Source organism: Lactuca virosa, chromosome 8, assembly GCF_052849685.1.
Source record: "Lactuca virosa cultivar CGN04683 chromosome 8, Lactuca_virosa_CGN04683_v6, whole genome shotgun sequence".
Lineage (NCBI taxonomy): Eukaryota > Viridiplantae > Streptophyta > Magnoliopsida > Asterales > Asteraceae > Lactuca > Lactuca virosa.
The window spans coordinates 392,125,403-392,197,491 of NC_136433.1; the positions used below are offsets into that span (position 1 = coordinate 392,125,403).

Here is a 72,089-nt window from a genome sequence, read left to right on the forward strand (position 1 = left end):
AATATAGCATCATTTTTTAAAAAAAAGTTATGCTATTTTTTTTATTCATGTTTTATTTGACAACCCTTAATCATTTCAATACAAATGGGGGAGGGGTAAAACGGTCCAATTTCAGAAAAGATGCAGGAGGGGTAAAACCGTCCAAAATCATTATAACGAATAACGAATATGTTACAATAACAAAAAAACATACCTTTTTATTGTAAATAAGAATTACAATGTAAAATATGATGTTATAATTTACAGTATAAAACAATTGTACATCTCCAACAAATGTATTGTAAATAAAGTTAAAAGATTTAAGTATTTAAGCAACATACTTTCAAATATAGCATCATTTTTAAAAAAAGGTTATGATATTTTTTTTATTCATGTTTTATTTGACAACCCTTAATCATTTCAATAAAAATGGGGGAGGGGTAAAACGGTTCAATTTCAGAAAAGATGCAGGAGGGGTAAAACCGTCCAAAATCATTATAACGAATAACGAATATGTTACAATAACAAAAAAACATACCTTTTTATTGTAAATAAGAATTACAATGTAAAGTATGATGCTATAATTTACAGTATGGTGGAGAAATTTTTAAAAATTCTTCCAAATATGCATCAATCCACAAAATGTCACCATTTGATAATAAAATGTAAACCACAGCTCCACATACGATTGCTTCATTAGAAACATGACATACAGAACATGGTAATAGTATATTACCAATATCCATGCATGCAAATGTAACAGAATGAAATATCTGTAAATGGAATTGGTCATAAACAACAAAATCATCTATAATTTCCCTACAATTAAAAAAAAAAAACATACAACTCATTAAATATAGACATAATATATAATCAAAACAACATCACATATATACATAATATATAACATTACATAACATAAAAGAGTTTCATACTAATTACAAAAAAAAGAGTATCATGTTTACTTTGTATTAAACACAAAAAGGCGTACAACATAGTTCACCTACAATATGTTTTTCCATGCTATGACATTCTCTTTGGCCATGTCCATAGCATCCTCCATTTTTTGTCTTGGAATGGTGATGTTTAGCATATGGTTGATGTATGTTATTCCATCATCAACCGTTGCCATTGGATGTTCTGTGACAAACATGTGAATAAGCTTCTCAACACGTTTGGATGGTGAGTTCATCAAAACGTGTGGGAAATTGATTGGAACAAACACAGTCCTGTGTTCATCATAGAGATGTTCAATCTCTCTGAATTTGTGTGCCCTAACTATCGTCTTGGAGGGTCCCAAACATTCATCATCTAGAATTGCAATCATTGACAACCCACTGTTTTCTTCGGTTGGCATATAATACCAGTTCCCCAAACTTGTATACCCAAGGCTTTTAGAAAAACGACCAAGCATCTCAATGTTCATTAAATCGATGTTGACATGAGAAATAAAGTGAACCTTTGTCTGTTGATACGCCTTACCTGGGTAGTCTGTAAAGAACCCACCATGAACAACGCGAATGGTGAATCTCTTCTCGTTTGCCTTCCCGTATTCTACAACCGGTTTGATTCTTGGTGGTTCGGCGCTTACACTCCATAGTTGGAAGTTCGGACGTGACCACGGATCAGCATTCATCGTCAGTTAAATTGATCGTGGAAGTTTTTTTCAAAGAGGAAGAGCAAGAAATCGAAGTTATCGTAACGTAATGAATATGTGAGAATGACGAAATTGACATAAGGGAAGGGTTTAAAAGGATCATAGTTCGGAGGCGAAGGGACATCGACTGAGGCCATCACTTCTCCGATTAATTGCAGGCTACAGGGGACGTGGATTTTGAACGACGGCTACGACAATGATTACCCATTTTGTATTATAAATTAATATAGTATTTACATCAATATCTATAATATTAATTAAATGTAATATCCATAGTAGCTTTGTTTTTTTATTATCATACAAAAAAATAAATTTATATATAAATTTATAATAAATATATAAAATTAATTTTTTAATTCATATGGGTTAGGGTTGACCCTCATTAGGTCATGTACAAATTTGAAAGCAAAATTAATGATTGGGAAAATTAGCTAAAGTGTAGTAACTCATAAATTAGAATAAAATTTATGGTATATTAAACATATAAATGAAACAATAATTTGCAAACTAAAATACCTAAGTAAAAATAAATTTAACTTTAAAGTAGCTTGTTACTTCTTGCATGTAAAACAAACATTAACATTAAAGACAAATTTTTTTACTTCATAAATGTAGTCCCCAAGTTGTCAATAATAACATACATAAATATAGGTTATGTTGTGACTACAATTAAACCGCAATTGAAAGATATATTCAAACAAAATTAGTCATTACAACCTAAAAATGGAAATAACTGGTTTCCCTTCTTCAACACATATATAAACAAATAATTTCAGATCATATAACATAAAACAACATAATTTGATGATTGAAATTATAAATTACAATGAAAACAAAGTATAAAATGAAAACCAAATATTTAAAATATAAAACCCAACAAACAAACAACGGTTAATCAATTCAATGTCAAATAAATACAATCAAATAAATCTTCTTGGCATAGTTATCGTCTCATAATCCGAACAAAATGAAAAGACTTCATGACAACGATGAACCGGAACAACACACTCAATTCTTTTTCCTGTAAAAAAAGAAAGTTCATTGTTTCGATAATCCCACCATTCATGTGCATCTGCATTGATGTTAATAACATCAACTTCAACCCACTGATTACGAATGAGAACCCAAATACCCCACATACGATCTCCATTCAGACAAAAAAATCCCAACTTTCCTTCAAATTTTATTAGCCTCGATGTATACGACATGTAATTTATATTTGTAGAAGGTGAGAATATGATTACATATTCTTCAGAATATGCACCAAACTGCAAAATTTGATAGTTTGACAATAAGATGCAAACTACACCTTTACTTATGATTGCTTCGTCCGATACCGGATGAACAGAATATGGTAACTGAATATTACCAAGGTCCCTCCATTCCCATGTAGTGGACTGAAATAATTCTAGTCGAAAGTTTTCATAGTCATGATCGTTTGTCACGTCACTACAACGAAAGAAACATAAAAGTTATACAACCAAAATAAAAAAAAAGACTTAAATAATAATTGTAAAAAAGACTTACTCTGACTCTGCATATGATAAACGAATTATCTTGAAATGCAACGGGTTCGAACGCATAACCACCATAGCAAACTTGACCACAATGTACTTATATATCGGAAATGGTAATGTTTTGCAATCTAATGTCGTCGGTTTACAAATAAATAAAAACTTTTCCGGATATTCATCCGGACAATCACATTCACCAAAAATGAGTCCGTTCAATGAAGCTGCTAAGATTGTACACGAATTTGGTATACAACCAATGTCAAAGTTAATCGAACTACAAGACGAAACAAACTTACGTTCTATCGATCCCCAAACTTTCTTTTGTTGAACAATAACTCCATGAAGCACATTCTTTTTCCCCTTGAAAAGATCAAGAACATGGCTGTTGTACGTTAGTTTTTCAAGATGTTTACTTGTACAACGTATGATATGAAATGTCTTTAATGATGTTCTTGAAAGAATTTCAATAAACACGTCAGTGTCCAATAATGTCTGCTGTAAAACAATTAAAATAATCATATAATGAACAAACATAAACTAAAAATAAATATTTAAATTGCATATAACATATGAATGATTAAAAAGGTAGATGAAAGTATAAAAATAACCATTATATAAATACAATGGTAGTATATTGAAAGTAGAATGACCATTATGCCCACACCCCTCCCATTTCACCCCACACCATTTATAGATTTATTTAATAATTACCAATGTCGAGAACTTAACAGTAGGGTTGTTAGATTTAACAAAAAGTAACAACATCAAACTTAAACGGTAATGTACGTAAAATGAGTCTATAACCAATAAGAAAGTATTGTCACATAATATTCACATTCACATATGATAAAAAACGAACCAAATAGCACAACAGGCAACAAATTAACAAAAATAAGATTCAAAATTTATGCAATTTTCATATTGACATAAACATAATTGAAAAAGATACCTTCGTATGGAGTTGTGTTTGACGATTGATTTCATAACCTTCAACATCATCCATTCTTGATTGTATCAAAGAAAGTTGTTATATTGTTTCAGTAATAGGTAATTTGAAGTTAATACGTTGTATCACCTTTTATGTATTCCAATTTCAGACTGCCCGACTAATTGAAGCAGAATGAAGGAAGTTATGGACACAAAGAATGTTTCGATATACTACAATGCACATAATTCATTTGATCGCAAGTTATAGAATAAACGTGCAGAGCAAATCCGATGTAACAGGTTAAAGAAGAAACGGTTACATACACTACCCCTCAACTTTACTCCGAAGTTTTCGTAAACTCAAATCATGTAAACCGTGCAAATCCCATTATTGCCCTCTATTTTTTATATTCATATAAATAACATTTAAATAAACAAATAATAGATAAAAAACAAAAGAAAAAAGCAAAAACGCATAATTTAAATTTCCCTCATAAAATTTCTTATATTTTTAATACTCTGAAACTACTTAACTGAATTTAGTAGGTATAAATTAGGTTAAACTGCTTGAAAAAACCAAAGAGAAGTTACATATCGGGGAGGGGTAAAACGGTCCAAAATCAAAAAAGATGCAGGAGGGGTAAAATCGTCCAAAATCATTAAAACGAATAACGAATATGTTACAATAACAAATAAAACATACCTTTTTATTGTAAATAAGAATTAGAATGTAAAGTATGATGTTATAATTTACAGTATAATGGTTAATTAAGAAAAGATAACATAATTACTTTTTATATTATTTGTGTTTTTCACAACAAAAACTCAAAACTACCTGTAACATAAAGACTCATAATGCAAGCAGGGGTAAAACGGTTAATAATCATTAACAATGCAGGAGGGGTAAAATGGTCCAATATCATTAAAACCGATCAGAAATCTGTTAATGAAAATTCATTTCTATTTGAATCATATTGCTATGATTGGTAGATTTTCAAAGTAAAAATATTTAATATAAAGAATGAAAGTGGGATGCTATGATAAACAAATCAATTACAGAACATTGTTATTTCTTGCATATAACCATTATGTAAGGAGGGTGTGTCTCTCACATTTAAGCATGCAATAGAAAGTTAATAAATCATATCTAGATTTTCTTAAATTGCAGGAGAGGAATATAGCTTTAGCCAAAGAGCTTGTTGCATTAAAGTTGTAAGTGGAAGACACAAACCTCAGTTTTAATTTTTTTTTTTTTTTCAGATTTAAGATTTTTTCTAGATATATAAAACAATTGTACATCTCCGACAAATGTATTGTAAATAAAGTTAAAGATGTAACTATTTAAGCAACGTACTTTCAAATATAACATCATTTTTTTAAAAAAATAATGCTATTTTTCTTATTCATATTTTATTTGACAACCCATAATCATTTCAATACAAATGGGGGAGGGGTAAAACGGTCCAAATTCAGAAAAGATGGGGGATGGGTAAAATCGTCCAAAATACTTACAACGAATAACGAATACATTACAATAACAAAAAAACATACCTTTTAATTGTAAATAAGAATTAAAATGTAAAGTATGATGCTATAATTTAAAGTATAATGCTTAATTAAGAAAATATAACATAATTACTTTTTTTATTATTTGTGGTTTTTACAACAAAAACTCAAAACTACCTTAAAATGTAAAGTATGATGTTATAATTTAAAGTATAACGCTTAATTAAGAAAATATAACATAATTACTTTTTTTATTTTTTGTGGTTTTTACAACAAAAACTCAAAACTACCTATAACATAAAACACTGATAAAGGAAGCATGGGTAAAACGGTTAAAAATCATTAATTGACTTTCTTTATTAGCAGTTAAAATAAACTCTATTAGCAATTAAAATCTATTATCTGCATAATTGACTGTCTTTATTGTTTGCAAACCAAAACTATCCTTGACAATTACAATACAATTTGGGGTAGAAAAGGTAAAATGGTCCAAAACCATAAATGATGCATGAGGGGTAAACAGTACTAAACGAAATAAAATATGCTGAAAATATTTGATAAGGATGTTCGGTTACTTTAATTGAAAGCAATAAAAGTGAAATAACACTAAAAACAATTAACTACAACTAAAAAACTTAGTAACATTAATCCAAAAAAACAACTAACCACTAACTGCAGCAAATCCAAAAGAACAATTCTCAAAAAAAAAAAGTTCACAAACTTAATCTAAATCACTCATCAACATCTGATTCATCATAAAGTTTCATGACTCGATTTCTTGATTGAATGGAAACTTTCACTTTCTTTTTCACTGGTATGAATGGTAGATCTACACCCAATTCTTCATCTTCATATAGATCTACAACTTCTTCCCACTTCCAACATAACAAAGCCAACTTCCTTTTTTCTTTTTTTGACAACTTCTCCTCTTCTTTGGCAATTAAAGATACCTGAAATAGAAAAACAAACTTATATGCATATATATCTAAAAAAACAAATAATAAAATCTTTACCTCTTCCGAAATTACCCTCTCCAACTGGGATTTGTAGGGACTGAAGTGAACACTAAAGTTGATTATTTCAACACTATCAGAGTCAGAGTGACATTTCGATTTTAATACATCTGAATGTGGATTGACTTTTCCATCAAAATCTCCAAATTTCTACAAAACAATTACATAGAACACAAGTGCTAATACATATTAAATTCAAATTTGAGAAATAAATGAAGATTTTGATACATCTGAATGTAGATTGACTTTTCAATCAAATTCTCCAAATTTCTACAAAACAATCACAAAGATCACAATTGCTAATACATATGAAATCCAAATGTGAGAAATAAATGAAATTTAAGTTCAACAAAATTTAATATACAATGAATAACAAATAAAATCAATCTATTACAAACACATTAAGTTTACCTTGTGTGAAGAAATAACAGATTACAGAGTAAAAAAAGCTTACCTTATCTGGGAAAACAACCAACGAATTGCAAAACATAAATGTATGGAATCAATTACTTTTACCAATTTAAACAAACAATTCCAATGAAATACAAACAACAGAAATCAATTAAACAATTGAATGTTTACCTCAGCTGAAGGTATGTCAGAGGAATTGGAATCATTAAGATCAACTGTCGATTTTGATACATCTTTCGGTAAGTTCACTTTTTCAGCAACAACTACAATGTTCTACATAAAAAGTATAGGTAAAAAATTTATTAATACATATGAAATCGAAACTTGAAACATTAATGGACATTACTTTCGATTATATCGAACTTGATTATACAATGGACTAAATATCAAATGAATCGAGATAATAAGCTAACCTTACGCGAAGAAAGATTACACGAATTGGCAAAAACATGACATCAAACGAATCAATTAGTTTACCAATTGAAACAAAAAAATGCAATGACATACAAACAATGGAAATCGAATAAACAAATGAATTTTCGCCTTAATTGAAGGTATCTCAGACGATTCGGAAGACATTGGAGCAACAGAAGCAACTATTTATTCCAACAATAGTCAATCGACAACTCTCATTGAAGCAATTACCTTCAAATTCAACTCTTTATATAGGCAAGACGGTTAATGAGAGCCACCTGATTTCTAGCAACCATGGAATCGTGTGGTGCAGTTATCGATTAAAACCAATTTTCCGTTAACGGCAAAAGTCGGATGCGTGCTACACTTGAATGCAGTTTCCAAATCAACTGCTTCTTGAGAGTTTCCAAATCAACTGCTTCTTGAGGAAACAACAGCCAATTCTCTACAACGTGGGTACAGACGGAATCGTGCGGAGAAGCAGGAAGATGAACCGCAAGAAACCGCTAAATTGGAGTTTATGCGGACGAGATTGAAAGAACGTGGAGTTTTAAGGACTGAGATTTCCATCGTCAATAGTATTTATAATGTGTGTGAAAAAATAGAATAAAAAATACTTATTGGTTATTGCACCGACAAATCGGTGGTTGAGAAACATTTACAATAGAGATTAGAGGTAGTGAAGTTTGCAACATATATCCAGACAGAGTTTCTCTTATGGCTACTCTTCTTGAGTTCCAGTTCCATTCTATTTGTGAGAATTCGCTGCGGGAGCTTAAGCGAAAGCCACAATTCCGGAGAAGCGCCAATCATGGGTTATTCCGTGTATCTGCTGGTGAATCAGGAGTACGTGTGATTCTGATTGTATTTGGGTTTTTATGGATTTGTTTAATTTCACTATACGTACACTGAGTAGATTTAGTGTGTTGTTGGGCTGGGCAGATACAAAAGACAACAGAGGCACTAGTAGTATCCAGAAGTCCCGGCGTATTGGATCATGTTTTTCTGAATTTGTTCCGCAACAAGATGGTGCAGGTAAAAAAAAATAAAAAAAATCAGTAATTAGGTCTAGGAGCAGCCAGGAATTATGATTTAATTTAACAGGAAGTTGGATGGGATTCGGAGAAGGCGGGCTACGATGGACTAATAGACGTAGCCAATCGTCTTATGCTTGCCAGAACCAACTCTCAAACTCAGGAAGCAGCGGTGCGTGCATCTGATTGATGATATAACAAGGGGAAAATAATTTAAATATCATATTTATCCTTCTTAATCATTTAAAATATCATATTTATTTTTTTAATATTTTACACTGAGTTTTTCTGTTTTGAAATCATTAAAATTTAATTGACCATATTGCCATTACCTTCTCAACTGCAGGAACTAAATTGACCTTGTCCTTATGCTATGCTAAGTTGATAAGTTATTTGCTTCTTAGGATTCTGATGAATCTTGGTTGGCGACGTAGATGAAGTGATCTTATGTTTTATTAACACTAAATGTTTGACACATTTCCTGAGAGAGCAACACAAATATGAAATATCTATACACACAAATTACATTAGAGAACTTTTTTCTGTTTTGATTATAACTTGTTATTTCAAACATAATTGTGAATTGAGGGGTATTTTTAGGAGATGATAAGAATGATAAGAATGGGATTTGAAGGATCAGTCAACAAGAGCGATGTTGGTGTAGTGATTCTAGATGGCACAATCTTATCAAACCCAAGACAAAACTACACTACCCCACCACCAGGTGAAGGATTCATCCCTAGTAAAATTGCCCAACACATCCTTCCCCTAAGACCGGAGGGTATGGGAGGGATGTTTCCCTCACTTTTTGTGGGCCACACCACCCTTTCCCTCACCCAAAACCCAGGGAATGGGTGGGAAGCTCCCCTCACTATTTTTTTATTTTTTTTTAAAATATATTTCATACATATATTATACTCATTTTGTAGAGAATTAAAAACCATGAATTTTGATATATTTTTTATATTTTTTTAATAGGTATATAATTTTATAAATATTAAAAAAGATAAAAAAAAAAAAAGAAAAAAAAAAGTTGTCCAATTGCATGAAGAGAGAGAACGCGGGATCCCCGCCCCCCACCCTCTTCCCGCGCTAGCCTTCCCGCACCCACGGTGCGGTGTTCCCCCTGTGCGGGAAATGTCCCGCACCTCTCCCCGCACTCCATATCGTCCGGCCTAATCAAAGAATCTTTACTTCACAAATAATGTTTAATACAACACAAAGAAGTAATGGCTGATTGAGAAGGCTAAAAAAAAGAAGCAGCATAGAGGTTAAGAGTTCATCCCAGCAGGTAAGGGCATAAGGTTAATTTTGTTCCTGCACTTGAGAAAGCAAGGGCAATATCGTCCATTTACTTTTTCTTTTAATTTTAATGATTCCAAAACAGAAAAAATGATTATAAAATATTAAAACTATATATTTGGGCAAATATGATATTTAGATTTTAAGTTGGGTAAATATGATATTTTGACGTTTAACAAGGGCGTATACGAAATCCTCCCTATAATAATTATAATTAATATTAATATAATATAATATAATTCTACCAAAGTAACCAGTAACCAGTGTCGTCTCAGGTTCGCATATTAAGATCGTTGTTTCCTCCGTTGTTGTTAGAGCTCTACAAAATCCTCATTGCGCCTCTTGCTCAAGGAAAAGTGGCTGCTGTAATGGTTGGTGAGTCAGCTTTTTTCATTATTATTAAAAAAAATTGTTTTTGTTTTTGTTTTTGTTTGTTTTCCAGTGAAATCACATTATTATATATATAGGGTTAGGTTCATGTGAGACGGCCTAATTTTGTGAGACCGTGAGACGCAATCCTACTCACTCATTTATTAGATAAAACAAAAACATTTTTAAAATGCAAAATAATTGAAAATTTTCGAAATTTTTTTTTCCAATATTATTTTCGGAATATACATTTTCCAAAAAAAAAAATAAAAAAAATACCAAAAAAAATAAAAAATAAATACAAAAAAAATACATTTTTTACATATTTTTTTAGAATATTTAGAATATTCTACATATCTGACAAATCTAGTAGAATATTCTAAACATTCTAAAAATCATATTATAATATGTACAGTGTAATATTCTATTAAAATATTTCACGTATTTTTCAAAAAAAAACGGTAATTTTTTTATTTTTTTTTTATTTTTTTTTATTTTTTTTAAGGTAAATAAAGTTCCGAAAATAATAATTAAAAAAAGAATTTTTGGATTTTTCCTTTTATTTTGCATTTTAAAATTATTTTTAGATTTGGTCTCACGGTCTCACAAAATTAGCATGGTCTCAAATGAACCTGAACCTATATATATATATATATATATATATATATATATATATATATATATATATATATATATATATATATATATATATATATATATATATATAGGGGATAGGGAATATACATTACAGCCCCACCTAAGCTTAGGTACTAAACCTCTAAAATATGTCGTTTTAACATGCTAAATATACCCGGTTTGGTATCACTTGGTAAATATATCATCCTCCATAACATTTCTTTCTTTCATTATCGTTTTATCATCTCTGTTTTCTTTCCTCAATTATCGTTTATTACTTCACCAAGTGAACATTACTAAACCCTAAACCCTAAATTTAAACCCTAAACCCTAAACCCTAAACCTAAACCCTAAACCCTAAACCCTAAACCCTAAACCCTATTGTGTCGATCTTGAATTTACATCTTGAAGTATTAATCGTGAATCCATTAACCGTAATCTTTATATAATAAAACAATGTATTTTCAAAAGGTTTAGTACCTAAGCTTAGGTGGGGCTGTAATGTATATTCCCTTTTCCCATATATATATATATATATATATATATATATATATATATATATATATATATATATATATATATATATATATATATATATATATATATATGGTATGTTTATCTTGTGAAGTAGTATATACATATATGGATCAGTTGATGATATGACAATGTGTAAAAAAAAGAGGCTTAATTAGATCTTGTTTGATAGGGAACTAGAAATCATTTCATTTCGAAAGTTGGTTTGGTACTTAATTAATCCATCAATCAGTATTCAGTATTCATTCATACCAGTACCATCCATAAAGTGGAAGTGCTCCAGTAGCTAGCGCTTGAAGGTCTGGCTGTGATTTTGGCATGTAAACAATTAAGATAGAAAGTCCTTAATTTAATTTTATATATATATATATATATATATATATATATATATATATATATATATATATATATATATATATATATATATTGCGCTGAATTTGCAATCATCAAGTGTGGACTGTGGTATGTATGTATGTAATGATCCTTGAGTGTGTTTTTCTGGAAGGAAGCAAGGGTGACTGCAGTATCTTGTGAATGGCTGATGGGTAGTTGCAGGGTTAACACTGTGGATCTTGGCGATGGATCTTCATTGCAGAGTGGGGTGAGTAACTATAATTTCTAGTTTTTCAACTTCCAATTTTATGTGTGTGTGGTTTTTACATGTCATGTCATTTGAGTGTTGAATGTTGATGATGCCTACATGTACATGAGCCATGACATGACATGAGACATGAGTGTAGGTGTTTGTTGAAAGATGCAAGTATCTAGAGGAAAGCAAATGTGTGGGGATATGTGTGAATACATGTAAACTTCCTACTCAGGTATAAGGTGCTTTGAGTTTCTTTTATTTTAGATTTTAGAATAGAAGTGATTTGGTTGTTTGCATACAATGCAATGTGACAGGCCTTCTTTATGGATCACATGGGAGTGCCTCTAGTTATGGAGCCAAACTTTAATGACTTTAGCTGTCAGGTAAATGTAAACAACAACAACACTCAGTGATTATGTGGATAACGGATTCATTAGATTTACTATATAATATTGCACATGAATGAATTAATGTCAGACAATTATTATTTGAGGACATGCAGTTTAAATTTGGAGTTTCCCCTCCGGAAGAGGATAGCAGTTTGAAGGAGCCTTGCCTGGAGGTATGTCCCAATGCCATCCGCCACAGAACAACCACAACACTTGAAATCAAGTGCCCAAAGGCATAAACCATACCATGTATCAAACTAAGTAACTAACATCTATCTATCTGGTTTTGAGAGCATTTAATGTTAATGTTAATGTTAATGTTTATGTTTGTTTGTTTGTTATAGACTACTAAAACGAAATGTATATTTCCTCCCCCTCCCCCTCCCCCCCATTATTCTATGTCATATGTTAAACCTAATGAATATGGTAAAGGTAAAGTCAGCGGCGCCCCCATATGGGAATTGGGGTGGGGGCTTCCCTTCAGGAGAAGTAGAAAGGTTGTGATGTGTTTAGGTCTCTTCTTAGCATTTCACCCCTTCCCACGTATCCCAGCACACAGTGACAGTGGGCAACCAATTTTAAATTTTTATTTATTTTGTCTTCCATTACAACTTATAAGAAGAAAAAAATGAGCTTTATCTCGAGACTTGGAAACAAAACAAAAGGAGGAGAGGAGCTCGCAATTGGTTATGCATGGAGGAAACTGATGACATAATTTATTTGATAATTTTCTCCCACCCCAACCCCATGAATAAATAGATATAAGGCAAGATTATTTCCCTCATAAACCAAACCGATCATGGATGAGCTGCAAGACTCGATAGCAAGCACCATACACAAAAATTTAACTTCAACACATATAATCAGTCTTAAGAAACAAAATTAATCAAAAAATATATGCAACTCTAACAAAAGATGAGTAACCAGCCCATCCCATAGGCCAAATAATAAATGAGAGAAACCTTGTTTTTGGTGTGGTCTGTTGAATTTGGGGTGGGTGATCATTACAGTTGGTACGGTACTACCATCATATGTATGTCCCATCCCATCCATCAGATTCAGATTCCACTTCATTTTGCACAAGGCTCCTTCGTCCTTCCTGATACTTGCTTGCAGTTGCACTTGCACACATAATAATAATAATAATCAGGAATCTCAGTCCTTGTTTCCACCCCACCCCACCAACAAATCGTATACATGATCATCTTCTAATTATCCATTCATTATTATTAAAAACTCAAAACTAAAACAGAACTACATAAGAAGAAAAATGAAAGCAACTAGTGCCAACTTTTGATTCCTGGTCATTCATTGCTTTGCTAATTACTACACCACTTCCAGTCCGCCTATCTCTAAAGTCTAAACTACTAATCTATGACTATTATTATTCATCACCATTTCACACTTCACCATTGTATTTGTATTTGTATTTGTACTTGTACTGTAGGAAGGAAGGAAGTTGTCATATCATATGCAAATCAATTTCCATCTCATTCTCATCTAACCAGGAAAAGAAAATACCCTTGCGTCGGTTGGTAGTGGTTGCCACTAAATATACCAAAGCAAATACATGATTTAAACTTTTAACCAACCTATCACTATGAATGATGGATGTCTTCCTAATATCATACTTGCTCTCAATCTCAATCTCATAGTCATATTCTATTCTCCTCCTACATCTCTCAACAATTCATGCATGCAATTTACAAACAAAACACTCACAGGTTACATTATGGTAATAAGTAACACAGCTTGACCCCTCTCTATCTGAGGCTCTGGCTACCACTACCACCAACCAAGAAAGAAAGAAAGAAAAAATCTTTATATCTATAATATATCGAAATCGAGATCCAAGAATGAATTTAAATAAAGTTGCAAGTAGAGTACATATATCATATATGACATACTATATGATAAAACTAAAAGTTGAGGTTTTAGTCGGTAGTGACATAACAAATAAAACATACAAGTTGTTGAAGTTGACTTGAGCTAGCTAGCTAGCGGTCCCAACCAGAAGGCCTTCTTCTTTCTCTGGATGATCTGCTGCTGCTGCTGCATAAAAGTACAAGTAAGTCTCAACTCAAGTATTATAAACACATTTGGATTGGTGAAGAGTAGTTTGAATCACCGACCTCTCAGAAGTCCCCTGCTGCTGATGCTGTTCTCTGTTCTGATAAGTTGGCATGGGGATGGGGGGAGTTCCACTTCCACCTATGGAACCACCAGAAACAAAGCCAGGCAATACCATTTTCTTGCTCCCCTGATTTCCAGAATTATTGGATGAAGCTGAAGCAGCAACAAAGCTGCTTTTGAACTGAGCCATCACTCCCGTCCTAAGTGAATTAACAGCTGAGCCACTAGTAGGAGGAGCTGCTTTGGGTTCTGAGCTGTATCCTATCCCCAAACCAAAATCCACACCACGCACACCTCGATTCCCACCACCCCCACCCCTTCCTTTTGCTCTTTTGCCACCTCCTCCTCCCCCTGCTGCACATGTAATTAATTTCATCCCATCTTTTAAAAACTTAACTTCAACAATGAATAACCTTATTCCTTATTATTATTATTATTAGATGCCATCTTCCATAACACACACACACACACACGCACAAACTCTTTTATGCTAGTAACGTAATGAAAGATGAAGGGGAAAAAAACATACCTCCTTTTCTAGCATCTCGCTTCGATCTAAACCTCCCATCCTAACAATTAACAGATCAAAAGGTGCTATGAGTTGTACGGATTTTTCATAAGATGAACAGGACAGCTAATGTTTCTGCCACCGTATTATTATATTTAAGTGAAATGAGACAAGGAAAACACATCACACACATGATGCATATTTCTTTGTACAAGATGAGGATGCATACCAATTAAAAGCATGTGAATGTGGACACAAAGTACAAACATTATGTATGTCTATAAGTCTGTCCAATTGCAGCTAGCTTGTATGGGAGCTAAAGACGGATGCATTCCTTTGTATAAGAGAAGAGAATTCCCTCTATAAAATCTAAATACATTATTACTTACATGTGCAAGTGCAACGCAAGCAATCAAGAGATATTATGTATGTCCAATTACAGCCTGCCTGTGAAATACGCAAAAGATCTTCTACTTGATTATGATTAGCAGTCAACACTAATATGTTACAATTTGTTCTTTCAATTTTTGTGTTTCCTCCTAAAGTTTGGAAAGCAGACTGCTAGGTTATACTATATACATGGTTGCCCTTTTATTGTCAAGAAACCTCCTTGCATTCCTATACTAATAGCTTGTAAATAACGAGAAATGGTACAACTAAACTTGTGAAAATTCCATAGGAACATACGCTGAGTTGCCTTACAGAATATATATATATATATATATATATATATATATATATATATATATATACACACACACACACACTAGAAGAGGTAGAATAAAGTCACTCGATAGTAGCTAGGCCTGGGCTAAGTAACTTATCTCAATTCTTCCAGGCCATTTGAATGAACGAATTCACAAAGAAATTAGTTCAACAGTTGTTCTTCAACAGCTTGGGTTCTGCTGAGGGACTGGAGAAAGATACTAGATTGGTAATTAGTAAGATACACTATAGGTCTCAAGTTCCAAATGCATATCCTAAAGTAGGCAAAAACATTTGTATCTTCCTAAAATAAAATAAAAAACCAAGAAATCAGTATCAACTATATATAGTATAAAGAGAAAAAAAAAAAAAAAAGTATTACCTTCATAGCAAGGTCCATAAGTTCCATGGACACGTTTTGACCAGCTGCAATCAAACTGTTAACCAAGTCGCTAGCAAAACGAGCCTCCTTATGTGTGATAAGAGTGTAAGCAGTCCCATCTTTATCACCAGCACGTCCTGTTCTCCCAATTCGATGCACATGCATGTCCATGTCTCTAGCTATATCAAAGTTAACCACAGACTTAATTGACTTGATGTCAAGACCACGAGCAGCAACATCAGTTGCAACAAGAACATGATATATTCCAGATTTAAACTTGTTCAATATCTCCATACGAGACGCCTGGTCTTTGTCCCCATGAAGAGCAGCAACTTTAAACCCCTTCCCGGATAGCTGGCTTTCTATCTCATCCACTGTTGCCTTTTTTGAAGCAAAAACCAGTACGTCACCATTATCAATCAGCCCTGGTAGCTTTTCAAGCAGCCATTGCAGTTTATCAGTATCTGCAGGAAGTACTTGAACTTCCTGGGTGATATCCTCATTAGCCATTCCAATCTCTCCAACTGTAACTCTCACTGGGTCACTCAGTATCTCCCTGGCAAGTTTTTCAATTCTGCGGGGCATTGTCGCTGAAAACAGCAATGTTTGACGATCTGGTCTGATCTGACCTACAATGGACCTTATCTGGGGTTCAAATCCAAGGTCAAACATCCTATCAGCCTCATCAAGGACCAAGTAAGTAGCCCTTGACATAGTCACTGCCTTCATCTTTAGCATGTCTATCAATCTCCCAGGTGTTGCAACAACTATCTCGCACCCTGACTTCAGTTCTTTATACTGCTCAAGTTTTGACATTCCACCATAAACTGCAGACACACGAATACCATTGGCTTTTGCAAATTTCTTGGCCTCCAGATATATTTGATGTGCCAGTTCTCTAGTAGGTGCACAGACTACTCCAATGGGGCCCTCTTCTTTAGCCAGTTCAGGCTGATCCATAATGTGTACTATCATAGGAAGGATGAAGGCAGCAGTCTTCCCTGAACCAGTTTTTGCAATGCCAATGATATCTCTCCCAGATAGCACAATTGGCAAAGACTGGCACTGTATCGGAGTAGGTTTTTCATACGATTGTTTTGCTATAGCTTTCATTAGTTCTATAGAAAATCCAGCTTCTGCAAATGTCTTTATTGGTCTTGGAACATCGAACCCTGAAACACGGATGGCTAAACTTTTCTGATACTCCGCAACATCCTGTTCGCTCATACCTGGCATGGAAGAAAAGCACAACCATAAATAAAATAAAAAGCTCAATGATGAGAAACAGAAACCTGAGCATTTAACCAACCATAAAAACAATGAAGTTAAGGCAATCAAGAATTCCTTTATGTAAGACAAATGATACATTCAATTCCTGCTAGATTGTAGCCTATTTAGGCAATTACTACAGTCTACAGCCCAGCTACTTTGCTTCTCTACTGTTAAGGTCAGGATAGATTTCTAGTTCCCCTGGTCAAGACTAGGGTTCTCATTATCTGTCAATTAATTCGTATTTACCGAATACTGAATTACTGAATAAAAAAATCAAGTTGGCTGAGAGTTCTCTCTAAAGTCTAACCTATCATCAGGTTGCAGATAATCATCTTGGAAGTGCTTCCCAAGACATCGTACTCTTCATTTGGCTAGATGCGTCCCATGTTTCTAAGGGCATGTGCTTATACAATAAACAAAAAATGAATACAACATATTCAAGCATTGTAGATTAGGTGTTCTTGTCCTTCCCCAGCCCAGTGCATAACATATTAGAGAAACGCTAGGATAACAGAAGCATTGAAGTGACAGTAAACATAATCCAGGAAAAATAAACCGATTAGATATAATTTATATATACCTGATATGGATGGTTTTTCTTCGTAGAAATCTTTGTTAAACGGTTCGTAATCAACCGAACTGTGATCCAGAGCAGCAATAGGCTCAATCTTCTTCTTATCGAGAACTATAGGATTATCATCGGAATCATATTCTAACATTCCAGCATCAACCGCCTTGGCAGCAGCATAGACCTCCTCATCTGAATTATAACCAGCGTGGAGAGCTTCAGACGCCAAGGTCAAACCCACGTCCTTCTTCGCTCTCAAAAAACTCTCCATCGGATCATCCTCCTCGTCGTCCCTATATTTATCCGCCTTCTCCTTCGCCTTCGGAGGCGGCGCCGCCCTCATCTCCTCATGAATCCCTTCCATAAAGGCGTCAAGCGGGTCGATTTCGCCATCATCTGCTCCGCCGCCTCCTTCGTCGTTATTGGCCGCGTTGTGGCTGGGATCTTCATACTCAATATTGTCGAGGTCGGTGTCTTCGTAGTGATCATGGCCACCACCACGAGACGAGGGAGGAACGTAGAGCCGCTGGGGGGCCTCAGGTCGCTCGAAACTATACGTCGATTGTTTGTTTATACCGAAGCCTTCGAACCCAAACTTTCTCTTGGACATTGAAACCCTAGACTGTTCTATTGCATTTACAAACAAAAAAAACTGTTGCCACTAAACCCTAACTCTGCTGGGTTTATCCGGGTTTTTAAGTGGTCGGAGATAATTTTTCAGGTCTGTGCAAATTGCTTGCAAGTAGGGTGATGGTGACGACGATGAGATTTGCGCCGAGGATCCAAGGCGAAGGTTATGCTTGGTTGTTCGTTAAAAAATAATTTCAGAAGGTCCATATAGTTATGCCAAAATACAGTCATAAGATTATTTACAATAACAAATAATTTGATTTGAAACGTTAATGTATACCGAGTCAATGATAAATAGCCCTAACAACGCCAAACTTTGGCTAAGAAAAGTGGGCAACATCACGACTAATGGTAAAACATTTCAAATTAAATTACATGTTATCAACCTAGACTTTTGTATTTCAAATAACTATATGATACCTTCAACCATATAGATAAAAATTTAACTATATGGTACCCCTGGAAGGTATAATTTTGTTAATTTTTGATAAATAAGAATAAAACTCATCTTGTATAATTGTTAATTCTTCTTTTGAAAATTCTTGGAATAACCAAGTTTTAAAAGGCTTCCATTTTTCTGTATTAAATTCATTATAAATTATTGATCTTGCCGGTGATCCCGGACTAAAATTTATTATTTCTTCTCTATCCATTAAATTGGAAAATTCATTTCTGAGGCAGTAGGATCCTCTTCATAGACACCTTGGACTATATATAGGCTATTATGTTTACATATTTTGTATCTGGGAAGAGTTCTTCCTATCCTTTGCATGGAGAAAATAAAACAGAATAAAGAAAAAAATAATAGCAACTTTCTAACTTCCTCCGGAAATAAAAGATTTTAAATTTAAAAATGAAACAAAACTAGATCAAATTTTAGAAAAATTAAAAAAACCTGAAAATTTAAGTGTAAATACTTTAAACAGAATTAAAGAATCAGATTATAATTCTGGGTCTGAATCCGAACAAGATAAACGCATTAATAAAATAAAATATGAGAGTTATGATGGTAAATTTGCTAGAAAACCCGTCCAATCTAAATATTATTATAATAGACCTACTCCTCAAGATGTTTTATTTGAAGAACAAGAGTTTATTCAAGATAACAGTTACAATGGTAAGAACGTCTATGAATGAAATTTAGATGGTTTTACAGAGAGACAAATATATTTGTTAACTCAAAGAATGACTTTATATGCTACTAGTGCAAAACAATTAGGAAATATTCCCTTTTGATATCCATTAAATTGGAAAATTCATTTCTGAGGTAGTAGGATCCTCTTCATAGACACCTTGGACTATATTTTCTTTTATATTTAATTGATTTATTTTCTTGTCTAATTGAGACGTAGAACATCGGGAAGGAGTTTCTACCTTATATTCTAAAGGTGATATATAAGAATATAGTGATCTAGTTGATCTACATCTTCTTAATAGAGGTATTTCTCCATCATCATTATCGAATTCTATTTGAATTCTTCCTTCATCTTTACAAAGGTCATACCTTACAAAATTTTGGGCAAAGATGTTGCAAAAAGATCCGGTCTCAAATGAGATAAATTCTAAACAAACGATTGATAATATCAATCAAGCAATTTCAAAATATAAATCCCAAAAAGAATTTTTATCCCATAAGGAACAATCCAACAGTTTTAATCCTTATGAAAAAACATTGAACTCCATCAAAGCACAGGGAAATTCTTCGCCATCAAAAGATGAAATTATCAAGACCTATTTCCGTCAAATGAAAGAAGATCTGCTTCAAAACATCAATAAACAATCGTCAGACAGCTCCATGTTATCTACAGGCAATGATGATATCTTCCAAACCTTTTTGCTGAAAGGGTTAGGAAACAACTACAGGGAAATCATCCTCAAATTCCTTATGAAAATTATTCATATGGAAAACTTATCGGAATATGTACACAAGAAGGTTTAGCCTTGTGTAATGAAATAAAATTGAATCAACAGATAAAAAAACAACGCCTCACTGAGAGACAACAATTAGACCATTTTTGTGAACAATTTGGTATTGATACTTTAAAAAATAAAAAGAGATCAAAAAGGGAATATATCCCTAAAAAATTTAAAAAATATAGTGAAAACCAAAAACAATATAGATCTAAAAGAAAGTCTTTTAGAAAAGAAAAACATAATAAAAAGAAGAAAGATAATCCACCAACTTGTTATAAATGTGGTCGAATTGGTCATTTTGCCAATAAATGTAAAATAAAGAAAAATATTAATAACTTAAATCTAGATGATAATATGAAAGAGAAACTAAAAGAAATTCTTTTAAATAACTCGGAAGAATCCTCATCTGATGATGAGATAAATAATATAAAGTCTGACGAAGAAATTAGGGGTACCATATAGTTATGCCAAAATACAGTCATAAGATTATTTACAATAACAAATAATTTGATTTGAAACGTTAATGTATACCGAGTCAATGACAAACAGCCCTAACAACGCCAAACTTCGGCTAAAAAAAGTGGGCAACATCACGACTAATGGTAAAACATTTCAAATTAAATTACATGTTATCAACCTAGACTTTTGTATTTCAAATAACTATATGATACCGAAGGTTTCTACCAGATTAGTAAAGCCATAATTCCATGAGATTACTTAACACTTAAAAGGGTTTAGCCTATCATTAGGCTAGTACAAACAATAATAAAGTATAAGTAATGAAAACTTACAAGAATTAGGGGAAACACAATCAACGCAAGATGGATGCACCAGTAATACTTTAAAACTTATTTTATTGCTTCAGAATATTTTTACAAGAGAGGGAGTAAGCAAAGGATAGGAAGAACTCTTCCCAGATACAAAATATGTAAACATAATAGCCTATATATAGGCCCGGACTTCAAACAAAGATTAAAAACTATAAAATGTTACAGAATAATAATTGAGTGCACTATCGAGTGCATTGTGACAACTGGCTGATAAGATGCCTCTATTATTGTTGCTTTATAAAAGCAAATAACAGGTGTAGGAATTTTCACCGTAAACTTATTAAGTTTTTGTCTTCTTCTTTTGTAGCTTTTCCAATATTATATCTTCAATAGTGGCAAAAGCATCTTCGACCGTAAATTCATCCATAATGTCATTGTTATCATCAATTGGCTGAGATTCGCCTGCAAGACAATTATCATCATTGCCTGTAGATAACATGGAGCTGTCTGACGATTGTTTATTGATGTTTTGAAGCAGATCTTCTTTCATTTGACGGAAATAGGTCTTGATAATTTCATCTTTTGATGGCGAGGAATTTCCCTGTGCTTTGATGGAGTTCAATGCTTTTTCATAAGGATTAAAACTGTTGGATTGTTCCTTATGGGATAAAAATTCTTTTTGGGATTTATATTTTGAAATTGCTTGATTGATATTATCAATCGTTTGTTTAGAATTTATCTCATTTGAGACCGGATCTTTTTGCAACATCTTTGCCCAAAATTTTGTAAGGTATGACCTTTGTAAAGATGGGAACTGATTGGGACTATAATCCACTTCTGGGATCCATTTCCAGATCCAGGGAATTGAAAATTCTATGAAAAAATGGAGAGTAGGTATTACTTCTCTTCCCCCATTGGAATGTTCAAGAGCTTCCTTGTATTTAGGAGCTACATGTAGCCATTCAACATATAAAGATTTGAATGGTTCAGGTAGAATTTGAACACTTGGACCATATGATGTCCACCATTGTGTAAACCAATTTGGCAACTTTTGTTTATAAACTTGGTCACATATTTTGAAAAACCAAGAATGTTTCTTTTTTGGATTTTCATAAAGAAAAGCTTTATAAAAGCTATCGATATAATCCCAGAAATTGTATTTTATTAAGATTTTTTGTTCAGGGTGGAGAAATTCTCTTTCCCTGAGGGTGCTTAAACCCCATTCTTCTGTAGATATAATCCTCTTGAATATTACTTTGCTAAAGTTATAAACTTTTTTATCTCCTGCAGAGGAGAAATGTGAAATTTCACATGTACCTGTAGAGATTAGTATATTCTCATAATAATTTCGTGATTTATAGGAACATGCTGCGTATGACGCAGTATCCAGATATCTGGAAAATAAATTCCATGGATCATCATTATCCTCAAAATATAGCATGATATCCTTTTCTTCTAAAAGAATTATTAAATCTTTGTGGGGGGTTAAAATATATTATGAGGAATCATCATTGTCTTCCTCTGAAACTATTTTTGAGAAAGAAGGATTATTATCCTTCTGTTGCTTCAAGAATTGTTGGAAAGCCGAGTATAGTGGATCTCCAGGTTTCGGCATATTGGATGATGATGGTTGAGAGACAATATTTTCAGCCATTAATAAATTTTTTCCCTGTTGAATAAGAGGATATGATCCTCTTCCTCTGCCACCTCTATTAGGGTAGCCACCTCTTCCCTTATTAGGGATCATTCTACAAAATTCAATTCAAAAGTAGTATAAGTTTATTCTCCAAAAACCTAAGATGAGCTCTTAGGCCTATAAGTCTGAATCTTAATAAACTAATTCGCTTAGTATGGCGAATACTATCAAGGATATTTGTGTCTGTTGTTGGCATATTATCCAATAAGTTGGTTAATTCAACTTCAGTCTCTTTAATTGAGTTTCTCGTATTAGAAACCTCATTTGATAATTGTCTTAAATGCATATTGCTCATTTAAAAATTCTCTGGTTAGAAAATCAGGAAGACTATTATCTTCACATTTTCTATATATTATTGTAAAATCAAATGGTGCTAAATGAGCTTGCCATCTGGCAAACATTTGTTTAGACACATCATGCTTAAAATCTTTATTAAACATAAATTTTGCTGCTTGACAATCAGTAATTACAGTAAATTGTTGATTGTAAAGATCATCTTGAAATTTTAAAACACATTTTACTATTGCCAGGATTTCCTTGGCAGTAGTAGCATAATTCTTTTGAGAATCAGACCATTTTCCTGAATAAAATCTAACTAAATATACTTTTTGTTTATTACTTGGATTAATTTGTTTTAAGACCCCTCCATAACCTATATTGGAGGCATCGGTTTCAACAATTTTTTCCCAATTTGGATTTGCTAAAGACAAACAAGGTAACGATTTTACCTTTTCTTTTATTCTTTGGACTGCTTGAGTATGAAGATCAGTCCATGGGATAGGTTTCTTTTTTAGTCTATCATATAAGATAGCCGTATCTTTAACTAAATCTTTATAAAAAGAAGATATATAATTTAAACTTCCTAAAAATCTTTGTAACTGAGTTTTATCAATAATTTTGTCAGGAAATTTAGAAGCAAACTCTATACTTCTATTTATTGGAATTATATGTCCTTTTTCTATATTATGGCCAAGAAATCTGATTTTGGATTGAAATAAAACCATTTTGGGTTGGGATATAACCAAACCATTTTTTTCTATAATTTGTTGAAAAAGATTTAAATGTGTAAAATGATCTTCAATGGTTTTAGAAAAAACTAAGATATCATCGATATAAACTATCATGCAATTGCTATGAGGATAAAAAATATCATTCATAATATTCTGAAATTCAGAAGGTGCATTTTTTAAACCAAATGGCATAACATTCCATTCATATTGACCAAAAGGAACATTAAAAGCAGTCTTATATCGATCCTTTTCATTAATTTGAATTTGCCAATATCCTGATTTTAAATCAAATTTTGAAAATATGATTGCAGTATTTAATCTATCTATTAAATCTTTTTTATTTGGAGTTGGATACCTAATCCACTTTAAAACTTTATTTAAAGGCTTATAATTTATTACTAGTCTAGGAATTCCTCTTTCTTGTTCTGAATGTTTATTAACATAAAAAGCAGTGCAAGACCAAGCTGATTTATAAGGTCTAATTAAATTTTTGCTTAGTAAAGAAGATATTTCTTTTTTACAAAGATCCAAATAGTCGTGATTCATTTGACAAGGACGAGCCTTGGTTGGAATATTTCTTTCATCAAAATTGTCTTCATATGGAAGAGGAATTATATGTTTCTTTCTTTCCCAAAAGGCATTAGGATGATCGGAACATATTTTTAAAATAAATTTATTTCTTAAATTATTAATTTTTTCTTGTAACTTTGGATTTTGTAATTTTTCATCTATGTTTATTATTAAAATTTCTTCTTTTAAAAAGTTTATTTGTTTCGTTTTCAAATCTATAAGATCTATCCAACGAGTAAAAGGCTTTGTAATAAATTCAAAAAATACTTCATAATTTTGAAAATTGCCTAGGATTCCCTTTTCATTAACTCCAAACGGCAATATTTTTTGTAAAAATGGAGTGCCTAAAATGATTTCATTGTGGGACATATTCTTAATTATTGTAAAGTTTAGTGGAATACAAACTTTATTATTACAAATCTTTGCATTAGACAACTTATAACTGATATCCAATTTTTCTCCACTAACGGTGCGAATCACATGGGTGGATTTTTCAAAATATTTGACAGGAATTAAACCTTCCTGTATACAGTTTATATCTGCCCCGCTGTCAACAAGAGCAATAAATTCTTTTCGATAATATTCTCCAATTATTAATTTTATTTTGACATACCATTTTTGGGATGTAACTAATTCCATAGCACTTAAGAATTCATTCGACTCATTATTTGAAGTTGATGTTTTACTATTATGGGATTCTTTTTCAAGAGTAATGACTCTATTTTCTAACTTATTATGATTGTTTTTTAGAAAAATAATTTCATTTTTTAAATTATTGATTTCTTGTGTGTAATCCATGATTGTAGTATTTAATGAAATATTATTTTTCATTTTTAATCTTTGATCTATCTCTTTCATAGAATAAATTGGTTCATTAACCTGAGTATTTCTTTGATTATTTATTATTTGATCAATGATTTGTGATCTTAATTCGGAATCATCTATATTTTTTAAAATAGATAAAATATCTTTATCTAAAACGTTTATTTGTAAATTATCCTGAAATTGTGATTGAATATTATATATTTCATCATCACATGAGCAATTATTTTTATCTATACAAAAGCAATTATTTTCTTCTTCTTCATTAGAACTACTTGATGTATAAATTTCTTCGTCAGACTTTATATTATTTATTTCATCATCAGATGAGGATTCTTCCGAGTTATTTAAAAGAATTTCTTTTAATTTCTCTTTCATATTATCATCTAGATTTAAGTTATTAATCTTTTTCTTTATTTTACATTTATTGGCAAAATGACCAATTCGACCACATTTATAACAAGTTGGTGGATTATCTTTCTTCTTTTTATTATGTTTTTCTTTTCTAAAAGACTTTCTTTTAGATCTATATTGTTTTTGGTTTTCACTATATTTTTTAAATTTTTTAGGGATATATTCCCTTTTTGATCTCTTTTTATTTTTTAAAGTATCAATACCAAATTGTTCACAAAAAATGACCTAATTGTTGTCTCTCAGTGAGGCGTTGTTTTTTTATCTGTTGATTCAATTTTATTTCATTACACAAGACTAAACCTTCTTGTGTACATATTCCGATAAGTTTTACATATGAATAATTTTCATAAGGAATTTGAGGATGATTTCCCTGTAGTTGTTTCCTAACCCTTTCAGCAAAAAGGTTTGGAAGACTATCAATAAATTTTTGTTTCCAATAACTAGAATTACAATCATCTAATTCTAATACTCTGCTCATAAAAGTATCTTTATACCATCTAAATGAAGTTAAGGTTTTACATTTCATACCGTTTAGTAAAGTTCTAGTATTACCAGAATTATTTGACCATTTACCCGAAAAATGTTCAATTATACTTAAAAGGAGTGTATAAACTACATCTTGAACTATTGTTTGTGCAGAAGTTGAAGTGTCATCTTCATTTTTAATTTGATTAGTAACTATTTTGGTAGCATTATAAATTTGAATCTTATCTGATTCGTGTAAATAATTATCCCACCAGCCTTTTAATTGGCCAGTAAAACCTGCTATTATTATTTGAGCAACTGTTAAATCAGTATTTCCTAATTGTTTTGCACTAGTAGCATATAAAGTCATTCTTTGAGTTAACAAATATATTTGTCTCTCTGTAAAACCATCTAAATTCCATTCATAGACGTTCTTACCATTGTAACTGTTATCTTGAATAAACTCTTGTTCTTCAAATAAAACATCTTGAGGAGTAGGTCTATTATAATAATATTTAGATTGGACGGGTTTTCTAGCAAATTTACCATCATAACTCTCATATTTTATTTTATTAATGCGTTTATCTTGTTCGGATTCAGACCCAGAATTATAATCTGATTCTTTAATTCTGTTTAAAGTATTTACACTTAAATTTTCAGGTTTTTTTAATTTTTCTAAAATTTGATCTAGTTTTGTTTCATTTTTAAATTTAAAATCTTTTATTTCCGGAGGAGGTTGGAAAGTTGCTATTATTTTTTCTTTATTCGGTTTTATTTTCTCCATTTGAGATTGTTCGATAATTTTATATATGCTTTCTACCTTTTCTTCTATAGAAAGAATTTTTTCTCCAAGAATTATAGAATATAAATTTATAAAATTATTTTGTTGTATTAATTGGTTAATATGTTCTACGGTTACCTGTAAAGTATTACTTTCAACTAATTTTTTATAAGCCGAAAACTTTAAACTTATATTTTCCCTGGAAATTTGAAAACTTTGTTGTGGTGGAAAAATCGATTTTTGTATATTTCCATTTGTAAGAGTATATTCTCTTTCTATCATGTTTAAATAATTAATTATATACTTATGAAAAAACCATGGAACAAAATATATAATTTTGTTAATCTTTGATAAATAAGAATAAAACTCATCTTGTATAATTGTTAATTCTTCTTTTGAAAATTCTTGGAATAACCAAGTTTTAAAAGGCTTCTATTTTTCTGTATTAAATTCATTATAAATTATTGATCTTGCCGGTGATCCCGGACTAAAATTTATTATTTATTCTCTATCCATTAAATTGGAAAATTCATTTCTGAGGCAGTAGGATCCTCTTCATAGACACCTTGGACTATATTTTCTTTTATATTTAATTGATTTATTTTCTTGTCTAATTGAGACGTAGAACATCGGGAAGGAGTTTCTACCTTATATTCTAAAGGTGATATATGAGAATATAGTGATCTAGTTGATCTACATCTTCTTAATAGAGGTATTTCTCCATCATCATTATCAAATTCTATTTGAATTCTTCCTTCCGATGTTTGTATAATTTCTGTAATTTTATTATTTATTTTTGGTTGAGGAGGAACCGCTCCCTCCAAGACCCAATTTTTTGGGAAATCTATTTCATCCCACTTAATAACTTTTCTAGTGGTTATCTTAGACATATCAAAATTACTTTCTATTAAAATAGTTTCATTATTAGGTTTGTTAGTTTTTTTACACCTAGGGTTCATTATTTTTAAAGGCCTGTAGTATATTCTATAGCATATACATATTAATTCAGATCCTGACATATAATTGTATCCATTTGTTTTAACATTTAAAGTTAAAGCATCTAATATATTAACATCAGATAATGATAACTGTAAATTAGGATAAACATTAAAATATACTGGAAAATAAGTGTTAAAATATATTGTGCATATATGGTATCAGAGAAGGTCCAGGGGTACCATATAGTTATTCACAAATGAATATATATGTAATAATCAAATGTGAATATATATGTATTATTCACAAATGAATAAAACTGTCAATAAAACCGATGACTACAAAATATATAAAATTAAAGATAAAAAAAGTATTTGATAAGAATATATATTTATTCACATACAACTAATCTTTTTAGGTTAATAAAATAATTATATAAGCATATATATTTTTATTAATGTTATATTCATTTGTGAATAAATGATAACTTTTTTTCGGAAAATTATAAAAATAGAAAAACGTCATTTTTAGGCCCTAAACAGTCCCGAATGGCCGAAAAACACCGTACGTCACGGCAAAGCTGTGAGTTTTGTAAATCGCACCATTTTACATCAAATATGCTAATTTCGTCAAATTCCAAGACTAAACTTCATCATGACATGCTATTTATTCATATATGAATAAAGTTTAGAAATCATTACGACATATTTACTGATGATGTTACTAACTTCAATCCCACTAGTAAAAACATCATTGTAATTTGTTATTTTTATTTATGTGAATAAACTATACATGTTGATTTATTTATTTTGTGAATACAACCTTTATATATAAAAATAAATAATACACTATAAGAATTGGTTTGTAAATAGTTTTTTTGTATATTGTAACAATATTATTTTACATGTAAAATCAACATTATACTAAGACAAACAACATTGTATTGGTTAATGAATATCATTTGCATTTGAATTTAACTCAATCAAAATGAAGAATATATTAAATTGTATAACATTTACACGTGAATATAAAAACATATTGTCTTCGTCGATGATATCTTCTCGTTTACGTCAACCAATCGTCAACCACCGGGATATGAACCAACCATTGATTGAAATGTTATTCTTTTATTGTGTTATAACGATACCTGAAAAACATGTGAATACACATAAAAAATGATAAAAATATACTTTTAGTTCATAATAATAGCGATTTATCACATTCTAATTATCACATGGTATATTCACACATGAATGTATAATCATATGTGAATATTATATGATATATGTTGTTTATATTGTATATTTACATGTGATCTTACATGGTATATTCACAAATGAATATTACATAATATATTCACATATGAATATTATATGGTAGTGAATATTATATGGTATATTTACTTGTGAATATTACACACTCTAGTCACATCTAAATATTGCATGGTATATTCATTCATGAATATTACACAGTATATTCACATATGAATAATATATAGTATATACACTTGTGAATATGATACAATATATTCATATTTAAATATTAAACGAGACATTCACTTGTGAATATTACATAGTATTTTCACTTGTAAGTATTAGATGATATATTCACTTATGAATATTAGATGGTATATTCATATGTGAATATTACACAGTTTATTCACATATGAATATTACATAGGATATTAACATATGAATATTACAAGATATATTCACAAATATATATAACTTTTATATGTTACTCACATATGAATAACATATAAAATTGTATATTTGTTTTGTGTTTTAATAATCATATATTGATTAAGGTGCGAAAACATATTCATATGTGAATATAACGTGGTAATTTAGTTTATGCATTTCATCAAACAGTTGGAGTGCATACAAGTAAGTTTTTTTAAAAATGCTAAAAACATGATACTTTGACTATTTAAAACTTATAAAATAGTAGATTGATAGAGAATTATATGAAATTTTTCAAAAAAAAAAAGATTTGATGTTTTTCTAACCTTAATTTCGAAGTTTTGTTTGATGATCGATGTTGAATGAATGATATGAAGTGAAACTGTTGTTGATTGTCGATGATGTTGATCTAATGACACTGGGAGTATAATTAATCGTAGATGTTAAAGATATGCTCGTATTCAAGCATAATTGAAGGTTGGATTGAAAGAACCAAAAACGAATTTTTTTGTCTACTGTTGAATGATGTTGATGAACGTGTTTTTGACGAAGATGGATGATTGATTAACACTGGATGATGTTGATCGATGATTTAATTGAAGAAATCTGGATGATCGTTGAAGGTTGGAGAAGAAATTTGGATGATGAACGATCGAGTAGTAATGAATTTGAATTGTTATCAAATTATCCACAATTACGTATCTGTGATTGAAGGATATCATATCATATTTACAAGTTTGTCACCGTGTATTTTATGTTAAGATGCTAATTAAATGATTGGTTGAGAATGATCCCCCCATTCTCAACCTTTTTTTTCTCAATTGAACCCTCCTCTCTCTCTCTCTCTCTCTCTCTCTCTCTATATATATATATATATATATATATATATATATATATATCTTTACTACCTTATAGAAGAAATCTAACTATTTCTAAAAATAGATTGAATATAATAATATTATTTTTTTAAGACGTTCAAACCCTTAAGCTAATAGTACAACTAACTATCAATAAAATAATATTAAATTTGAAATCGTCTAAATTTTTGAACTTAGTGTACAATCACCCATGCATGAATTTTGACTAAGCTATTTAATCCCCAGTTTAAAATCCTTAAATATTGGCGATTTATCTCAAGGAAGCCGCTCTGGCCCTCTTTCAGCCAGTTTAATCGGTCAACAACCATAACCGACTTTTAAATCCCTTTATCACATTAACTCATCCATTCAATGGAAAACCCCTAGCTGTTGAAATTCACCAACAACACAACCGCACAACTCCGTCACCTCCATAATCCACCATCATTGAAACCTTAGACGTCACTCTGCCTCCTTTCGCCTTAAGCCACCCACAGTCGGGCATGCTTCACCTTCTCTGCCACCTACCTACTTCTCTCAAATTATTAAGACCTATCTCTCAAACCCTACACATATCAACACCTTCGTCTTCATTGCTTCATTACTACCATCACCTCATTCATATTTATGCATCGCCGCTTCAACCTTGAAACCGATGGGGACTCCTCAAAGATTCGACTGATCATTCGAAGCCATGTAGGTTTTCTTTAATAGGTTCCGATTTTAGTTTTCATTTAGAATTGATTCTTAATTAAACCCAAAAAGCTGCAAGTGGGTTGATCTGAATCTGTGTTTGAAGGTCAGATATGGTTTGATTTTTCTTCGGGATTGGGTTTGGGGCTTTTACTCCATCATTTGAATATCAGATATTGGTTTGGGATTTGCAGGTCATATGTTGGTTTTGTAGATTTTGTTCTCATTGTAGCTGATCATGAAATGTTGGTTTCAACTTCTCTCATTTAAGTCCTTCCAGTAGATGAAATTGCATCAGATCTAGAAATTAACACAAACGTCAGATATAGCTGTTACTTCCTTTATGACGGTATCATCATTTTTTTATTATTGTATTTTTTACAATTGATAATAGAGGTTATTATTATATTTGAAAATTTCATAGTTAGTTTGATGTTCTTAAAGAAATAAGCAACCAGTGAGCCTGATAATTTGTTTAGTTCAAGGTATTACTTTCTTTCCTTATCGTTTCTGAATTTAGTTGTGTGTGTTTGTATGAGTTTATGTTTATCTTGCAAATCACCATGAGTCAAGTAGTTGTTTCTAAAAAATCCTAGATCATTGTTGTTGCAAGACACTACATTTTCTCTCCTTCTGTGGCTATCTTTGTTTGTTAAAACCACCACCTTTGCTATCGTTCTTTGCCCTTCCCCTCTCTGTCTCTCTATCAAAAAACTACCTCATAGCTTCCACGTATTAGTTTCCTCTCTTCCTCCTTCTAAAACACCGGTGCTGCTGACCATCGTCTTTGTCTAACTTTGTGTTTATGTGTGTTTACAGACCTGAAATGGATTGATATAAACCGAGATCTCAAAGAAATTTTGGGTAAGCTTCTTAAGATCTGAATATGATCTTCTTGTTGGGTTTTTTGAGCTCTTGTAGTTGAATGTTTAGTTTTTTGTTTGAAAGTTGCAATATGTAAGTTTTTGTTATTTTTTGGGGTAAACCCATTTGTAAGTTTTGTTTTTGAAAATTTCAATGCATAAGTTTTTGGTTTCATTTATTGTCAGGCAAAAAAAAAAATTAACCGACAAAATTTTGTGAATTTGGGTTGATTTGTTTCGAATTTTATCATATACATATTTAACTATTGTATCATTCTCATATTTGAAGGTTTCATATGAATAATAGTTTCTTCTTTGTTTTGTATGTATCATGCACAAGAACATGGAAGTGTTTTGTTCTTAAGGTTTCATATGATTAATAGTTTCTTCTTTGTTTTGTATGTATCATGTACAAGAACATGAAAGTGTTTTGTTTTTAATATTTTCTGTATAAATGAAAAAAATAAGCTTTATTTGTGCATGATACCATTTGTGAAAGAAAGTTTTTTGTTGTTAATGCTCATGTATCTTTCTTTAACATTCGTAATGATGAATTACTGGTGAAAAGGATTAGCGGATCAAAGTTTTTTTTCTTTTTAAGTGTTACTTAGTTTTCAAACATCCTTACATATTAGTTTAGATGTTTAATAAATAAATAATATACGTATATAATTATAAATATTATATCATTAAAATAATAAAATAGTGTTTAAATAAAGATTTGTTATTGTTTGTATTTGAAAGTATTATTATTTTAGTTTATAAATATGTTTATTTGTATTTGTTTTTTTATCACCAAATTTTGAAAATCTTTATTACAAATCGTAACATAACTACAACATAAATAATATAAAACAATTTATTGGGATGTGAAGAAATATTAGTTAACTCAAATTTAACAAAAAAATTTCCGGATAATAATTTGGAAGTATTTGAGAATGATAAGTTTAAACATATGATTATGAAAGAATATTTTAGTAATTAAAGTAGATATTTTATCAATAAAAAATAAATACCGTAATGAATTATTTTATTTTCAAACAGCTAAAATGAAATATACATAAATAATATATTAATTACCAATGTCTCCCTGAATAGTTTGGTTTGCGTTACCTTACAAAATCAATCAATGTATTTTTCTTTTTAATCTAAAACCACATATATTATAGATAATGTTTCTAAAATGAAACTAACAACGGAAAAAAAATTGTATCGATAAAAGAACCTATAAACCAACAAGTGACTATTACTAGAAAGTATTTGCATTCAACAAATCGACGCCCCAAAAAAGAAACCATAAACAAAAAAATACTATATAGCAATACAAGAACCTAGAGCAATATATTACACCCGGTAGGAAATTATTACGCCCCCACATCTACTTACCTTGCTAAAAACAATTCGCCGAAAGGACTATTCGACACAAAACAAGCCCCCGACGAACTATCTGACAAGAAAAAGGAGCTAAACATCGCATGGAAACTATAAGTCATAAGAAACTATATCGCGCCGTCGCATCGCGCGAGTACGCTACTAGTATATATATATATATATATATATATATATATATATATATATATATATATATATATATATATATATATATATATCTTCTTCTAAAATAAACTTTTTCTCCACATGCCTCTTCCACATTCATTTTCAGCCAAAAGTATTTTTACCCTTATACCCTTCATGCTTTTAATTAATATTTTGAAAATCATTAATCATTAATGTATATGTATATAACTCATTTCGGAATTGTAGGAACAAGCTAATAACTCTCATCCATAAACCTCGCTAATTTTAGTTCCTACTTTCCATAAATCTTGCCAAAATTATTAATAGCTCTGTCCTTTGTTTCCTCTCTTAAATACCTATCTCTTAGTTTGATATTTTTCTTCCTCTTATTTTGGTTTATCGCATTGCTTTTTATAGCTTTTTGATTCACATACTTCAAAAAAACATCAATGATGAAATTCCTTTTGAATTTAATGTGATAATCTCTCTCTCTCTCTTTCTCTCAGTATTAATCTCCGCTCCATCTCTCTTATGGTCACACACACACCCTAATAATCTTTATTAGCTTCGATTGAAAAGTGCTCAAAGTTTGGAACGGTCGACACAAATGATGTTGCAACGATAGTGCCCTCTCATCCCCTTTGTATTATTCAAATCTTGTAGATTTGAGCCTCTCACTCTTAGGTTTGTATATATCGAAAGGTAACATTTTGATTTTGTAACGCAAACAAGTGTCCGTTTAAGTTTTTCTTTGTTATTCTTATATATGTTTTCTGTCAGCAGTGCAGAAAATTTTTCCTTCCAGATTTAAGTCAAAAGATTTCACCGCTGCTATGTTTTGATATGACCTTCTAAACCTACGACATTGTTTGGCTAGGAAAAGCGGTCATCTTCATCCTATCTGGTATGGATGTGTTTCTAACTGTTAAGGATCATCTTTTTCATATTTATTGAGACATTTATTGTAAATATGTTGTTATGTTGATATTGTTTTGTTCTGGTTAGTTTGCCTTCCCTTATTTTAAATTTATATACCCAAATTTGTCTTGAAATTGAAGTTGCTCTGTATTATGGATGCTTTTAATCATTTATGTTCATGATACAAGTATAATATAAGGAAAAGTTTGGGTTGTTGCAAGAACCTGCTATGTATTTGAAATAATGTTCACACTGCTTATAGGGAAAGGCAAGAAAAAACACTACACTTCAATATACTTTTTTATAATATCACATATTTAACTATTCATGTTAATAGAAGATAAAAATTAGATCAAAATATGCATATCTCAATGAGGTTTATTAATATATCTTACTCAACTAAACTTCTAATCTATTTAACTTAGTTTTTATTTTATAATTCTTATAAATTGAATGCTTAACAAGTTCAAAGAACAAGTTTGAAATTGGCAGGTTTGAAAATACATAATAAGTGCTTGATAAAATGCTTGGAATAATTGATAAGATTAGTAAGGAACAAGTTGAATCTATAACTGTTTTGTCTAATCAGAATGACTTTGATTCATTTTTTTTGGAACGATTTTGATTCATTTAGCATGATTAGAGTGCAAATCGCTTTTGACCTACTTCGATTTGCCATCTCCTTTTCATCTCAATCATCATAAAAGTCATCTTTTTCACTGATTTTTTCTTTTTCTACAACGTTTAAGGATTTAGATACTACTTTCTATGGTGATTTCTTAATCCTTTATAGGAAAACAGTCTTTATTCATTTAACCTCATGATTGAAGTTTGTAAGTTTCAATATTTCATCCTTGTAGATCACATGTTCATCATTCCTCATCGGTTCCTCTATTTCCATTTAAAGTCCATCAACAAGAACATGAGATGTATCAAGGTTCACGACTGCCTCAACCCCATTTCTAACTTACATCATATCTATTTTTGCATTTAATGACATCTAGAAAGCTTTGAGAAGGGATTCGATTACATACTTATTGTTTTTTTTTCAATTTGGTTTTTCTTTGTTCAAGTAATTGATGTCATAAAATTACTTATTAATTTATGACATTATCATTTGAGTTACTACATTTTTTTTGTAACAAATACCATATTATTTCTAATTCTGAAATGAAATGATGATTATGGAGGATTCTTTATAAGTTCGGACAAATTGATGGATGCTTCTAATCTTGTATCAATATTTGCAATTATTGGGAAAGACGAGACAACCCAGTAAAGATGGGACCTGGTTTCTCATCTTTGGACCATAAATTTGACTACTTAAAGGAACTAGTAAGGGGAATAGTTTTTGATCTGTAAGAAAGAGATTTTAATAAATAAGAGTATCATGATTGGTAATTATATTGTTGATGAGAGTTTGATCTCAAGGTCTACATTAGTTAATTTAGTCTACCAATTTAAGAAAAATATTAGTGAATTTATGTATTGTTTCATATATGTTAACCAAATTTTCGTTTCAAGGGTATTTTGGTCATTTACTTATTGTTTTGTTTGTTTTTACAGGTCTGAAACTAATCAAGGGAAGCCCAAGTTTTAGCATAATCGGCATAATCTCGTAATTCAACACTTAATATCATTTTTAGACAATATGTGTTAAATGAAAATACAAGTACAATCATATCTTATTAATCTAATAAAATTTTATAAATCTTTGATTTTTCATTACTATTTTTAATTAGCAATATTGTTTTTCTTTATTACCCGTGGTTTCCACGCGTTGTAACCTAGTATATATATATATATATATATATATATATATATATATATATATATATATATATATATATATATATATATATATATACATACTCTTTTATTCCTACGTGACACTCTCACAATGCGTTTTTCCTACAATGTTAATTTACTACAATCCCTTCCATTAATTCCTTTTTTTTTTAATTTTCAGTTACTATACTCAATGTTCTAAATAACGTAAGGCGTGACTTGGCGGCAATGTCAAGCCTTAAGTTTTCCAAGCCTTGGCGAGCCATGTCATTTTTAAGGCGTGACTTAAGGCGGCAATTTTATATATAATTAATATTTTTATATGTAGTTTCAACTATTATTCATTTTTATACACATATATGAGTTAAAGCGTCATTTTGGTAAAGCTTGGTGACATGTACAAGTCTTGTAGTCATGGCGCGCCATGCCAGCTTTTTAGAACCTTGACTATACCCTTCCATCATATACCATTAATTTCGATTTCATTAGATTTAGTAAGTGATAATATACTTATTTTGTTTTTTGAATATTCCGTTGATAATTAATTGTATGCTTTAAATACAATTGTAAACTAACCATATTATCAATACTTATAAAATGCTACAAACTCGGTAAACATTATTACCTCCATAATATTTGTTATAAACAATGCCGTAATATCAAGGAAGAAACAATCCTCAAAATCTGATATTTATTTATTTTTAACCATCATATGTTATTTTTTAAATGAGATTGCAATCCAATTAAATGGAATCATTATAATCCTATTTGCCGGTATATATGTTGCTACCCTCAGTGAGTGTGAAATTTTGTGGTTACAATTATAAGAATTGTTTATGTAAAATTATCTCTTTCTATAATAAATTCTGCTACAGGGAGCATATATGTAAAAAAAAGTTGTATGTAAGGAATATTTCTGTAATAAATTGTATGCGTGCATTTGTATACAATGGCGGATCCAGAGATCACGGATGCATAGTGTAAAACTACTATTATCATGAGAGCCATTAACTGAAAATCAATTTTAATTATCAACTTTCTATATAAAATATAGGTAAAAAAGCATGTTCATGCACCCCACTAAAACCCCGTGTATCCGCTACTGTTTGCATATACCATCTTACTTATCTATTTTTCTTATTTTTATGTTTTAGCATTATAGTTTTGATAATTGATAAAGATCTGTTAATTTGATTTTTTTTTAATCTTTAAGTTTCATCTCAAAATTTGTTAAAAGGATAATGACTTAAAATGGTAATATATTTTTCGATTTGTACACATTTGGTCACTGAGTTTTTTTTTTCGTCCACATTTACCCCTTCAACTTGTTAAACTGTATACATTCAGTCCTTATGACCGGCTACTCCAGGTTACCCGGTAAAAATGACTTAATAGGGTAATATATTTCTCACTTTGTACACATTTAGTCCTTAATATTTTTGTACACATTTAGTCCTTTTTTTTTTTTGCAAAATAAGTCATTTTTTTGTACTCATTCACTACTTATGAATGATTTTTTAGTTTTTTCTCACAAAATCTTACGTGAGACATTCATTAATGAGGTGTATGGGGCTTTTGATGCTTATATTCATCGCGATCTCGACTACTTGGTTGCTTAGGTCATGTGTTCTGAACGTCATAACTTCTTCATATAATCTCAAATTTTAACGATCTTTATATCCATGCGTTCGTATTTTAGTCTACTACAACTTTCATTTAGATTACTCCCATTAAAAAATAATATATTTTTACTTACGATTTTTATATCCATACGCGGTGGCGGATTTAGTATGGTCTCGGTGTTGCACCGACAACACCTGTTTTTTCTGTTTGCAGTGGAAAATTTTTCGCTTTTTTTTACGTTTATACCTATTTTCCATGTATCGGCAACACCTATTTCATCTCGGCAACACTTACTATGTATTACTGCGTCTTCCCCTGTCTATACGTTTTTTATGAATGCATGTATGTATGTTTTTTTTTATAAAATCATTAGTAAAAATATATTACATTTTAACGGGAGTAATTTTAATGAAAGTTGTAGTAGACTCAAAAAATGAACACGTGGATAAAGATCATTAAAATCTGATATCGTATGAAGAAGTTATGATGTTCAAAATACAAGACCTAAGCCAAACCACAAGACTTACGCAACCAAGCAGTCGAGATCGCATTGGACATAAGCATCAACAACCTCAAACACCTCATCAATGATTGTCTCACGTAAGATGTCGTGAAAAAAACCTAAAGAAATCATTCATAAGTACTGAATAAGTACAAAAAAAGGACTTATTTTGAAACAAAAAAAAATGTTAAGGACTAAATATGTACAAAAATATTAAGGACTAAATGTGTACAAAATGAAAAATATATTACCCTATCAAGTCATTTTTCCCGGCTAACATAGAGTAACAGGTCATAAGGACTAAATGTGTACAGTTTAACAAGTTTAAGGGGTAAATGTGGACGAAAAAAAAACTCAGTGACCAAATGTGTACAAATCGAATAATATGTTATCCTTTTAAGTCATTATCCCATTGTTAAATGAATGGTCATTCCTATTTAACACTTTACACAGGGACCATTCATGTAGTTCTTTTATGTAGGAACCATTGTTGTAATATTTTTAAAAAATTATCTATTTTTGCTCATTTTTAAAAACTAGGACCAATAAATATATAGTATATACTGTATGAAATAGTATATATAGTATATACCGTATGAAATAGTATATATGAAATAGTATATATAGTATATTAATTCCATTCCTGTAATATGTTTTTTTAAATTATCCATTATATTATATCTATGAATGTGAAACTGTATGATTGCATTTATAAGGACTGTTTACCTAAAAAATTTGTTTCTGTAATAAATTTTGATACAGGGACCATATACATAAAATTTTATGTACCTAAGGATTGTTTATGTAACATTCACTGTAAGTACCGCGTATGTTTCCATTTGTTTACCTTTTTGCTAACATCCAATTGTAGTATTATACTTTCAATAATTTTTTAAGAAGCTTTTTTAATTTGAACTTTTTTGTTCTTTAAGTTTCATATAATGTGTCTAACTGTATTTTTGCATTTTGTATTTATATGTGTGTGCGCAATTGACCCATTTACGTAAAGCAAATTAATCTAATTAGACAAACTTATTTATATATGTTTTATATTTGCATACTCAAACCAAAACACACTTTTGTTTGTTTATATGGACAATTATATGCTTCCTAATCTAGAGTTCAAAATAGAAAAAGATTGAAATTGTTAAGTTTAAATAAAGATTGTAACCTTACAAACAAAACTTTCAATATTATGTATAAGAAAGTTTTTAGAGATTTATAAACAATTTGAAGTTTATAATTTGTAATTTATTGTGATGTATTTATTTATTTTTATTACTAGTTTATAACCCGTGAGAACCACGGTTGTAAAATTAATTAAACTTTCATATTAAAAATCAAAATTACTGATCAATTGTTTTAAATAAATTATTATTTAAGAGATATTTTTTTAGTTATATAAAATTATAATAATTGATTTAAATAAATACTTGAAGTTATATCACCTTATAATTTGTATTTATTTTATTTTATTTTTTAATCTAATGTTATTATTTTAATATAATTAAAATGAAAAAGTTTAAAATTTAAAATTTAAAATAGAGAATCAATTATTAATTTAATGTAATAAGAGTAGGAAATTTAAAATTTAAACTTTGAAATGGATAATTAATAGATGATATTTATTATTAATGAGGAGTTTCAGTATGATGACACTTGTTAATAAAAGAATAAACCTATTCATTTATTAGAATAGAGATATTTTTGTTATATTTAATTTTTCGTATATAAATATCATTTTCATGATTGATTATGTGTAACACCCGTTTATTTATTAGATAAATAAATGAATTAATGAACGAATGGTAGCCCTAAAATAAATAATTATATATGCAGGGTGTTGGTTTCGAGGAGTTAATTGGCATAATTTAGAAGTTGGGGGCTGAAGGGTAAATTCTGGACCTTAATTAAAAAGAATTTGTCAAGCAAGGGGCGGTTTTGTAAATTCTGGGTTAGTTTTGTAAAGATTTTAGAAGATAGGGACTGTCTAGTAAATCTGGACTTATTATGAAAGAAATTTATGGATTCAGGGTTTAAATGGTAAATATTGGCCTTGCTTTGAAAGAAAATGTGAAGGGAAGGGCTGTTATTGTCATTATGGCAAACATTTAGATGGATCGAGTATTTAAGGGTTCAAAACCCTAACCCTACCACAACATAACCAACCGCCACCTTCACCTTGTACTTCCAGTCTCCGGCGCCGCACCCCCCTTATGTCTCCTCACTGCCGCCGCCATCATGTTATTTCCGATCGGCCACCAATGACTTGGACCACCGAGGCCGACAGCCATGCCCCATCATCCTGATCAGGAGATCCGTTGGTGACCAAGTCGAAGCAAGAGAACCGCCGCCACCACTTTTCTTTCATCTCTTTTCCGATCAACCGAGACCGTGAAGCGGCTTACGTTGTCTATGCGAGTTGTGAGCGGAATGGAGCTCACGGTAAGGTCCGTTGCCACCACCTACGTCTTCTTCTTCGCCCTTTCTATGGCCTGACATTGTATACGTCGACGGGAACCGGAGGTGGGTTGTGGTCGCCGTTTCTGGGTTCCGGCCATCGTTTGCCACCGTGGTGGCTGGGTTGGGAAAGTTTCAGTCTCCAGATCGTGTTTGCGTGTATGTATGTGTGGATGCTGGGCTGAGAATCAAGAATACCGCCGCCATCACCTCACTGTGGTGGCTGTCACCGCAATCCGTCGCTGATGTCGCTAACATTGCTCCTGCCGCCGCCAACCACCACCAAAAGGGTGGATGTGCTCCTGTTCCGGGCAAAACAAGTGTGTGGGTGTGTTTTCCATTATTAGTGTGTGTTGTGTGTGTTTTGACTAGCCGGAAAACCAAGAACAGCCACCACCACCACCGTGAGGTGGTGGCTGCCACCATGTGCCGCCATGTGTGTGTGTTTATGTTAGTTAGTGTGTGTGTTACTTTGGTATTTACATTGTAAATTGTAACAAAAAAAATGGAATAATGGAAAGAAACTCAAAACCACCACCGGCCACCGTGTCGGGTGGCGGTGTGCCTTGTTTGGATTGTGACTCGTTTGGAGTGTTTGGACAAAAGGACTAAAACCCTAATGGGCCTGATAAACCCTAGTGGGCCCAATAAATCCCTAAATGACCTAAAAGCCCAAACATGTAACTAATGGGCTTAATGGACCCTAATGGATCTAAGGACTTAGCTAATGGGCCTATTGGGCTAAGATGGGTTGGAAACCCTAATTAGGGTTTGGAAAACCCTAATGCCATGAAACCCTAATTTGGGGAATTTACCGGGACACACGGGAATTATTTAATAACTTGAGATATTAAATAATAATCATTGGCAAAGATTAATCTAAGCAATATTGGACTTAATGGATTAAGTCCTTAGTGGATTAAGTCCTTAATGGGTTAAGTAGGAAACTTAACCCTAATCATCATGTTATGTGAAACCCTAATTTCACTTGGGCCTTAAGTTGGGCCTTTCTATCGGGCCTTGATGATTGGGTTATTAATGGGCCATCCAAGAACAAGCAAATGGGCTAAAATATTTTAATGGGCCTATGGTAAGGCCCATGTAAGGGGCTTGGGCCCAATTTGGAAAATTGGGCCATAGATGGGCCATAGTTTGGGCCTTAATGATTATATGATGTTGGGCCTTAGAATAAGACCGTGTATAGGCCTAGGCCCAATATGGAAAATTGGGCCATGTGTTGGGCTTTGATTCCTAATTGACTTTGGGCCTATGGATTGGGCCTTGGGCTTGAATAAGCCAAGCTTGGGGTAATGTAGTAATTATCCAAAGAATGTACTTATGGTTATGTAGTGGAACCCAATTATTAATTGGGTGTTATTTTTGTGATTGACAGTTCGGGAATCTGTCATCCAGCAGCTGGGGTTGAGTCTGCGGGACTTCAGCAGTGTGGGATTGTGTCTACGGGACTTCAGCAGTGTGAGGTGAGTTACCTTCCAGTATGAGTGGGTCTACGGCCACAATGCCGACCCACTAGTAGGAATTGTTTGTTAGATGATTGTCTTTGTGATAATTATCTGGTGTGTTGTTATCTGATATGCTTTATGTGTTAGGATGCTATGACATATGTGTTAGTAGTGGTAGGGGTGATATAGCCCCTAGTTACCGGTTGAAAGATACCGATGGGGTAGATAGTACCCATGCATGCCTAGCAGTATGATCATGATATGTTATTATGTGGTAGTGGTAGGGGGTGAAATAGTCCCCGGATACCGGTTGAAAGATACTGAATGGGAGGCCAGCACCCAGATATGCTAGGCAGTTACCGGTTGAAAGATACCGAAGGGGAGGCCAGCACCTAGATATGCTAGGCAGTTACCGGTTGAAAGATACCGAAGGGGAGGCCAACACCCAGATATGCTAGGCAGTTACCGGTTGAAAGATACCGAAGGGGAGGCCAGCACCCAGATATGCTAGGCATTATGTGTTTATATGGTATGTGGTATGATGGGGGAACTCACTAAGCTTCGTGCTTACGGTTTTCAGTTTTGGTTTCAGGTAGTTCGTTTTCAAGGAAAGGAGCCGGCTCAATCGCAGCGCATCACACTATTGTTTTCCGCACATGAGATCTTTGGGATTACACTCTGATATTGTTTTATGATAACATGTTTTGATTACTTCTACTTTGGTTTTGACATGACATGATATTATGGATGTTTTCTTATACTGTTGGTTTTATAATAACTTATCTAAAAATGAAATTTTTGGCCTTGAATTTTGGGATGTTACAAGTTGGTATCAGAGCCTTGGTTTGAGGGATTCGGACACACTCTTGGGTGTGTCTGAACTCAAACTAAGGACTTGGTATGAAAATTTTCAAAAGTAAAAACCATTTTATAAAAAGGAGTTTGAAAAGAATTTGAAAAGAGAAAAGAACTTTGAGAGGAACAAAGTGTGTGATGCGTGCAATCAGCCGAGCTCAAGTAAGTTTTCCCCAAGATACCCATACATGTTATGATATGTTATGTTATGATATGATTGTGAGAACTGCATGCTATTTTAGGGCTAAGGATCTAGGAAGGATGCCTTATATGCCTATTGTATGTGCTTGTAGACTTGCATGCTAGTACTGATCAGTCAGTAATAGGATAGCCTGTTTAGGTTATGCCTTAATTTATGAGCCTTTGAATTGCATGTACAGATTCCTGATTAGAGGATAAAATGATTTGATTGGAATATGATGGTTAGATTTTACATTGTCTGAATGCTGCTTGCTTTGTGCTTTGTGGGACTCTTAGTAATGTGAGCTAACTATTAAGTGAATATGCTAAGTCACATGGGGCACAGGCTGGATAATCTCAGAGTAAGAGACTTGACCCTATTGGCAGCTCTTGTCTGAGTCCAACCGTTCCAGGGATGGGTGTTTTACTCGAAGGATTATCTGATCTCTGTTGCATGTGGCTATATTTATGAGGTAGCTAGTTGATATTACTGGGAATCTTTCAGCAGCTGAGGACTGGGTGAGTACGGGAACCTAGGAAAGCCTAGGATATGTTTCAGTGGGTTAGTAGCGAGGCTCAGTGAGACTTGGGTGTGCCAGTTTGAGGAAGTGACTTGGAGGATTCGGGAGGATTGCTGAGGAAAGTATGGATAGGTGTGGAAGGTAGTATTGGGCCCGTACTACTGAAAGCACATGATCCATACTCGAATCGGTGAGAGTCTTGGAGAATCTGAGAAGCTTCGGGGAGAAGTTTGTGACCCGGTTTGGGGACAAAGGATGTTCCAGTGTTGCAGCTTGGCCATTGGCAAGTGAGCTAGCGAGCGCGATAGGGTGTCAGGCCCTGAAGGATATGAATTCCAAGAAGTTGCAGATGCAAGATCGTTTGGAGCACCCTGGAAAGAGAGGTTTGTGCCCGGTGTGTATAGTAGAGGGTCTCGGGAAGAGACCCATGACTTCTGATGATCGGGTGAAAGGCCAGCAGGGCCGGAGTCAGTGCAGCTCGTACATGAAAGTGTACAAGGGAGTTTGTCCCTCCAAGGGTTTAGGCTGCTACAAATGTGGTAGGGTTGATTATGTCAGCTGGAGGTGATTAGGATTCCTCCAGATGTTGCGGGTATGCCATATTCTACTACTATTAGATGGATGTTGGGAATACGTATCGCTTTGGGATTGCGAGTGAGTTTGGATAAGTCAGATCTCGAGTCGGTTTTCTGCTAGTGTTTGGGTTATCAAGGATCATATATGCCATCCTGCATGCCGAAAGGTCCTTGATGAACCCACAGAGGGACGTACCTTGCGGAGCAGGTTCCGCATATACCGTTATCATTCCGGATCTTTGTCGGGATCTGTGTAGGAGTGTTATTTAGAGGATACTCGGTCTGGGTTAGAGCGATAGTTCTTCACTGAAGTCAGCGTTCAGCGGTTCTATCATGGTTCGAGTATGGTTGACAATTGTCTATGGATGAACTTTGGAGTTTAAGGCGCTACTGTTGCTAGGAAAGGACCGGTAGCATGAAGACGGTGATGTCAGCTGCGGGTGTTAGATGCATAAGTGGTTGGTCATTGGATGTTCAAGAAAATTGTATTTTCGTATGGGCTGTGTTTCGGTTAGACTTCTGTGCTGCTGCAAGATTGGAAGTGGGAATGAGGATTCGTCAGCCAGAGTGAAGTTTAAGGCCTTCAGTTGACAGCATGGGAGATGGACTGAGGTGTCCGATTGGACCAAATTTCAAAGTACTCTTCAAGACTTCCGAGGATGGGCGATCTTAAGGTTAAACCGGTGATTAATCGCTGGCATCGGTAAGCACAGGTTGTCATCAGTGGGATACTAGAAAGCGAGAAGGATTGGGAATCCTTCAATTCTCGCGTGCAGTGAAGACTTAGTCGAATCTAAGTGGGGGGAGAGACTTTTTGTAAAGTTCTCCAAATGTGAGTTCTGGTTGCGCGAGGTGCAATCTCTTGGGCACCTTGTCAACCAGAAGGGTATTCTGGTCGATCCAGCCAAGATAGAGGCCGTGATGCAGTGGAAGATTCCGAGGTCTCCAACCGAGATTCGAAGTTTCCTGGGTGTAGCGGATTATTACCGGAGATTTATACGGGGCTTCTCCGAGATTAAGGTTCCTTTGACCCGACTGACCAAGAAGTCGGTGGCCCTTCGCTGGGGGCCTGAGCAGCAGGCAACCTTCGAGGCTCTCAGACAGCGGTTGTGCGAGGCACTGATTCTCACCTTGCCAGAGGGTGTAGATGATTTCGTGGTTTACTGTGACGCTTTGATCACGGTCATGGGTGCGGTACTGATACAGTGGGGTCACGTGATAGCAGGTTTCGGGAACCAGGTTAGAGTTTCAATTAGGACTCAAGTTCAGTGTTGTGTTAGGTCGAGTGCGTGTTCGACCCAGTTTGGAAAGTGTTGTAAGACTACAGGGGTAGCCGTAGCATTCACTAGCAGTCAGATAATTTGGAAAGTGTTGTAAGACTACGGGGGTAGCCGTAGCATTCACTAGTGGTCAGTTAGTATGGGAAGTGTTGTAAGACTGCGGGGGTAGCCGTAGCATTCACCAGTGGTCAGTTAGTATGGGAAGTGTTGTAAGACTGCGGGGGTAGCCGTAGCATTCACAAGTGGTCAGTTAGCATGGGAAGTGTTGTAAGACTGCGAGGGTAGCCGTAGCATTCACTAGCGGTCAGATAGTGATAGAGTGTCGTGAGACTGCGGGTGTAGCCGTAACATTCACTAGGTTGGTAGATGGCATGAGCGTGTTGTTAGAACGCGGAAGGAACAGTAGTACCCACCAGTTCGGGTGCAGCAGTGAGGATATGGAAATCCACAGATTAGATTTCGGTGTTACCTAGATGGATTAGATCTGTTTGAGCCAGTGATAAGACTGTAGGAGCGCCACTACAGTTATGGGATCAGGGAAGCAATGGACTGTATAAGATTGCTTGTGATATAAGGCTACCATCGGTTAGGCGGCAATCACTTTTAGCCTTGGATTTGATGATGACAAGATTTGACGCATGGACCCGATCGGTTAGATCAGAAAGTTGTTAGAGCTGCAGTGACATGATAACTAGTGGCAACTAGTTACAGAGAAGGATTTCGTTCAGGAGTCGTGTGAGACGACTAAGTGAGGATCCTTTGGCTCCGCAGCCGGGCAGGAACCCGGTATTTCAGACTACTGACGGATGAATTAAGACCAGGGAGGTCTCGATAGATTTTGGGAAGCAACTATGTAGCAGCATACTACTTCAGGCAGTTCAGTGTTCGAGCAGTTTCAGTGTTTGGGCAGTGTTAGCATTTGTGTTACAGGTTGCGAGTACGGATGGAATAGCTAGATGATTTGAGGAGTGACAAGTCACTCACAACAAGAGTATCTGAGCCTTGGCCAGGTACAAGTGATCTGCAGAGATAACTAGGTCTGTGATCCTGTTTTATAGTGGGAACCTCGAGTTATCAGAAGTTAAGTAGTTAGTTGAGGGATAAACAAACTAGATTCAACAATAATGATTCAGTATGAGTGGTCTATCAAGGATCAGACCATCTCAAGACAACAGATTTCAGACACAGTAAATGTGAACTTGTTGCGGGGAATTCGTTCACCTGCGGATTTTAGGGCCTTACGAAGATTGGACACCGCTACCCTGGGAAGGCTAGGGTGTGCCCAAGACGGTGACCATGTTACTAGAGTGGTTTGGCGTATAAGAAATGGTAAGAAATGATTTCGAGGACGAAATCTAATTTAAGTGGGGGAGAGTTGTGACACCCGTTTATTTATTAGATAAATAAATGAATTAATGAACGAATGGAAGCCCTAAAATAAATAATTATATATGCAGGGTGTTGGTTTCGAGGAGTTAATTGGCATAATTTAGAAGTTGGGGGCTGAAGGGTAAATTCTGGACCTTAATTAAAAAGAATTTGTCAAGCAAGGGGCGGTTTTGTAAATTCTGGGTTAGTTTTGTAAAGATTTTAGAAGATAGGGCTGTCTAGTAAATCTGGACTTATTATGAAAGAAATTTATGGATTCAGGGTTTAAATGGTAAATATTGGCCTTGATTTGAAAGAAAATGTGAAGGGAAGGACTGTTATTGTCATTATGGCAAACATTTAGATGGATCGAGTATTTAAGGGTTCAAAACCCTAACCCTAGCGCAACATAACCAGCCGCCACCTTCACCTTGTACTTCCAGTCTCCGGCCCCGCACCCGCCCTTATGTCTCCCCACTACCGCCGCCATCATGCTATTTCCGATCGGCCACCAATGACTTGGACCACCGAGGCCAACAGCCATGCCCCATCCTCCTGATCAGGAGATCCGTTGGTGACCAAGTCGAAGCAAGTGAACCGCCGCCGCCACTTTTCTTTCATCTGTTTTCCGATCAGCCGAGACCGTGAAGCGGGTTACGTTGTCTATGTGAGTCGTGAGCGGAGGGGAGCTCACGGTAAGGTTCGTTGCCACCACCTACGTCTTCTTCTTCGCCCTTTCTATGGCCTGACATCGTGTACGTCGACGGGAACCGGAGGTTGGTTGTGGTCGTCGTTTCTGGGTTCCGGCCATCGTTTGCCACCGTGGTGGCTGGGTTGGGAAAGTTTCAGTCTCCAGATCGTGTTTGCGTGTGTGTACGTGTGGATGCTCAGCTGAGAATCAAGAAAACCGCCGCCACCACCTCACGGTGGTGGCTGTCACCGCAATCCGTCGCTGATGTCGCTAACATTGCTCATGCCGCCGCCAACCACCACCAAAAGGGTGGATGTGCTCCTGTTCCGGGCAAAATAAGTGTGTGGGTGTGTTTTCCATTATTAGTGTGTGTTGTGTGTGTTTTGACTAGCCGGAAAACCAAGAACAGCCACCACCACCACCGTGAGGTGGTGGCTGCCACCATGTGCCGCCATGTGTGTGTGTGTTTATGTTAGTTAGTGTGTGTGTTACTTTGGTATTTTCATTGTAAATTGTAACAAAAAAATGGAATAATGGAAAGAAACTCAAAACCACCACCGGCCGCCGTTTCGGGTGGCGGTGTTCCTTGTTTGGATTGTGACTCGTTTGGAGTGTTTGGACAAAGGGACTAAAACCCTAATGGGCCTGATAAACCCTAATGGGCCCAATAAATCCCTAAATGACCTAAAAGCCCAAACATGTAACTAATGGGCTTAATGGACCCTAATGGATCTAAGGACTTAGCTAATGGTCTTAATCGGCCGGTTAAATCGGTTTTTTTAACATCTCTAAGTTAACCTTAACCAAACCAAATAACATTTGGTTTAATCGGTTTTAAGTTATTTGGTTTCGGTTTATTCAGTTCGGTTATTGGTTAAACCAAATAAAAACAACTCCAATATAGGTTTACAAGTTAAAACAAATAGTCAAATTAAAACAAGAAGAAATAACAATTTCATTACAAGTTTATAATACAATGTTATACCGGAATGTTAACAAAAAAAATACAAAGAACAATTCAATTAAATATCCATGATTTCCTCCTGTTGTGGTTCATGATGCATCGTTAACTACAAATACATATTTTTTTTTTGCTTTATGCTTGAATTAGGTAAAAAAAAGTTTAAACTAAATTATAAAGTTGTTAACAGACGTGAGAAAGTGTAGTTATTGGGCTGAATGTAAAATGATAGAACTAAAAAAATGGTGGAAGGATTATACTCATTAAGTATCAGTTAAACACTAATTTGTTTTCTACTTCCAACCATCATTACGACAGTTGGTGCAATGATCAATGACTCTTGTAACATTATTTATGGTACAATCCACAAACTGTTTTGTTAAGCATAATACGTCTCATCAAGTATCAAATCAAACATTGTGTAACATCTCCAAAAATATAGATAATTTTTTTTAATTCATTCAATTCACAAGAAACTGATACCAAAATATTCACAAGAGTCACATTGTAACATATTATCAGGAGTACAAATCCCAAAATCACTAAGTGCGGAAAAACATAGAGTGATGTGGTGCGATCAGGCCGAGCCCTTCCCCTTCGAACTGGAAGTACCTGAAACAGAAACTGAAAACTGTAAGCATAAAGCTTAGTGAGTTCCCCCAACATACTACATACTAAACAAACATACTTGTAACACCCGGTTTCGAATCGCTTCATTATTTGGGGCTGCGACCCGATCATCAGTTATCATAAGGTTTGGGAGCTTAGGGAAGAAAGGATTTAGCCCTTTTTGGATGAGGATGTTAAAGTCTAAGCGATCCGAGTGTTCGATGGTGTTTCGGAGTGCAAGGGCATAATTATAATTTTTTATCTTGGTTCTTTATGATGTTTGGGTTTGGTTCGGGGTACTTCAAGTCTATGATGGGTTGCTAGAAGTGTAGGGCTTCTTGTCACCTTTCTGTGGATATAAAGTTCGTCGGAAACGGACATAGAATGAATAAGTTATGGCCTTCGGAAGAAATTAGGGTTTTTGGGAAAAACCCTAGTATGTGGGGCGTATAAGGAGAGTACGTAGGGTGTACTCGTCTGAGGGCACTTATGGGAGGCGTACTTTAGCGTACGCTAAGTGTAGTCAGCAGACTTGGTCGCGAAGGTTCGGCCTCGTACGCTGGGTGTACGAGGGGTGTCTAAACCCTAAATTTTGATCATGTGTACCCTATTTAATCATCCTTATTCCTTAGGGTTGGCCTCCTTTTCAGCCTCTAAAGCCCAGAAACCCTAAAAACGAGTCTTAGCCTCCATTGTTGGGTGTTTGAGCCTTGGGTGAGGATTTGGTGTTCATTTTATGGATCTAGAAGATGAAGGAGGAACTTGAAGACTTATTGTTTGAAGGAAAGCTTTGAGATCCAGAAATTTCATCTCCTTTTGGTAGATTGGGAGGTATAAAGTCCCAACCTTGCCTTTTCATTTCATAGATCTTCTTCTTGGTTCATTTTTGGTCATTTTGATCCTTTTGGCTGATGGTTGGGAGTTTAAGTGGTTTGTGAAGCTTGTAATTGTAGATATGGTTGTATCATGGGTTCCTTGGGCATAAAGGTGTAAACTTTATGGTGGTTTTCGTTCCATGCATGTATTAAGTCAAGTATTAAGCTCTTTTGAGCTCTAGAGTCCTATTTAGCCATGCATGCACATAAAGTTGGCAACTTTATGTGATAAACCACATTGGGGAAATCAGATCTGAGTTTGGATCCAAGTCTAAATGGATTAAGTGCTTAATTGGAAAGTTGGCTTTGGGCTTGTGAGTATGTTAGGCGTACAGGTATGTACGTTGCGCGTACAAGCCTCCCATGTTGTACGCTGAGCGTACAGGCTAAGTACGCCCCGAGTACTCAGCAGACTTGGGCCTTTTTGCGTTTTAGGCTTCAGTTTGGGCTGGGTTGTGTTGGGCCATGTTGGGCCATCTGAATTTTATTTTTGGGCTATTGTGACTTGTTGGGCCTTCTTAGGCAAAGGCCCATGTGAGGAATCAGGCCCAATTTGGAAAATTGGGCCGTATTTGGGCCTTAGAGGTTTATTTTGGATTTTGGGCCTTTGGTCATCTAGTTTGGGCCAAGCTTGAGGAAGGGTAAAAAGGTCTTTTACCCTCGTTTGGAATCATAGTGTGAGTCAGAGGCTAGATGTTGACGGGTTGTCATTGTGGTATTTGATAGTGCGTGGATTTTAGCAGATCTGCAGTCAGAGATTATTTGTGGGATCAGTTGTTTGCAGTTCGGGGATCTATCAGCCAACAGCCAGGGATTGTCTCTATGATTCGGCAGTGCGAGGTGAGTTTTCCTCACTGTCCTTACGGGTTGAAGGCACCAAGGTCGGCCCTTTGGATTATTATCCTGGTTATCGTATGATTGAGTACTGTAGTGATCTGTTAGATCTGTATCCTGGAAGATAGGATAATGTTATTCTTAGTGAACTGTAAGATGTGCCTAATTGTCTGTTGACTGGTTATATGTTGTCGTGATGTGGGTGGGTTGAGACTGTACTGCTTTGTGCTATCGGTCAACAAACCCGATAATGTTTATATCGATATGTTGTTATGCTTTTAGGCTTATATGTGTTTTGGATGTGTATATGTTGACATGTTGTGTGTGGTTGGGTTGAGGCGGTCCTGCTATGTGCTGAATGCCAACAAACCCAAGTCGTCTCGAACAGACTGAAGACCAGTAGAGCGTACCAGTCAGGCCGAAGGCCCGGAGAACGTTCCAGATAGGCTGAAGGCCCAGTGAGGCGTACCAGTCATGCTGAAGGTTTTGTGAGCATACCAGATAGACTGTAGGCCGGTGGGGCGTTCCAGTCAAACTGAAGGATTTATGGGCGTACCAGATAGACTGTAGGCCGGTGGGGAGTTCCAATCATGCTGAAGGACATGTTTGTATGTTGTTTGTGGTATATGTTATTGTTGTGTGGTGGTACTTTGGGGGAACTCACTAAGCTTCGTGCTTACAGTTTTTTTTATGGTTTCAGGTTCTTCAGATGATTTGTGGCAAGGCGAAGACGTAACCGTACACATCCTCGGTTTTACAACAGATTGGATCTTGGGAGACTCTAATTTTGAATCATGTTTTGGAGACAATGTTTTTGTAAACACTTTTGTTAAAAAATGGGTTGTTTTTAAAAGTTCAAAATTGTTGAAATTTACGGGATGTTACAAGTTGGTATCAGAGCCTTGGTTTGATGGAATTGGAGGAACACTCGTGTGAATCCAGTCTCAAACTAAGGAAAAGGGGTTTAAAATGGTTTTCAAAGTAAAGATTTTTAAAAAGAAAATAATAACCTTCAAGGTTGCTTTCAAAATAACCAAAAGAGGATGCGATGTGTACGATCAACCGGAGCCAGTAAGTTGACCCCAAATTACCACACTGTTCTTTGATATTGTGATATGTTAGAACAACATGCTAGTGATAGGCTATGGATCTTTAGGAATTGCATGATAGAATTATCTGAATATATGATGCCTGATAGCCTAGGGTTCTTCTTTATATGAAATTGACATCATTACTGTAGTTGCTTAGTGTATGCACCATAGTTGTACATAAGTAAGATTCTATAGCCTAAGAATGTTTGGTTTGGCCTTATTCCTATTCGTGTTTGATGAAGGGCTTAGGGTAGGATCAAGTATCCGACTGTCTATTGGATTCAGTGTTATGTATGGCTACAATACACGAGTGTTGTAGGGTTGGTGGAAGTTTCATGAGTGGGTACAGTGTGTAGCGGGTCAGCGCGAGGAGTTATTAGTCATTCTTAAGAGAGTGAGGGCAGGACGAAGGTGCACTCGTAGTACAACCATCCATGACCCTGGGAATGAATAATACACCCAAGATGATCTTCCAGATAAGAATCAAACAAATCTCAAGAGAATCATGAATTTCAGCTGAAGATCTCCGAAATTCCCAATCATAACCACTTAACATTAAGGATTCATTATAAGAGCACAAACCAATACCTACTTATGACCCAAAACATACACTCCTTGCCTACATTTCCAACCTCCAGTCTGATACCTGACCTGCCTATAACCCAAGAACATAGACCCTTGATAATATTACCAACATCCATACCACATCAACCCACCTGCATGCCACCGTGCTAACTTTCTGTCTCCAGACACCGCGACCATCAGTTCCTATGGTGGGTATACATCCCAACACTGTAATTCACAAGCTTAATCACTCCTCCTCCAAACCCGAAAGACTGAAAGGGCAGAGTTATTGCCATAGATAGCAACAAACCAAACCATCAATCAACCAGTCTGCGTCCAAATGAAATCCTCAAATCGATCATAACGATTGATCCATCCTTGAGTCCCGCGACTCCAATACACGGCCTTGAGCAAAACCCTCGAGGCCTCAAAACCATCAAGCTCATCAAGGTCTGCCCGGCCAATCCAAACCAATTCTGCAACTGGGGGCTGAACGATTACCAGACCTTCCCCATGCCCGAGCAGCCATAACCAAATATCAACAGAAGTCCATTCCAAAATACCACGGTAATCACCGATGTGATAAACTCCCGCATCCACTCGTCGATCGACTCAGTACCCGCCCCTGAGTCAGAACCAGATGCTGAGCCCTTTTCCTGAGTGCTCAATTCCATATCGAAGGACAACATTCAAAAGATCTGAATATACCCAAGAATCCTCATTCCACAGGCTTCCTAGATTTTCCAAAACTCTCCCCGATTCGAGTATGGATCCTATGCTTTCAGTAGTACGAGCCCTATACTACCTTCCACACCTACCCATACTTTCCTTGAGAATTATCCTGAATCCTCTAAGTCACCTTCTCTAACTGACACTCCACATGATCGCTTAACAATGCAGCAAAACCCACCAAAGCATTCCCCAGGCTTTCCTAGGTTTTCTACCTCAAACTACCATCAGCTGTTGAAGAACTCTCCATAACACCAGTCACCTATTTCATGAATACAATCACATGCAATAAAGCTCATATAATCCTTCAAGTAAAAGACTCATCCCTACAACGGTTAGACTCAAACGAGAGTTGCACAATAGGGTCAAATCCATTACTCTGAGATTATTCAACCTCTGTCACATGTGACTTGACATATTCACTCTGTAGCTAACTCACATCACTTAAGATTTCCACAAAGCACAAAGCAAGCAACATTCATATAGTGGAGTCGATTGGCACTAAGACACAATAAAATCAGGCAGATCCTCATACGAAATTCTTGATCTCTATATCCCAGTATCTTGGATACACCTTCATCTTGCCCTCACTCTCTCAAGAGTGGCTAACCATTCCACATGCTATCCGACCATGACCTGCACCCACTCATGAAACTTCCAACAACCCGGCAACACTCGTGTATGCTAATCATACATAACACTGGATCCTATAGACAGTCGAATACTTGATCCTACCCTAAGCCGTTCATCAAAAAAGAACAGGAAATGAGGCCAAACCAAACATTCTCAGGCTATAGAATCTTAGTTATGTACAACTATTGTGCATACACTAAGAAACTACAGTAATGATGTCAATTTCATATAAAGAAGACCCTAGGCTATCAGGCATCATATAATAAGACAACTCTATTATGTAATTCATGAATATCCATAGCCTATCACTAGCATGTCTTCCTAACATATCATAATAACAAATAACAGTGTGGTAACTTAGGGTAAACTTACTGGCTCCAGCTGATCGTACACATTACATCACATCCTTTCTTGATTATTATTTTTTTTAAAACAATTTTGGAAAATCATCTTTAAAACCCTTACTTTGAAAATCATTTTTACAACCATTTTCCTTAGTTTGAGACTGTATTCACACAAGTGTTCCTCCAATTCACTCAAACCAAGGCTCTGATACCAACTTGTAACATCCCAAAAATTCAACAAAATTTGAACCTTACAAAAGCAACCCCTTTATTAATAAAAGTGTTTACAAACTGTTATTTCCAAAACATTACTTAAAATCAGGGTCTCCCAAGATCCAAACGGTAATAAAACAAAGGATGTGTACGGTCATGCCTTTGCCTTGCCACGGTCCATAGAAGTACCTGAAACCATAAACCAAAATTGTAAGCACGAAGCTTAGTGAGTTCCCCCAAAGTACCAACACACAATCAAATAGCACACATACAGTAACAACATTATTGGGTCTACAGCTAAAAGATTGGATTACCCTTGAGCCCACAGTATGAGTCTGTCTTGCCTATCAGGCCCACAACTCATATCTGGCTTGCTCCTGAGCCCACAGCATAAGTCTGGCTTGCCCCCGGGGCCCACAGCTTATGTTTGGCTTGCTCTCTAGCCCAATCAGTCATTAAACTGGCATACAATTATTCAACCCTCAGTACGAGTCTGGCATACCAACTGGTCCTCAGCTAGTATCTGGAATGCTACTAAGCCCTCAGTATGAGTCTAGCATTCCCCACCCGGCCCTCAACTCATATTTGGAATGCTCCAATACCCTTAAGCCCTCTGTACGAGTCTGGCATACCACCCGGTCCTCAGCTTGTATCTGGAATGCATATGAGCCATCAGTATGAGTCTGGCATGCCCCACTCATCCCTCAGCTCATATCTGGAATGCTCTAGGGTTTGTTGGCTACAACACGAAGCAGTATAACCTCAACCTAACACAATATGTCCACAAATAACAACATATATAGAAAAGCATATAAACAGTCTACAGGCAGACAGGTAGATCTATAGATCACTAAGCATAACATCATCCTATATACCAAGATACCGATCCAACAAATCACTACAGTACAATAGTATGCATATCCGAATATCAATCAAAAGGTTCGACATTGGTGCCTTCGACCCTCAAGTACAGTGAGAAAAAACTCACCTCTCAATATGATCCATAACTGATGAGGTCTCGACTCCGAATTTTAGCTCCCACCAATACCTATCCATCCAAGTGACCAGTAACCATAAAAATACCCTTTAGGTCAACTTGGTCAAAGACAAAAGTCAAAGTCAACAGTCCATGTTGACTTCAACACGCCGTGTTGACTAGCGAACACGCCGTGTTCCTCCCACATCCAAACAGTCGGGAAAAAGCCCAGCCAACACGCCGTGTTGGCTTGCAAAAACGTCGTGTTTTTCAGAGTTCCAGCAGCTTAATCCATTAAGTTGCTTCCTTTGATAAATGATACTAAGAAGGATAAAGTTTCCAACTTTATCCTCTGGGACTACTCCAAAGGGTCCAAAACCCATCTAAAAAGCTTAAAGATGCAAGGACTTAACCAATAAGCACTTAATCTTTAAAGTTGATACCCAATACTTTCCAGAAGAGGTTCTAGTACTCAAACCATCCCAAAGGTCGGTGCTTTATAGACATGCATGTCCAATGCATGTCCAATGCATGTCTTGAACCCATTTTAGGTTAACAATGAGGATTATGAACTAATATCTATGCATGGCATCAAAACTCAACCATAAGTCAGATCCAACACTCTACAAGGTCACCTTGACATGGAGATTCATAAAGCTGCAAACTTTATGAGATCTAACCATCCTAACATTCAAGAACAAGAAGCTATAGGGACAAAACTCAAGATCTAGCAATATGGAATGATAAAAATCGGATCTTAAACACTTACAAAGGTCCAGAAGAATTCCAAGCTGAAGGACAAGGGACTTGCTTGTTGGATATTTCTTCCTTCATTGGCTCCAAAAATACCACGCTAACTCACAAATGAGAGGGAAAGGTGATTAGGGTTTTCTTTCAGGGCTTGAGGGCTGATGGGGGCTAAGGGTGAACAAACCCTAGCCTCCTTATTCCTTTAAATATGGAGCAAAACCCGGAAGATTAGGGTTTCATTTCCAGCGACCAACACGTCGTGTTCCATAAGGCAACACTTTGTGTTTGTATTAATGAGACCTGCATATTTTCTTATCTGGACACGCCGTGTTGGTGCCTCTAACACGTCGTGTCTAATCCCCGAAAGGGTGATTTATACCCAAAGTTGCTCCTCAAATTTTCGGGTGTTACACAGAAGGTCCAGTCGATACGCCACCCTGCCCACTCGGGCTATAACCTTGAAAGGATCGTTATACCTGGGCCCCAACTTGCTCCACTTCCTGAATCGAATGACATCTTTACAAGGTGACACCTTCAGGAGAACCATATCCCCAACCTCAAACTCCAATTCTGATCGGCACTTGTCGGCATAACTTTTCTACCGACTCTGAGCTGTCTGAAGTCTGCTACGAACCTGGTGAATCAGCTCGGTTATCTTGAGTACCACCTCGATACTCCTTATAAATCGTTGACCGACCTCGGATCAACATATCGCGGTCCTGCATTTCCTCCCATAGAGCATCTCAAAAGGAGGTCGATCGATACTGGCATGGTAGCTATTGTTATATGAGAATTCTGCTAACGGAATATACATATCCTAGCTACCACCAAAGTCTAGAACATATCTTCTAATGTCTGGATGGTCCGCTCGCTCTGACCATCCGTCTGCGGGTGAAAGGCCATGCTAAAATGCAGACGAGTACCCAACTCGTCGTGAAATCTCTTCCAAAACCTGGAAGTAAACCAGACATCCCTATCCGAAACCCCATGTTGTGCTACGACCTCCTTGATGTAAACCTCGACCAACTTCTCCGTAGAGATACTCTTCTAGACCGGGATAAAATGCCCGCTATTGGTCAATCGATCCACAATGACCCAAATCGAATCCACACCGCGCGTAGTCCGAGGCAACTTCATAATGAAGTCCATATTAATCTCTTCCTATTTCCAAATAGGAATATCCAACGGTTACACCTTGCCATGAGGTCTCTGATGTTAAGCCTTGACTTTCCTGCAAGTAAGGAACCTGTCCACGTACCAAGCTACATCCTGCTTCATGCAGGGCAACCAATAATCAGGACGAAGATCCATATACATCTTCGTCGCCCCGACATGAATGGAGAATCTCGATTTGTGTGCCACCTTCATCAGTACCTGACACACACCACCGCAGTAAGGAACCCACACTCTACGATGGAGATTCAATAAACCTCGGCTATCATAATCAAAGGAAGCCACCTAACCCACAATGCACTCACTCTTATGGTGCTCCTCCTTCATAAACTCAATTTCCGCCTCCCGAATCCGCTCCTGAAGCGGAGTAATCACTGTCATCCTCAGACAGATATCCCTAATCAGAGCTGCGACTTCCTTGAGGCTAAGAGCATTGGCCACCACATTGGCCTTCCCCGGATGGTAAAGGATCTCACAATCATAATCCTTCACCACATCCAACCACCGAAGCTGCCTCATGTTCAGATTTGGCTGATCCATCAAGTACATCAGGCTCTTGTGATCCATGTAAATAGTACAGCGGACTCAATAAAGGTAATGTCGCCAAATCTTGAGGGAGAAAACCACATCCCCCAGCTCCAAATCGTGTGTTAGGTAGTTCGCCTGATGTTGCTTTAGCTGCCTCGAGGTGTAAGCAATAACATGACCCCTCTGCATCAAAACCGCGCCCAATATAGTGATAGACACGTCACAATAAACCACAAAATCCTCAACACCCTCTGGCAGGGTCAAAATCGGCGCCTCGCATAACCTCTGTCTCAGAGTCTCAAACGTTGCATGCTGCTCAGGCCCCCAACAAAAAGTGGCAGTCTTCTTCGTCAGTCGGGTCAGAGGAACCGCTATCTTGGAGAAATCATGAATAAATCTCCGGCAATATCCTGCTAAACCAAGGAAACTCCGAATCTCTGATGGAGACCTCAGAACTTCCCACCTCATCACGACCTCCACCTTGGCCGAATCGACCAGAATACCATTCTCATTGACAAGGTGCCCTAGAAACTGCACCTCGCTCAACTAGAACTCGCACTTGGAGAACTTCGCATACAGCCTCTCCCTCCTCAGGGTCTCCAACACCTCTCACAAGTTCTCCTCATGCTATTCCTGGGTCTTGGAATAGACCAGGATGTCATCAATGAATACAATCATGGACTGATCCAACTTCGGTTGACACACGCGGTTCATGAGGTCCATGAACACGGATGGAGCATTGGTAAGCCCAAAGGGCATCACCATGAACTCGTAATGACCATAGCGAGTCCGAAAGGCCATCTTCTGCACATCTTCCTCTCTGACCCTCATATGATGATAACCCGAATGCAAATCAATATTGGAAAAGCAAGATGCACCCTGAATCTGGTTAAACATATCATTAATCCTCAGGAGTGGATAATGGTTCTTCACCGTTAGCTTATTCTGTTGGGTTTTGTGTAATATAACACTCCTATGGTGCACATACAACCCTAATAGCTTTGGATCTAAGTTTTCTCTAGTTATACATGCAATAAAATTCCAAAGTATGAAGCCTACAACTAGCAAACAATTCTGGTACATGAATCATAAAATCAAGTTAGAAGAATACCTCTTTATTGTAGCTTGTAGTTTTGGCCTTTCAAGAGGTTAGCACCTCAACTGTGATGCCTCAAATGGTTCACAAACACCATGAACAAAGGAGGAGTTTGAGAGAGAGGCTAGACACTCCAAAATCGATTATGATTCTCTTAGAATACTTAGGTGGTCCAATTTTGGCTAAGGGGTAACATTTATATAGTGTAGGATTCCAAGGGTCATGGGTAAACCCTAATCCATACACTTAGGTTATGATCCATATCTCATGTGGGCAAACTCTTCTTGGATACTGACACAAACGTAGCCCATCATGGATCAATAGCCCAAACACTATATATATCACTGATTTACATAATCAGTCCCCGTTAATTTAATTAGTCTCTTTTGATCACTAAATTAATTACAAATTAATTATTGATCAATACTAATTAAATAATGTGGTTTCACAATTAATATATTATACCTATAATAGATTAATAAATCACCAATAACCTCTTTCTCAAATATTATTCATATCAAATTGTTCTAGTGAAGGCAACCCAAATGGACCATGCTACTCTCGGGTCAAGTACATACCAATTATAGTTATGGGCTTAGACACCTAATCCAACAATCTCCCACTTGGATAAGTCTAATAACTATTATTGCAAGTACGAATCCAAAATCCCGACTAGCAATCGTAGCTCTTAAAAGCTGTTGTCGAACTCTGACCTAGTCAATGACGCGTCCATTAGATAAGGGATCATATATTCCTCCATTCTAGATACCATATGAACTGAGACATGGATTATAATCATTCTCTTTGTTCATGTGTTGTTTCCCGATTTCCAATTTATGACGACCGGCTAATTGAACAAATCAAATCAGTTCAGGCTTGGCCAAGCACTTAGGGTTGTCATCACTAATCATCGAGGGGCCCACAAATATCGCTTTTATCCCTCTTAGGGTAAAAGGAACGGATAAACTTCGGCTCATATGCTTGCTCTATTTACTCATCAAATCGCACACAACAATACGCTTTATAACACCAAGTTACTGGTGCGTTTTCATATTATCAATGTGCAACCGACTTTTAAAATGCAACTCATATCTCTCCGTTTCAAGAATATATGATATTATCGTCTCACAATCACTCGTGATAAAATCCATGAAGTGATTCAGATGAGCGTGGGTTTAATCCAATACTCAAATCTTATTAAAGGAGTACTCATGAATACTGCAGCAAACTTGTGTTATGTCTAACACTTTAGACAATTTACAGACGGATTCATTACAGTCTTGCCTCAATACCTACTTCCAAAGTATGATCGAATGTGGATGGTTTGAATAATCTTATTATTCGGGAAGTCAAAACATGCGAAGTGAAACATAAGAATAATCGAATCCAATATGGTCTCAAAACTTTTGAATATAAATAAAACACCTTTTATTTAATCACCATATTGATTACACATTACCCATTGTATAATGTTTCGATTAATCAACTTAATACTTGAATTAAAACAATAGTCATCCCATGCTCCAAGCATGCACACTATGTTTACCTATGGTCCTTTCTTTGTGAAATAGATTAATTGAATACATAAAGACCTGATACTTTACCAGTCTCTTGCTATAACATTTCCATATATAGAATTTCCTTATGTTGAATCTTTTCAACATAACATTCATATATATATATATATATATATATATATATATATATATATATACCTTAACTAAATTTGATTAAAATCTCAATTTAAACTTTTAGAATTGAAATGAAGTATAATTTCCTCTCCCTTAATTATAGCAAAAGAACTTTTCAAATGCTGCAACTTTACGAATTGAAACTTTTGTTTTCTATAATTAACATTGCTAACTCGCAACACTTACCATAATAATTATGCTCCCACTAGCATGATAATTATTATCTTACTAGCATAACACTTATGCTCCCACTAGCTTTGACATGTACCCAGAAATCAGCTGGACTTCTAGAAATCAATACTTGTTGACTTTCTTACCAAAGTTCAGGTTTCTAATAAAAAATGCTTCGATAAGACTTTATCTAGGCTTCTCAAACTCATATACCTTTCCTTAGATAGCTTACATGTGTGTAAACAGTTTTAGAACTTACAACAATAAGTCTCAACTGTTTAGACCTTTTGCCATTTCTCACAATTCGAACTATGAAGAGGGATGTCGTAATCATAATTGAATTTGAGAATTCAAATATCACAATTGCTAACTCCTTAGAATCTACTTAGTGAAAGCGTTTCCTCACAATCATTTTCATGAATTGGATAGAAACCTTATGACACTTAGATTTTATGGTGTATGTGGTCCTATCCATGTGAATTTGTCATAACCATAATCACAAGACAAGGTTAGTGACAAATCCAAACCCATATGGACTGAACTTGTTCAGTATTAATTTCTTGCCACTTGGTAACACGAGGGCCTACCATTGCTTCCAAGTTGTTATGCAAACAATTGAGTACTCATAGAACTCACATGCATAGTCAACCAACTGGAAAGGGCACAAAAAATAAGAATATGTCAACACGACAGGTTACAAACCTCAAGTCATGTGCTAGTGATTAACAATAGGTTTACTCTTGATTAGTTCTTGAAACTTTCAAGATCCTTAAGACTCTCACCGACCTCTTGACATATAAGACTCTCTTTGTCAAGAAACATTACTTGACAAACAAATATTCAAGAGTTAGTACGGTTTCTTATCAAGACAAACACTTTTGACAATCGGTCTTAGTTGATCTTTTTTTTTTATCCAAAACAACACAACTTACCAATTTCAAATGTACCAGAGCAAGAAACATTTTACTCTACATTTGATAAGTGTTATAAACCTTTCTTAAGATTATGTCACTCAAGTTACAATCTTGGAGTATGACTCTAAGACTTGATTTTGGAACGAAGTATGATTCACCTTTTGATTTAACCATTTCAACAATTTACGATTCCTCTTCTTAGCCATACAAATTCACTAAGGCATCCGTAGAGAATCAATTGTGACATGGTTCCATAATCATAAGGATGATCATAAAATGTGATACTAAAGTACTCTCCCTTCCTTTCAGATTAGAGAAACTTTTATCTTTCTGCCTAATTGATTCTTCTTATTCGTTCTGCTATACATTGAAACTTTTCCAATGATTCAGAATTATACTTAATCTTGTAAGTATAACCATATTTAATAACTTTAGTAAATCATGACGAATAGTCTTATTGTTCTTTGTGGTGGACCTGACCAGTGCACAATGATGTGTACTAGATCCCTCAGTCCTTCACTTGACTCACATATACATGTGAACAAGGAATTAGTCTTAATTTCCCAAAGATGAAGGTTCTCATTCATCATACAATACAAGTTGCATGATTCCAAGTTTCTATCCAATTAAACTTGGTTATGAGAATCTTTCCTTATTTGGTAAATTTAGATACTACCACAAATGAAAGAATCAAATCCATATTGCTAAAAATAGAAATATACAAACATCAATTTTCACAAATGCCATTGCAAGGAAATATAAATAAGATAAAATCAAAATTCTTTCTTTATTTATAAAACACGGAAAATATTGTCCTTACAATATAAATACATATGAAGACTATGTCGTTACATATTTCTAATCAATCTATCATAACTCCTAAGCAGTAGCTCAAAATTCTGAACATCGAACTATGCGATCGAAATCCATCTCTTCGCGATCAGAATCAGCTTACTCTTCTTTCAAGCTTCCTTTATCTTCTTTGATCCTACAAAACATCAAAATGCAATCTTATCACATCATGTATTAAGAATCTATAAGTAGGAACTTAATCGAGTTAGATAGTGAACTTACCTGAAGCAGAGTCATACATTTTGACTTTACCATCTCTTAGATCTCTCAGGTAGTCAGGGCAGCTTCGCAACCAATGCCCCTTCCCTTGGCAATAGAAACAAACAGACTCTTTTGGAATGGTACAAGGGAAAATCTCAGACTTAGCCTTTCCCTTTCCCTTGGAAAGATAAATCTTTTCTGGACTTCCAATGTTTTGCATTGTCAATGTCCATGGAAGTTTGGAAGTAGATATTCCAATCAAATTTGTAGTGCGCCAAATCATTGCTGATTCAGCAGCAATCATCAAATATGTAAGATCGATAAGGGACATGTCGCAGTCTGTCATATAGTAATCTTTAATGAACTCACCATATGACTTAGGAAGTGATTGAAGAACTCAGTCAACAGCCAACTTCTTCGACACAACGACTCCTAACCTTCTCAGCCTGTCAATTTGTGACTTCATCTCCAAGACATGTGCACACACAGACATTCCATCTTTATGTTTGCTTGCCAATAAGGCTTGAGTGACCTTGAACTTTTCAAGTCAACGAACATGTGGGTTAGGGAGAACTATTGGAGGATGTGTAGGAAGTGAAGTATGATATTGAGGAATATCATCTTCATGTGGAAAGCCTTTTCCAAAAGATTCGGGAAGACCATAGTTGTCTAAACTAGACATCTACATGGGAGAAGTTCAAGTTCAGTTGATTTAAGTCCTTAATATAATACCCAAATGAAATATTAAGGCTAGGACCCAATACAATAATTTACAATTCGGAAGAGGGATGTCGTAATCCAATTGCAAATTATTTGAAGGTAGGTAAATGACGATTTACCAATTTCCACCATGAAAAACGAAAATAAATTTTAGGTTTTAAATGAATTGAAATTCCTAGATTCTTTGAGATTCATTGAACTTTTAAATGGCATGTTTAATCTCGATTATGCCCTTCAAGTTTGTGACTGGGATGCCGAGGATCACAAACAAGGTGTGAATAACCATGCAAATTAGCTTGGTACACTTAATGTTACAAATCACCCAATCAATGTGCCAGTTAACCACACACACTCCATTGATCCATGATTAACATCGAGTTACCCATTGCCATCCTTCAATAGTCCCATATGAGTGTGCCGGTTAACCACACACTGAAACATCCCAAAAATACAACCCAAAAATTTCGTTTTAAACCATTAATAAAACCATAAATATCCTCATCATATAAAAGTCATAAGTCATGTATCAAAGTCACATGTCAAATATATCAGAGTATAAACATCCCAGGCTAAACAAATGGTGTGTTCACTACAATCATCCCGAGCTCTTCTTTTGAAAGCCGAAGTTCCTGAAACCAAAACTGAAAACTGTAAGCACGAAGCTTAGTGAGTCTCCCCAAACTACCACATACCATACACATGTCATATCAAAAAATAGCATAACTCTGGCACTACTCCCAACTGCATCGGGACGAACCCGACATCGGACTCCTGCCCGGCATCAGGCTCACCCCGACATGAGACTACGTCTGGCATCGGGCTTACCCCGGCATCGGGCTTACCCCGACACATACACAACATAACATATATCATAACACATCACATAATCACATAACCTGCATCGGGCTTACCCTGACATCGGATCGAAGCCTAAAACATATAACTTATAACATATAAACAAGCATACATCGGGTTTGCCCCAGCACATAACATATAACCTGCATGAATCACAAAGGCATCAAGCATACATAACTACTTCTCGGGACCGCCCCAGCATCGGACCAAAGTCCGAAAACATGTAATCTGCATCGGGCTAACCCCGACATCGGGCTTCCCCGGAACAATAACACATAACATATAAGCTAACATACATCAGGCTTGCCCCGTAACACATAACACATAACATGAATGAATCACGAAGACATCAAGCATACATATAGTCTTCTCGGGACCGTCCCGACATCGGACCGTAGTCCGGAACTACTAACATCTAAACGGGTCGGCATTGTGGCCTTAGACCCGTTCCTACTGGCAGAGAACTCACCTCTCAAACTGGATGCTGAACTCGCGTGTGAGGAATCTCTGCTGGCTGCTCCCACGACTCCCCGTCAAACTCTATACAATAATACTTAGTCAGAAAAATGAGAATCCTTCTAAGGGTAAAATGACTGTTTTACCCCTTTTTGATCTAATTTGGGCCATGACCTAGGCCCAATCCTTTCTAGTCCTTCCAAACTCATTAAAGCCCATTAAAGTCTCCAAATGGCCCAATTTTCTAAATTGGGCCCAACTCCTCAAATGGGCTTTCCTCTCAAGCCCAACTAGTCCTTGGGCCCTTGACTGACTTCTGAATGCCCATCACAGCCCAACTACTGCTATGTCCAAAGCTTGGCCCAAACCGAGGCCCAATAACATAAAGCCCACTGTCTGAGCGTACGCTGAGCGTACCCTTCTGTACGTTGCGCGTACTGCTCGAATGGCTTGTACGCTGCGCGTACTGGCGTGTACGCCCAACGTACTCTCCTGTTATGCCATTTTCTCCAAAACTGCTTATTCCCTTAAGACATTACGTCCAAACTACAGATCTGAGTCCAATACTTCATCCTAACGCATAAAGTTGATCATTTGGTGGCTTGCAACCCACCAAATGAACCCAACTCTAAAAATAGCAATAAAATTACATGGAAATGGCTAGATCTCACGCATGGCTACATAAAAGCCTCAAAGCTTGCAACTTTACTGCTAAAGGAACACTTTGAGTTTCAAGGGTGGCAACCCTAAGCTCAAAACGAAGTTGCATGAACAAGATCCATTATTTGGACCTAAGAAGGTCCAAAGCCTCAAAACCCTAGATCTAAGCTTCTAAGAGGCAAGTTCAAGACTTTATACCTCAAGAAAGTCTGAAATGAAGCAATAAACCCAGATCTATATCTTCTCAATTGATCCTCCACCTTCCTATGCTCTTCACTTGCTTGGAAAAATGGATATACTACTCCAAAACGCTCTCTAATGGCCTCCAAATATCCAAGGACACTCAAAGGTGGTTTAGGGTTTCGTGGTGGCTGTCTAAATATGAGAGGGAGCCTGACCCCTGAGGCATATTATTCCTTTTATAGTGACATAGCCCTAAAATTAGGGTTTAGTGACTCTAAGTGTACGTTGGGCATACGCCCCTCCGCACCCGCGACCATTCTCATTTATACGCTGGGCGTACCCAACCGGACACGTACATGTATCCTTGCATGCATGGGACTTACTTGCCAAACATTTCCATTAGGGATCATTTATGCCAATAACTTCAAAGTGCTATAACTCCTTCATTATAAGTCCATTTCCGATGAAATTTGTATCCATGAAAAGGTGGCGAGAAGCTCTACGCTCCTAACTACACACCCAAGCCTTAAAAACCTTTCGAATAAAATCTGAGACCCATAAAAGACCGAATCGCTTATACCCTGGGCCTCCGAGACCACAACCGAAGTACATTTCAAAACGGGGTGTTACAACTCTCCCCCACTTAAATTAGACTTCGTCCTCGAAGTCCGCCACGACCAACTACCTCGCAACCCCTCACAGTGTTCCGATACTCTGAAACTACCCGCAACATAGAATTGCCTGAAATATCGAACTGCCTGAAACACTGAACTGCCTGAAACACTGAAATGTCTGAAAAACTGAACTGCCTGAAACACTGAATTGTCTGAAACATTGAACTGCCAGAAACACTGAAATGCCTGAAACACTAAACTGTCTGAAAACTGAACTGCCTGAAACACTAAACTGTCTGAAACACTAAACTGCCTGAAACATTAAACTGTTTGAAATACTGAACTGCCTGAAACACTGAATTGTCTGAACAACACGCTGCCACATGGCTACTTCCCCAAAGTCCACCGGGACCTCCCTGGTTCCAGCTTATTTGGAATACTGACGTCCTGTCCGATTGTTTAGCCAAGAGCAATCTCACAGTTGCCCCACGTGACTTCCGTACAAAATCCTTGCCTTATTGATAGTTGCCACTAATTATATTGCCACTGTGGCTCTAACGGCCATCTGATCTAACTGATCAGGTTCATACGTCAAGTCCTAACACCACCAAATCCAAGGCTAAGAGTGTTGGCTACCTGACCAATGGTAGCCTTGATGGGTTTTGAGCATTCTAACACTTCCTAAGTGTACATGCAACCCTAATAACCTTGGATCTATGTTTGTCTAATAATCATGCAAAGTTGAATTCCAAGGTTATATTCCTATCTAGCATACATGGGGAACATTTTTAACTTGAATGAAAGATAGAATAACTTACCTTGTTGTTGATTATGATCCTTGAAACCTTGTGAGCCTAGCACCCCAAGTATGATGCCTCAAATGCTTCACACAACACCAAATGCAAAGGAGTAAACTTTGAGAGAATCTTACACTTGCAAAATCGGCTCTAGCCCTCTTGTTTCTTAGTGTAGCCTATTTTGGTGGAGAATGGGTTTCTTATATAGTGTTGACACATCTAGGGTTACACCATGTAAACCCTAATGTGTCATGACTCTTCATTTCCATGACCCATGGGTTTGTAACTCCCATGGAGCATCCTATGGGTGGAACTCAACTTGATTATCCATGGAGCCTTTTAGCCCACTATACAAGTTATGGATGATTTACATGATCAACCCATATATTTAATTAGTCATCTTTTGATCACTTAATTAATCCTAGATTAATTCTTGATCAATACTAATTAAATAATACTATTAATATATTAGAACTTATAATATATTAATAAACCACAAGTGTTATTTCTCTCATTTAGTCTATCCAAATGAATGATGCCATGCAACCCAAATGGACCATGCCGGGTCGGGTCAAGTACATACCAGAAATAGTTATGGACTTAGACACCTTATCCAACAGTCTCCCACTTGGATAAGTCTAATAACTATAACTACAAGTATGACTTCAGGAACCGATCAGCAATCGTAGCTCTTTTCAAGGTTTCTCGGAACTGAGAAGATGATGATACGCCATTTCAGATAAGTGATCATATAATCCTCTGTTCTAGATATCAGCCGGACAAATACATGGAACAGTGTCTTACTTTGTGTCCAGCAGTTTGTTTCCCGATTTCCGATTTGTTTGACATAGAACTCAATTGAACACATCAACTTAGTTCTGACCGGGCCCGGTACATAGGTCAAAACAAAATCATCGAGGGGCCCAGATATCAGCTTCTAATCCAAGAAGGAACAGATAAACTTCGACTCATATGTTTGTTCTACTACTCATTGAATTATACACAAGAGCACGTTTTATAACATTGAGTTACCAATGCGTTTTCGTACAATCAATGCATAACCAACTCATAAGTAACAAATCATATATCTAGGTTTGAAGACTTATATGATATTACCGTCTCACGATCACTCGAGATAAATTCCATGAAGTGATTCCAGTGAGCGTGGGTTGAGTCCAATGCTCAGAACTTATGAGCACTCATGAGCGTTGTAGCCATGTCCAACAACTTAGACCTCTGCAACCAATCATGACAGTCTTGATTCATACCTACTTCCGACATATGACCGACTGTGGAGGTTCGAATAATATGATATACCAAACATAATTATTCTGGAAGTCAAAACATGCAAAAGAAATATAGTAAACGATCGACAAGAGATAGCAACACTTTACTCATAAAGAAAACACCTTTTATTCATCATCTAATGTCAATTACACTTTACAAATTTCAAGGTTATCTAATTACTAAATCTAATATCATCCTTCAGCCCTATGCTCCGAGCATGCTGGAGATGCTTAACCCGAGTCAGTCCCTTCGTGAGGGGATCTACTGGATTCTCATCCGATGATACCCTCTTTGCCACGAGGAGTCCTTCTTCTATTCGATGTCTGATGAAATGGTATTTTCTGTCGATGTGTCTGGATCTCCCGTGATCCCTTGGTTCCTTGGCTAAGGCAACTGCACTTTCACTATCATAGAAAATTTCCATTGGCTCTTTAATAGCTGGTACAACTCCAAGGTCTCCAATGAAGTTCTTCAGCCATATCGCCTCCTTTGCTGCCTCGCTAGTTGCTATATACTCTGATTCGCAAGTTGAATCAGCCACTGTCTCTTGCTTGGAACTCTTCCAAGAAATTGCTCCTCCATTTAAGGTAAAGACCCAGCCTGACTGAGAGCGGAAATTATCCCTATCAGTCTGAAAGCTAGCATCACTATACCCTACAACTCTCAAGTCTTCACTCCCACCGAGGGTAAGGACCCAGTCCTTAGTCCTCCGTAGGTACTTGAGGATATTCTTTACCGCAGTCCAGTGTGCCTTGCCAGGGTTCCCCTGATACCTGCTAACCATGCTCAAAGAAAAGGCTACATCAGGTCGAGTACACGTCATAGCATACATGATCGATCCTACAGCCGAAGCATAAGGTATTCGACTCATTTCTGCTATCTCAGCCTCAGTACTAGGGCTTTGTGTCTTACTCAATCTGGCGTTACTCTGGATGGGTAACTCTCCTTTCTTGGAGTCCTGCATGCCGAATCTCTTCAGCACCTTATCCAAGTAGGTACCCTGACTAAGTCCAATTAGTCTTTTACTCCGGTCTCTCAAGATCCTTATCCCTAGAATATAGGCAGCTTCTCCTAGGTCCTTCATAGAGAAACACTTCCCAAGCCAGGACTTAACTTCCTGCAGAGTTGGGATGTCATTTCCTATGAGTAGTATGTCATCCACATACAATACCAAAAAGCTAACTATACTCCCACTAGCCTTGACATATACACAAGATTCATCTTCACTCCTAGAAAAGCCAAATTCCTTGACTTTCTCATCAAAGCAAAGATTCCATCTGCGAGGTGCTTGCTTTAACCCATAAATGGATTTCTCAAGCTTACACACTCTATTAGGGTACTCTGTGTTGACAAAACCCTCTGGCTGACTCATGTAAACATCCTCAGCCAACTTTCCATTAAGGAAAGCGGTTTTGACATCCATTTGCCATATTTCATAGTCATGAAATGCGGCTATGGCTAACAGAACCCTAATAGACTTAATCTTGGCCACTGGAGAAAAGGTCTCATCATAATCAACTCCCGGAGTTTGTGAGAAACCCTTTGCAACCAGTCATGCCTTATAAGTGTGTACATTACCATCCATGTCGGTCTTCTTCTTGAAGATCCATTTGCACCCTACAGTCTTACGACCTGGTACATTCTCAACCAAGTTCCAAACTTGATTGTCATACATGGACTGTATCTCGCTGTCCATTGCCTCTTTCCACTTGGCTGACTCAGGGCCTGCCATGGCTTCCGCGTAACTGTTAGGTTCATCCAGACCTATCAGTGTCTCATCACTGATAAGTGTATCACCTTCCGCAGTAATATGGAATCCATAGTAATGCTCAGGTGCATTCCTAACCCTTGTGGAACGCCTCAGAGGTACAGACTTGTCAATTGGCTCAACAGGAGTTTCCTCCTCAAGTTGAGTGCTAGGGTTTGAAGTTCCTTCACCACTTGACTCTTGAATTTCTTCAAGGTCAACTTGCCTCCCACTGTCTCCTTGGCTTATGAACTCTCTCTCTCGAAAGAAAGCCCTCCTAGCTACAAAGACCACATTCTCACTAGGTCTGTAGAAGAGGTAACCAAAGGATTTCTGTGGGTAGCCGATGAAAATACACCTCTCACTTCGAGGTTCGAGCTTATCATGAGTCTCGCGTCTCACGAAAGCCTCGCAACCCCAAATCTTAATGTGGTCTAGTTTGGGTACTTTACCAGTCCACATCTCATGAGAAGTTTTGGCAACTTTCTTTGTGGGAACTAGATTAAGGATATGGGCGGCAGTCTCTAAGGCATACCCCCAAAATGAGATTGGTAGCGAAGCTCGACTCATCATGGAACGAACCATATCCAACAAGGTTCGATTACGCCTCTCAGCTACACCATTCAACTGCGGTGTCCTGGGAGGTGTCAATTGTGAGACAATCCCACATTCCCTAAGATAGTCGAGGAACTCTGAACTAAGATACTCACCACCTCGATCGGATCGAAGCATCTTAATGTTCCTTCCCAATTGATTCTCGACTTCCTGTTTAAACTCTTTAAAGCTCTCAAAAGTCTCTGACTTATGCTTGATTAAGTAGACATATCCATATCTACTGTAATCATCAGTAAAAGTCAAATAATAACGATTAGCATCCCTTGTGGCATGTTTGAAGGGCCCACACACATCCGTGTGTATAAGATCCAACAAACCTTCACCCCTCTCACAAGAACCTGTGAAGGGTGACTTTGTTATTTTTCCAAGTAAGCATGATTCGCAACTATCATCTGACTTTAGGTCAAATGACTCCAATACTCCATCGTTTTGGAGTTGGCCTATGCTTTTCTTGCTTATATGTCCAAGACGACAATGCCATAATGATGCTTTATCCAAGTTATTATCATTAACATAATCAATACACAATACATTATTTCCTAAGTTATCAACCACATATACAGTTTCATACACACCATCACAAGGTAATGCTTTAAAATAAAGAACATTATTAAAGAAAGCATTAATCGAACCAACTTCATTATCAAATGAAAAGGTGAAACCTTGTTTATACAATGCATGAAAGGAAATAATATTTCTTGCCATTTCTGGCGAATAACAACATTTATTCAAATCTAAACTAAACCCACTACTTAGCGATAAAGTATAAACTCCAATCTTGGTGACAGGTAAAGCTTTCCTATTCCCCATGATTAAGTTTATTCTTCCATGCTCCACATTCTCACTTCTTCTTAGTCCCTGCAAATCAGAACAGATATGAATACCACAACCGGTATCAAGGACCCAAGAGTTAGAATGGGGTGAGTTATTAGATAAGATAGTGTAAATACCTGCATGGTTGGGTTTAACTTTCCCATCCTTCACATCTTGCTGGTACTTTGGGCAGTTCCGCTTCCAATGTGACTTTTCATGGCAATAGAAGCATTCAGCCTCTTTAGGGTCAGAAGAAGGAGTGACAAAACCTTTCTTGGTTCCACTTGAAGAAGAGCCATCAAGGGTCCTAGCCTTGGTACCCTTCGAAGAGCTCTTCCTCTTCTTCCCTCTACCTTTCCCGATTGCCAAAACCGGGGCGGAGTTTGGAGTAGGAGTGTTAACAACCGACTTACCCTTAAGACCTGTTTCTGCGGTCTTGATGAGTCCCTG

The 72,089-nt window shown here is 35.6% G+C and overlaps 3 protein-coding genes across 9 annotated transcripts; 1 reads left to right on the forward strand and 2 right to left on the reverse strand.

Moving 5' to 3' along the window:
* Positions 1–2,556: 2,556 nt before the first annotated feature.
* Positions 2,557–4,153, reverse strand: LOC145132004 (uncharacterized). Its single transcript, XM_079066645.1, has 3 exons — positions 4,100–4,153; positions 3,164–3,645; positions 2,557–3,085 (listed from the first exon to the last, which is right to left on the reverse strand). Exons 1-3 carry the CDS (start codon positions 4,151–4,153, stop codon positions 2,557–2,559), a joined length of 1,065 nt encoding a protein of 354 aa, XP_078922771.1.
* A 3,917-nt stretch (positions 4,154–8,070) lies between these two features.
* LOC145131170 (beta-carotene isomerase D27) lies at positions 8,071–12,602 on the forward strand. 4 transcript variants are annotated; one of them, XM_079065903.1, is made up of 8 exons: positions 8,071–8,267; positions 8,364–8,456; positions 8,526–8,627; positions 10,033–10,132; positions 11,806–11,897; positions 12,037–12,117; positions 12,200–12,268; positions 12,363–12,602. In XM_079065903.1, the coding sequence occupies exons 1-8, from the start codon at positions 8,139–8,141 to the stop codon at positions 12,375–12,377; spliced, it is 681 nt and encodes a 226-aa protein (XP_078922029.1). In that variant the 5' UTR covers positions 8,071–8,138; the 3' UTR covers positions 12,378–12,602. The 4 variants fall into 4 exon arrangements, with proteins under 4 accessions (XP_078922029.1, XP_078922027.1, XP_078922030.1 ...); XM_079065901.1 differs by having other exon boundaries at positions 8,073–8,267; positions 12,388–12,602; XM_079065904.1 differs by having other exon boundaries at positions 8,128–8,267; positions 8,338–8,456; positions 12,388–12,602.
* Positions 12,603–13,032: 430 nt separating this feature from the next.
* Positions 13,033–18,666, reverse strand: LOC145131169 (P-loop containing nucleoside triphosphate hydrolases superfamily protein). Of its 4 annotated transcripts, none has more exons than XM_079065897.1 (6): positions 17,855–18,666; positions 16,003–17,231; positions 14,937–14,976; positions 14,407–14,761; positions 14,242–14,326; positions 13,033–13,395 (listed from the first exon to the last, which is right to left on the reverse strand). In XM_079065897.1, the coding sequence occupies exons 1-5, from the start codon at positions 18,450–18,452 to the stop codon at positions 14,272–14,274; spliced, it is 2,277 nt and encodes a 758-aa protein (XP_078922023.1). In that variant the 5' UTR covers positions 18,453–18,666; the 3' UTR covers positions 13,033–13,395; positions 14,242–14,271. The 4 variants fall into 4 exon arrangements, with proteins under 4 accessions (XP_078922023.1, XP_078922026.1, XP_078922025.1 ...); XM_079065900.1 differs by having other exon boundaries at positions 14,242–14,323; positions 17,855–18,665; XM_079065899.1 differs by lacking the exon at positions 13,033–13,395 and having other exon boundaries at positions 14,110–14,326; positions 14,407–14,758; positions 17,855–18,665.
* Positions 18,667–72,089: the final 53,423 nt, after the last annotated feature.

Bases quoted from the DNA above. Each gene is read 5' to 3' on its own strand.
- LOC145132004 (XM_079066645.1), bottom strand. From the start codon at position 4,153: ATGGATGATGTTGAAGGTTATGAAATCAATCGTCAAACACAACTCCAT. The intron at 3,646-4,099 runs GTATCTTTTTCA...ATTGTTTTACAG, and splicing joins AAACACAACTCCATACGAAG to CAGACATTATTGGACACTGA. The intron at 3,086-3,163 runs GTAAGTCTTTTT...CTTTCGTTGTAG, and splicing joins TTATCATATGCAGAGTCAGA to TGACGTGACAAACGATCATG.
- LOC145131170 (XM_079065901.1), top strand. From the start codon at position 8,139: ATGGCTACTCTTCTTGAGTTCCAGTTCCATTCTATTTGTGAGAATTCG. The intron at 10,133-11,805 runs GTGAGTCAGCTT...TCTGGAAGGAAG, and splicing joins AGTGGCTGCTGTAATGGTTG to CAAGGGTGACTGCAGTATCT. The intron at 12,118-12,199 runs GTATAAGGTGCT...GCAATGTGACAG, and splicing joins CATGTAAACTTCCTACTCAG to GCCTTCTTTATGGATCACAT.
- LOC145131169 (XM_079065897.1), bottom strand. From the start codon at position 18,452: ATGTCCAAGAGAAAGTTTGGGTTCGAAGGCTTCGGTATAAACAAACAA. The intron at 14,977-16,002 runs GTAATACTTTTT...GTTAATTGTTAG, and splicing joins TTATGGACCTTGCTATGAAG to GATGGGAGGTTTAGATCGAA. The intron at 14,327-14,406 runs GTCGGTGATTCA...ACTTTTATGCAG, and splicing joins CAGCAGGGGACTTCTGAGAG to CAGCAGCAGCAGATCATCCA.